This window comes from Acipenser ruthenus, chromosome 32, assembly GCF_902713425.1.
Source record: "Acipenser ruthenus chromosome 32, fAciRut3.2 maternal haplotype, whole genome shotgun sequence".
Classification (NCBI taxonomy): domain Eukaryota; kingdom Metazoa; phylum Chordata; class Actinopteri; order Acipenseriformes; family Acipenseridae; genus Acipenser; species Acipenser ruthenus.
The window spans coordinates 6,629,429-6,700,700 of NC_081220.1; the positions used below are offsets into that span (position 1 = coordinate 6,629,429).

Consider the following 71,272-nt stretch of genomic DNA (forward strand, 5'->3'; position numbering starts at 1 on the left):
AATGAAACCATTTATCTAAAAATAGATTCGCAGTCAAACAGTTCAATCAAACACTGAAACCCCATGTGCTGCTGCCTGTATGTTGATATTAAATCACAAATCATTATTCTAACCCTCTGCAGTATGGTCTGTGACTGTCTCAGTGGGACTCTATACAAGACATCACTTTACCAGAAGGATGCCATTGAAGCCTCCTAAATTAGACTGGTTAAGATTTACCAATCTAGTACTTTCTAGAATACCTATTTAAATATATAAAATAATACAATGCCTCGATTTGACTCTTTATAACCAATATCAGGACAGAGCTGCGCTTATTATAATCAAACACTTTAAAACGTGTCTTAAGAGAAATTCTAACCACGATCTTTCCAATAGAAGGTGGTTTAAGGTGTTTGATTGACCAAGCAATACCACACAATAAAATCAATCTTACCTTGAAATATTAAAGGTTGTTTAGTGTCTGCATCTGTAGCGTTTATACACCCTCGCACTGCTTTCAGCTCGTTCTCTGATATTTCCAATCTCAGCTTCAGACTTTCATTCTCTTTCTCCTTTTTGTTCCATTTCCACTCTGAATTCAGTGAATTTGTTGCCGACAGCTTTAGTAATCGCGCACAAGACGGTGTGTAGAGCCGCTTTCACTGCGTGCTCGATGGTAGAGGCGAGCTCGTCTTGAAAGAGCGACACGGACACACTGACGCGTCCATCTTCACTGGTTTGAGTTTCACACTGGTCTAGCGGAATCCTCTTTTCATTCAGAAACACCGCCTGCGGTTTTTATTTAGTAATATTTATTTTGTACTGTAGCCTTCCCATTCAAATATATTCATCACTTCTTCTGGTGTGATAAAGAAAGAACACAAACAACAGGCTTTGCAAGGAGTAACTTTACTTTGGTCTTTCAGAATCGCGCAGAGCTCTGCTGGAGCTTCAACGCGTTTGTTTCTCAGTAAATCATCTCATTGAAAAGCTCGACTTGTCTGTAGCTGCGACTGACGCGCTCCGCTCTGTGTGTGAAATTCAACACAGAAAAGGGATGCTTTCCTTTTGACGGAACTCCGTGCAGGTGATAAACAAACACAAAACTCACAAATTATTAGAAAACATTTCATCCCAGCCTAAATACTTTAAACAGCAGGAGACAGCGTGTTGTAAAATCATCACTGACTGCAACCACCTCTCCACACATGAACAAAACAAAACTCTCTATTTCCTGTACTGAAATGAAAGCGTCACTAGCAGAAGGCGGGTCTGGTTGGAACCATCGCGTATTATTGGCTGTAGAAGCACTCTATCCCCAGCATGTGAGACTGATTGGCTGTAGAAACACTCTATCCCCAGCATGTGAGCCTGATTGGCTGGCCTCCCTGTCGGAGGCGGTTATGAAACTGGATGCCAGAGTTCGCCATGTTGGCTCTTTCAGCGCTGTGTTCAATGCGATGCATTCAGGCGCGTTAAGTAAGTGAGCCGCTCAGAAAGCACACGGAGCTGAATTTAAATGACTTAACGCTCTGCTACAGGAGAGCGCTGAGCCACTTTTAAAAATGGAGAATAATAATGATTTGCTTGTTAGTGTTTGTGAGGTGATGGTTGATGAAATGGCCCCGTGTGAAGTTACTGTCCCCTGCTGGACCTCGCTGAGTTCGGCGCTCTGTTTGGACTGAACCCCATATCTGGCTGTGTTTAATACCGACAATACCGACGTTAATAATGAACATTATGAATAATATTAATACTACAAGCCTAATAATAATACATTAATAAATATAAAACAGCTCTACATTTTAAAAGAAAAATGAAATTAAATGATACAAATTCGAAAACAACCATTTTTACATTATTGTCTACATGCATCATCTCAAATAATTACAATGTCATTTATCAGACCCTTCGGCGTTGTCTTTTGAAGAATTAGATCGAACGCAGGCTAACAGTCAATCAATCAATTATTAATATATATTTTCTATAGCACCTGATATGCGCTTCACAAAATCTACTTAAAAACAAGAAAATATCTAATTGTAAGCCTGGTCGAACAAAATTAGTCTTCTGTGTAATTTTAAACAAAGAGCGCTTTCCACGATTTAAGATGCTTTAGAGACTGAATATTGGAATTGGCCGCCGAAACTGGGGAATAAAACTGCCTGTGATCAAAGTGGGCAGAAAAGTTGCATACTTTGCATACCTTTTTTGGGAGAAAAGAAAACGGATCATCTCTGATTTGCGACGTTTCCATGGTTTGGCCCGGCCACTGCCGTGAGACTGGTTAAAACGATGTTCAGTTTATTTCTGTTGCTTGGTAATTCAATCATGAGGCAGCTGTAGCAGAGTGGCGCAGCGGAAGCGTGCTGGGCCCATAACCCAGAGGTCGATGGATCGAAACCATCCTCTGCTAGCTTGTTTTTCTTCTGTTAGCAAAGTAGTTTTTCTAAAATATTAACTGAAGGCAATTAATTAATATTACATTTCGCAATCAAGGATCATATAATGCGCAAGGATACTTGTCCATCATAAGAGCTGAAATAAATTATAGCGCTTTGAGATTATATATGTTACTAGCGGATTGTTTAGAAATGTACTTAAATGATAGCCTTTAGGTGTAATTCGGGGGATGCCGTAGAGGGCTCTCTCCCGCTTGGCGCTGCTTTTTTCTTATCCTAAATCCTTTTCTTTAGTCTGTCTTTCCTTCCCTCCGTGGCGTCCTGCCCGGTAATGTCCGCGATCTCTTCCGGGTGGAAGCTGATCCCAGTTCAGCCTCATTTAGTATTTCCAGCCAATCACACAATGCAGCGCTCAACTCGTCATTTTTTAGGGCAGGGCCAGCGCTGCTCCACGTATGTTATTGGCTACCCCTCCTGTCTATCTCTCTCTATTTTTCCACTTTAACCCAGCACGATTTCCGCTTCCTTGTTTGTTTTTTGTTGTTCGCTCCTTTCACTGCAGGTCATTTCTCTGCTCAGCGCTGGTAGACAGTATCAGCTATTTTCCTACCTGCTCAGGTGATTCTTTTCATCATTCAGCTTTTGTATTTTTCTGCAGGAGCTCCATCGTTAGTCTTTTCTGCTCCCTCCAGTCTCCAGCGCAGCTACAGCGCCGTTCAAAGCGCAGCGTCATTCTCAGCTTGCTCTGCGTTTTCATCAGAAAGACTGTTCCGACGTCACCGCTGCACTGCAACTCTTTCACACCGGCGCCGCCTCATCGAGTGACTACTGGGAGTGGTAAGTTGCCATGGCGACCAGGCAGCTTTAACAGGCAATGCGAGCCTGTGCCTCACTACTGCAATCTTCTGGCTCCTGCTGCTGCGCTTTTGCAACATGAGAGCTTCAACTCGCCGAATTATGACATCTAAATACTGCAGGCTCCTCTTCTAGACCTACGTTAACTTACTTATATCATCACTAACTGTTCTAAAGCAAACGTTTTATCCATAGACAATGATTTTAATCGCAATAACCAAATATATGCTACCCTGCTTCACTGAAGCCAATAGTTTCAATTCCAATCGCAACCTCGAGATGGCAGCATAACACCACAAACTACATAATTTAAACTGATTTGCTATCGCTGCGAATCTCGCACACTCCAAACTTTCTAGCAATTCCTGCAGTTCGTTGTCTTTCCGAGGGATTCTCAGTCCTGTCCTGCCTCAACCTCTTTTGCTTCATATATTAACTTGATTATTTCAAATCAAAACCCCTCCCTTCGAGGATCTGGTCATGAAGTCATGCTTATCTGCTTTCTGAGATGTTAAGAATCCACTGTCACATTAATTTTCCAGCTTCCTTGCATCAGGCCATTCCTGCAACCTTCTTGCTCCCGGATTTGCACTTCCTCATTTGCCCCCAACTTCATCAAGGCACTTAATACAACTTTCAAAGTCCATTTCATTCAATTTGAGCTTCCAGGCACATACGGAAACTATGTCCTACGATTATCAACATTTCAGTCAAGAGTCCTCCAACACCGCAATAGACAATACACTCTTAGACTGCTCCTGATCATATCAATAGGTTTTGCAGCAGCCTCCGAGCAACGCATTCTCATCCTCTCAGGTTCTGCAGAGGCCTCAGATCTACGCATTCTTCATCTCTGCCCAAAGGCAGACCCATCTCCGACATCATCTTAAACGCCTTAACTCTCAAATACCAATTTCCACTGCATTCAGCAGCTCTCTGCTCTCTACAGCAGGCCACTGCACACTACTGACAGCATTCCATCGTATCTCTGTTTCCGTCTGTCCTAAACGGAGGCGGTTCTCTGTTTTTGTCTCTCCTAAACGGACCCGAGACACATTTCCTAAGCTCTCCACGCTGCCCAGCTGACAGTTTAGCTGCCTGAGGATGCCGCACTGAGTTGCGAAGGATCTGTCCTTTTGACCTGTTGGTCCCCTTCCTGTCTCTTGTTCCACTAAATGCCCAGCAGCCAGAGGATGCTGCTTGACCCATCGGGAGCGAGTGTCAGATTGTTGTATGTTATGTGTTTAAACTTTGCTCTTTCTCTCTCACTTTTACGTCACCCCTCTCAAGCCCTCGTAGGCAACCAGTGAAATGTGAGGTGATGTGAATAGAGACAAATACATTGCATCATTCTGTGTATATATATATATATATATATATATATATATATATATATATATAATTTCAAGTAACTGTAGGTTTATCATCATAATGAAAACACATTACACATGACCACAGTTCTGTAACAAAATGACAATAACAAAGACGTTCCCATACCGGGAGTCGAACCCGGGCCACCTGGGTGAAAACCAGGAATCCTAACCGCTAGACCATATGGGAAGCTGATTAATAAACTCCTGGACATGCAACAGTAGCTAGTATACAGTACAATGATGGTAAAAACACTAATTCATTACAAACGTTTCAAATTAAAGCAAACTTCAAGCCATTTATATTTATTCTCAATTAACACAAACTCTTCAATTGCTAAAAAATATAAAAAATCTCACTTTGTGCTTCTCGGAAGGCATACGATGGAGGGCGCACTGCAGTTTTTCAGTCTGCGGGAATATTACAAATGAGCAGACTGCTTTAAAATACACATGTAGGGCGGGCGACTCTGTTACAAAGAAATGTCACACTGTATGTATCTCCATAATGCGTTGGGACTAAATACGCAGATATATTAAAACTATTTGGAGAATGCGGGCATCGAGCCCGCTTCTTCTCGCATGCTAAGCGAGCGCTCTACCATTTGAGCTAATTCCCCTCGCATTATGCCAGTGATTCTCATAGGCTACATCGCAGCTTGATATGAGCAATTCAGATTGTCAGATTTTTGGCAATGTAGTCTGCCATTTGCAAATTCAAAAAATAAATGGATTAACTAAATAGCAAATATTTCGACTTGAGGTATGTTTTCAATTTCTTCAAAAAGTAGTCTTAGCTCGTTGATTCAGTCGCTTTAAAATCCACTTCTGTGTCCCGATGCAGCAGCACTGTGTGCTGTGGCTCGAGCTTGTTTGACGAGTCAGAAATTAAAATGGTATTGAGTGCTGACAAGTGTTTGGTATCAGCTGTTGATTTCCTTGAAAATATTTTATAATAAAATGAACACATTTATTCATTTTAAAAATAAGTAAAAGTCAACTGCAAGAGTGGGATTTGAACCCACGCCTCCATTTGGAAACCAACACAAATTCTTTACAATCCTTGCTTGTGCTAGAATGCTGCAGCAAGTTAGTTTTTGTAGTTTGACAGGTTGGTATCTGTGGCGCAATCGGTTAGCGCGTTCGGCTGTTAACCGAAAGGTTGGTGGTTCAAGCCCACCCAGCGACGATGCTTTTTGCATTTCTTAATCACATTAGAAAATGGCACTCTGATACGTTGTTATTTCTTCCAATTACACTGAAGAAAAAAATGTGCTCTGTTTTTTAGTTCAAAATAATACAAAACAAAAAAAAAATTCTTGCTGTTTGCCGAAACCTGGGATCAAACCAGGGACCTTTAGATTTTCAGTCTAACGATATTTCGGCTTGACAAGACTCCATTTTCGAGATAACATTCTTTTTTAGAACAGCTTTAATATATTATTATTATTATTATTTATTTCTTAGCAGACGCCCTTATCCAGGGCGACTTACAATATAATTAAGTACATTTCTAAACAATCCGCTAGTAACATATATAATCTCAAAGCGCTATAATTTATTTATGGAGATAGAAGATCCTTTTTGATTCACATTGTAATAGTATTTGATCGAGATCACCACCACCGCGATCTTGAAATGATTTTTTGTATGACACAGAATTTCAGATCTGAAACGGAATGCCTGGCATCTACAGGCATCTACAGGCATCTACAAAAACTCTGTCTTTCCAAAGAATTGTGTGTTCTGGTCTCCGAGTGGAGATGTGGGTTCAAATCCCACTTCTGACAGTTCAATTTGACTTATTTATAAAAGGAATAAATGTGTTCATTTTACTATAAACGATTGTTTCAAGGAAATCAACAGCTGATACCACACTCTTCTCAGCACTCAATACCATTTTAATTTCCATTTTAAATCCGACTAAAATAGTGTTCCTAACACAGATTGCATTTTGTTGTAAACAGACTACTTGTTAACGTCACTGAAAAATATTTTGTTTCTAAACATGTGTTATTTAACTTGATTGTTTTAATATTCCAAATAACACATTACTTTGAAAAACATCTCCGTCTACCACTGGATCGTGGTCTCAGGCTGGGATGCGGACCATTGAGAACAGTATAAACGATCTATTACTAGACGTAGCTTACTGGAGAAATGCCCTCGTTTAACATGCTAGGATGATCAACTTCGGCATTCTCCAACTGCTGTTTACATTTTCTAACACGTTATGAGGACGAATACAAAGTTTGACACTTTCCTTGTAAGTGGGGGTAAGCACAAGTTATTTTCAGATGTAATGTCTTTATTTAAGCTCAATCTAGTCCTGCGTAGTGCAAATCACATTACTGTTTAAAGTGTTCTTAAATTGTTTTAAAATTAGCAGTGATCCATTTGAAATTTGCTTCATGATTTAAACAACTGAACTTATTGTCAGCTCGGTGCTGAGAAGAAAACACTCCCACTCCTCCTGGTGGATACCGAGACCAATCCCTTCAAAACATTTTCACTCTAGAAATGATCCTTGCAAATATAGTCTTATCTTTTATTGGCAGACCGTCGCCCCCACCTGGCAAGCTCTTCTTCATATGATACAATGACTGGGCAACAACGAGGTGTTCCATTAACAATACAAACTAACTTGAGACAGCCAAGCCGTTAAAGCATACCTTAAGTTTGTCATGTGATACAAAAGCAAGTTTTGGCATTTTTGCATTGCCTGCCTCGTCAAAGAAGCTCGAGCCACAGCACACAGCGCTGCTGCATCGGGACACAGAGTTGGATTATAAAGCGACTGAATCAACGAGCTGAGACTACTTTTTGAAGAAATTGAAAACATGCCTCTCGTCGAAATATTTGCTATTTAATTAAAAAAATGTTTTGAATTTGCAAATGGCAGACTACATTGCCTTGCCCCCCCCACAAAAAAAAGACAATCTGAATTGCTCATATCAAGCTGCGATGTAGCCTATGAGAATCGCTAACACAATTCGAGGGGAATTAGCTCAAATGGTAGAGCGCTCGCTTAGCATGCGAAAAGTAGCGGGATCGATGCTCGCATTCTCCAAATAGTTTTAATATATCTGCGTATTTAGTCCCAACGCATTATGGAGATAAATACAAAGTGTGACAATTCTTTGTAACAGAGACGCCCGTCCTACATGTGTATTTTAAAGCACATTCTCCTAATTTGTACTATTCCCAAGACTGAAAAACTGAAGTGCGCCGTCCTTAGTATGTCTTCCGAGAAACACAAAGGGAGATTATTTATTTATTTATTTATTTATTTATTAGCAATTAAAGAGTTTGTGTTAATTGAGAATAAAAATAAATGGCTTGAAGTTTGCTTTCATTTGTAACGTGTTTATAATGAAATATCGGTTCTTGTGTTTTTACCAATCATTGTACTGTATACTAGCTACTGTTGCATGTCCATGATTTTGCCCCTCATCTTCCCATATGGTCTAGCGGTTAGGATTCCTGGTTTTCACTCAGGCGGCCCGGGATCGACTCCCGGTATGGGAACGTTCTTGTTATTGTCATTTTGTTACAGAACTGTGGTCATGTGTAATGTGTCTTCAATATGATAATAAAGCTACAGTTACTCGAAATATATATATATATATATATATATATATATATATATATATATATATATATATATATATATGTATATGTACAGAATGATGCAAATGTAACTGACTCTATTCACATTCCCATCGCGTGGAACCATCGCAGTTTGTTTTTAAATTATATTAATCCCTGGTCAAGACAAAGTCTCTCTGGGGTGGGACGATCATTAGAATGCGGATGTAAGGTCTCCGGTCCCATCATAGAAGCAATATAGTTTATTCACAAATAAATACCTACACATTTATTTATGTTTCTTTTTTTGGGTAAATTAACACATTATTGCATTCTGTCACGTCACGCTGTGCACTCTAGGATTGCATAACAAGCATGCACTACGTCAGGACTTCGTGGCGCAACGGTAGCGCGTCTGAATCCAGATCAGAAGGTTGCGTGTTCAAATCACGTCAAGGTCAAAGCCGTCTTTATTTCTATTCCACTATATTTCATTTTTTAACGTGCCTGGATTTGAATGTCTCCGGACATTTATTTATACAATTTATTGATTATATAGCGACAAACAAATTTCAATCAAGTTCCAGTCTCTCTGCCATTATTTTGCGCTGCTGTGTTTTTTCAGGTAAAAATGGCGTGACCAGAGCGGTATGGGCAATCCCGTTAGGTAGCTTGCATGTCAATCTCTCCTTCTTTTCTATTTATACACCCAGCACTGCTTCTGCTTTTCGTCTGTGTTTGTTTTTGGTCTGTGTTTGTTTTTTTGTTGTTCGCTCCTTTCACTACAGGTCATTTCTCTGCTCAGCGCTGGTAGACAGTATCAGCTATTTTCCTACCTGCTCAGGTGATTCTTTTCATCATTCAGCTTTTGTATTTTTCAGCAAGAGCTCCATCGTTAGTCTTTTCTGCTCCCTCCAGTCTCCAGCGCAGCTACAGCGCCGTTCAAAGCGCAGCGTCATTCTCAGCTTGCTCTGCGTTTTCATCAGAAAGACTGTTCCGACGTCACCGCTGCACTGCAACTCTTTCACAAAGGCGCCTCACAGACCATGGTTACCATGGCAACGCCTCATCGAGTGACTACTGGGAGTGGTAAGTTGCCATGGCGACCAGGCAGCTTTAACAGGCAATGCGAGCCTGTGCCTCACTACTGCAATCTTCTGGCTCCTGCTGCTGCGCTTTTGCAACATGAGAGCTTCAACTCGCCGAATTATGACATCTAAATACTGCAGGCTCCTCTTCTAGACCTATGTTAACTTACTTATATCACCACTAACTTCTAAAGCAAACGTTTTATCCATAGACAAGGATTTTAATCGCAATAACCAAATATATGCTACCCTGCTTCACTGAAGCCAATAGTTTCAATTCCAATCGCAACCTCGAGATGGCAGCATAACACCACAAACTACATAATTTAAACTGATTTGCTATCGCTGCGAATCTCGCACACTCCAAACTTTCTATCAATTCCTGCAGTTCGTTGTCTTTCCGAGGGATTCTCAGTCCCGTCCTGCCTCAACCTCTTTTGCTTCATATATTAACTTGATTATTTCAAATCAAAACCCCTCCCTTCGAGGGTCTGGTCATGAAGCCATGCTTATCAGCTTTCTGAGATGTTAAGAATCCACTGTCACATAAATTTTCCAGCTTCCTTGCATCAGGCCATTCCTGCAACCTTCTTGCTCCCGGATTTGCACTTCGTCATTTGCCCCCAACTTCATCAAGGCACTTAATACAACTTTCAAAGTCCATTTCATTCAATTTGAGATTCCAGGCACATACGGAAACTATGTCCTACGATTATCAACATTTCAGTCAAGAGTCCTCCAACACCGCAATAGACAATACACTCTTAGACTGCTCCTGATCAAATCAATAGGTTTTGCAGCAGCCTCCGAGCAACGCATGCTCATCCTCTCAGGTTCTGCAGAGGCCTCAGATCTACGCATTCTTCATCTCTGCCCAAAGGCAGACCCATCTCCGACATCATCTTAAACACCTTAACTCTCAAATACCACTGCACACTACTGACAGCATTCCATCGTTTCTCTGTTTCCGTCTGTCCTAAACGGAGGGGGTTCTCTGTTTTTGTCTCTCCTAAACGGACCCGAGACACATTTCCTATGCTCTCCACGCTGCCCAGCTGACAGCTTAGCTGCCTGAGGATGCCGCACTGAGTTGCGAAGGATCTGTCCTTTTGTCCTGTTGGTCCCCTTCCTGTCTCTTGTTCCACTAAATGCCCAGCAGCCAGAGGATGCTGCCTGACCCGTAGGGAGCGAGTGTCAGATTGTTGTATGTTATGTGTTTAAACTTTGCTCTTTCTCTCTCACTTTTACATCACCCCTCTCAAGCCGTCGTAGGCAACCAGTGAAATGTGAGGTGATGTGAATAGAGGCAAATACATTGCATCATTCTGTGTATATATATATATATATATATATATATATATATATATATAATTTCAAGTAACTGTAGGTTTATCATCATAATGAAAACACATTACACATGACCACAGTTCTGTAACAAAATGACAATAACAAAGACGTTCCCATACCAGGAGTCGAACCCGGGCCACCTGGGTGAAAACCAGGAATCCTAACCGCTAGACCATATGGGAAGCTGATTAACAAACTCCTGGACATGCAACAGTAGCTAGTATACAGTACAATGAGTAAAAAAACCACTAATTCATTACAAACACGTTACAAATTAAAGCAAACTTCAAGCCATTTATATTTATTCTCAATTAACACAAACTCTTCAATTGCTAAAAAATATAAAAAATCTCCCTTTGTGCTTCTCGGAAGGCATACGATGGACGGCGCACTGCAGTTTTTCAGTCTGCGGGAATATTACAAATTAGCAGACTGCTTTAAAATACACATGTAGGGCGGGCGACTCTGTTACAAAGAATTGTCACACTGTATGTATCTCCATAATGCGTTGGGACTAAATACGCAGATATATTAAAACTATTTGGAGAATGCGGGCATCGATCCCGCTACTTCTCGCATGCGAAGCGAGCGCGCTACCATTTGAGCTAATTCCCCTCGAATTATGCCTGTGATTCTCATAGGCTACATCGCAGCTTGATATGAGCAATTCAGATTGTCAGATTTTTGGCAATGTAGTCTGCCATTTGCAAATTCAAAAAATAAATGGATTAACTAAATAGCAAATATTTCGACTAGAGGTGTTTTCAATTTCTTCAAAAAGTAGTCTTAGCTCGTTGATCAAGTCGCTTTAAAATCCACTTTTGTCCCGATGCAGCAGCGCTGTGTGCTGTGGCTCGAGCTTGTTTGACAAGGCAGAAATTGAAATGGTATTGAGTGCTGACAAGAGTTTGGTATCAGCTGTTGATTTCCTTGAAAATCTTTTATAATAAAATGAACACATTTATTCATTTTAAAAATAAGTAAAAGTCAACTGTCAGAGTGGGATTTGAACCCACGCCTCCATTTGGAAACCAACACAAATACTTTACAGTCCTTGCTTGTGCTATAGTGCTGCAGCAAGTTAGTTTTTGTAGTTTGACAGGTTGGTCTCTGTGGCGCAATCGGTTAGCGCGTTCAGCTGTTAACCGAAAGGTTGGTTGTTCAAGCCCACCCAGGGACGATGCTTTTTGCATTTCTTAATCACATTAGAAAATGGCACTCTGATACATTGTTATTTCTTCCAATTACACTGAAGAAAAAAATGTGCTCTGTTTTTTAGTTCAAAATAATACAAAACAAAAAAATTCTTGCTGTTTGCCGAAACCTGGGATCAAACCAGGGACCTTTAGATTTTCAGTCTAACGCTATTTCGGTTTGACAAGACTCCATTTTCGAGATAACATTCTTTTTTAGAACAGCTTTAATATAATTAAGTACATTTCTAAACAATCCGCTAGTAACATATATAATCTCAAAGCGCTATAATTTATTTATGGAGATAGAAGATCCTTTTTGATTCACATTGTAATAGTTTTTGATCGAGATCACCACCACCGCGATCTTGAAATGATTTTTTGTATGACACAGAATTTCAGATCTGAACCGGAATGCCTGGCATCTACAGGCATCTACATGAACTCTGTCTTTCCAAAGAATTGTGTGTTCTGGTCTCCGAGTGGAGATGTGGGTTCAAATCCGACTTCTGACAGTTCAAATTGACTTATTTATAAAAGGAATAAATGTGTTCATTTTACTATAAACGATTGTTTCAAGGAAATCAACAGCTGATACCACACTCTTCTCAGCACTCAATACCATTTTAATTTCCATTTTAAATCCGACTAAAATAGTGTTCCTAACACAGATTGCATTTTGTTGTAAACAGACTACTTGTTAACGTCACTGAAAAATATTTTGTGTCTAAACATGTGTTATTTAACTTGATTGTTTTAATATTCCAAATAACACATTACTTTGAAAAACATCTCCGTCTACCACTGGATCGTGGTCTCAGGCTGGGATGCGGACCATTGAGAACAGTATAAACGATCTATTAGTGGAAGTAGCTTACATGAGAAATGCCCTCGTTTAACATGCTAGGATGATCGACTTCGGCATTCTCCAACTGCTGTTTACATTTTCTAACACGTTATGAGGACGAATACAAAGTTTGACACTTTCCTTGTAAGTGGGGGTAAGCACAAGTTATTTTCAGATGTAATGTCTTTATTTAAGCTCAATCTAGTCCTGCGTAGTGCAAATCACATTACTGTTTAAAGTGTTCTTAAATTGTTTTAACATTAGCAGTGATCCATTTGAAATTTGCTTCATGATTTAAACAACTGAACTTATTGTCAGCTCGGTGCTGAGAAGAAAACACTCCCACTCCTCCTGGTGGATACCGAGACCAATCCCTTCAAAACATTGTCACTCTAGAAATGATCCTTGCAAATATAGTCTTATCTTTTATTGGCAGACCGTCGCCCCCACCTGGCAAGCTCTTCTTCATATGATACAATGACTGGGCAACAACAAGGTGTTCCATTAACAATACAAACTAACTTGAGACAGCCAAGCCGTTAAAGCATACCTTAAGTTTGTCATGTGATACAAAAGCAAGTTTTGGCATTTTTGCATTGCCTGCCTCGTCAAAGAAGCTCGAGCCACAGCACACAGCGCTGCTGCATCGGGACACAGAGGTGGATTTTAAAGCGACTGAATCAACGAGCTGAGACTACTTTTTGAAGAAATTGAAAACATGCCTCTCGTCGAAATATTTGCTATTTAATTAAAAAAAATGTTTTGATTTTGCAAATGGCAGACATTAGGACAATCTGAATTGCTCATATCAAGCTGCGATGTAGCCTATGAGAATCGCTGACACAATATGAGGGGAATTAGCTCAAATGGTAGAGCGCTTGCTTAGCATGCGAGAAGTAGCGGGATCGATGCCCGCATTCTTCAAAGAGTTTTAACGTATCTGCGTATTTAGTCCCAACGCATTATGGAGATAAATACAAAGTGTGACAATTCTTTGTAACAGAGACACCCACCCTACATGTGTATTTTAAAGCACAGTCTCCTAATTTGTAATATTCCCCAGACTGAAAAACTGCAGTGCGCCGTCCATCGTATGTCTTCCGAGAAGCACAAAGGGAGATTATTTATTTATTTATTTATTTATTTATTTATTTATTAGCAATTAAAGAGTTTGTGTTAATTGAGAATAAAAATAAATGGCTTGAAGTTTGCTTTCATTTGTAACGTGTTAATAATGAAATATCGGTTCTTGTGTTTTTACCAATCATTGTACTGTATACTAGCTACTGTTGCATGTCCATGATTTTGTTCCTCAGCTTCCCATATGGTCTAGCGGTTAGGATTCCTGGTTTTCACTCAGGCGGCCCGGGTTCGACTCCCGGTATGTGAACGTTCTTGTTATTGTCATTTTGTTACAGAACTGTGGTCATGTGTAATGTGTCTTAAATATGATAATAAAGCTACAGTTACTCGAAATATATATTATATATATACAGAATGATGCAAATGTATTTGACTCTATTCACATTCGCATCGCGTGGAACCATCGCAGTTTGTTTTTAAATTATATTAATCCCTGGTCAAGTCAAAGTCTCTCTGGGGTGGGACGATCATTAGAATGTCGATGTAAGGTCTCCGGTCCCATCATAGAAGCAAGATAGTTTATTCACAAATAAATACCTACACATTTATTTATGTTTCTTTTTTTGGTAAATTAACACATTATTGCATTCTGTCACGTCACGCTGTGCACTCTAGGATTGCATAACAAGCATGCACTACGCCAGGACTTCGTGGCGCAACGGTAGCACGTCTGACTCCAGATCAGAAGGTTGCGTGTTCAAATCACGTCGAGGTCAAAGCCGTCTTTATTTCTATTCCACTATATTTCATTTTTTAATGTGCCTGGATTTGAATGTCTCCGGACATTTATTTATACAATTTATTGATTATATAGCGACAAACAAATTACTTCCTGGGGGGGCAGTTCAGTTTCAATCAAGTTCCAGTCTCTCTGCCATTATCTTGCGCTGCTGTGTTTGGTCAGGTAAAAAGGGCGTGACCAGAGCGGTATGGGCAATCCCGTTAGGTAGCTTGCATGTCAATCTCTCCTTCTTTTCTATTTATACACCCAGCACTGCTTCCGCCCTTCGTCTGTGTTTGTTTTTTTTGTTGTTCGCTCCTTTCACTGCAGGCCTGTAATGTCTGTCACCTGTTTTGTATTGTCTTGATAATTTTAATTAATCAAGTAAATTAGTTGCTTGTTAGGAGGGGAAATAAAGGTATAGGAGAAATGGGAGGAGAAGTGGCGATGTGAAACGGGAGCGCTGGGTTAAGCACCGCTCAAGAAAGAAAGAAAGAAAGAAAGAAAGAAAGAAAGAGAGAAAGGGGTTTGAGAGTTTTTTTTTGTGGTATACTACGCCACGGATTTTGGAAAGTTAAACCTGTGTGGTTTTGAAGGCGTATGTAGCATCGACAGCGAACTTGATCTGAATTGGCTGTTTCAAGATGCAGATCACGTGCAGGTTCACCGACCAAACTAAGTAAGACAAAACCTTCTTCCTTTAGCGGTTGTGATATTTTCCCCTTGAATAGTACTGCATGTAAATTATATTTTAAATATTAATGATAATTATGTTAGTTTAATGGGGTGGGACATTAGAACTGAAGGATTACGTTATAAAGTATTATTGCAGTCTGCTTGTAGAAGGTTATTGAAATCTAGAATGGGGTATGTTGATTGCTGACTGGGTTGTTCCCTTTCAAGTCGAAAATAACCATCAAGGTATGGGACATTGCCGTCAGGCAGTAGGGATTGGCTGAGCTTTATGTCAAAGCAGCCGATAGGCCTCTGCGCGAGCTGCCGTGTAAGCCCGCCCCCCTGGGAGCTTACTATACGCAGCGCGCGGAGAGTCACTTCCTCTTTTGCCTTCAGCCTCAGTAGCGGTAGGACTTAGAGCTGTACATTGATTGTAATCCATAAGCTTAGGCTTGAGAAGCTGTTTTTTCCCCTTCTCTGAGTTTATTTCAGTGTTTTATTATTATTATTATTGTTACTATTATTATTAGATATATATTGTTTTTTTCTATATATATCTTTCTCGCTTTGCTTTTGCATCGCGTTTCTTCGTGGTCTCTCTGTCTTTCCTCTGTTCTTATAATTATTATTGTGTGGGTTTTTTGTAATTTATTGTGTATATATATATATTTTGTTATATATATTGTGTATATATATTGTTGTTCGGACGCGTGTTGCGTTGGCCTTGGCCCACGTGCAGTTTGCATCCTTGGTCTAGCTTAGGCTAGACCGTGTGTGTGCGTGTAGTCTGCTCTGCAGTGTTCCTCCCCACCGCGGCGCGTTCCCGCCACGTGGTATTGTACTACACCCTCTTCTGCAGCGTCCCTTCACTATACAGAGGAAGACAACCACCAACGTGCAAAATCCCCAGCACCATCAGGTAGGTATTGCACAGCATCAGATGCCAGCACTTAGCGTACCAGCACTTAGCGTCTCCGCTTGGCGGGTCAGCTGACGCTTAGGCGTCTGTGCTAGCGTTCCACGCTCGGTACTCGCGCACCGGCGCTCGTGCTCCGGCGCTCGTGCTCCGGCGCTTTTGGTGTCAGCGCTTGTGCGCTTGATGCAGCGCTTCGGCACTTTGTGCAGCGCTTCTGCGCTTGGTGCTTAGTGCTTCTGCACTTGGGGCTCGGTGCTCGACGCTCGGTGCTTGACGCTCGGTGCACGTTCCATCAGCGCTCGGTGCTCGACGCTCGGTGCTCGACGCTCGGTGCTCGACGCTTGGTGCCTTGACGCACGCACCTCGGTGCTCCGTGCTTCGGTGCTCGACGCTCGACGCTTAGGCGCTAGATGCTCGGTGCTCGGCGCTTGGCGCCTCGACGCACGCACCCTCGACGCACGCACCTCGATGCTCGACGCTTCGGCGCTCGACGCACGCACCCTCGACGCTCGATGCATGCACCTCGGCGCTTGACGCGGCGGCGCTTGACGCGGCAGCGCTCGACGCACGCACTTCAGGTGCTCGACGCTTGGTGTCTGACGCTTCGGCGTTCGACGCGCGCACCTCGGCGTTTGACGCGACAGTGGATACTAATGACCCTATCTGGTCAGTGGTGGAGAGGGCAGCCCGTCACTTAGGCGTGGACTGGCCTGCGTTAGAGCCAACACGACACTCTCTGTTTGAGTTACCATCGGCTCCGCCCCTTCAGTCCAGGATGCTCCCGGCATTCCCGGATTTTATTAAGGAGGTGCAGTCCACCTGGGGAGCCCCGGCCTCCGCCCCTGCGACTTCTCGCAAGGCTTCGGCTTTCACCATGCACGGGGCGAGTGAAGCTGGGTTAGCGTCTTTTCCACCAGTGGGCGCCGCGTTCGCCGCGCTAGTAAAGGCGCCGACATTATCGGGGCTGGATAAGGACCCTTCCTGCCCTAACAGGCAATGTAGGACTACGGAGGCCCACCTGAAAAAGGGTTATGCCACGGCTACAGAGGCAGTTAGGCTGTCTAACGTGGCCAGCCTCCTGACAGTCTACCAGGCGGCGCTGATTCACGATCTGCCTGAGTCCCCATCCCTCGGACTTAGAACCGAGCTGGGTGCAGTTGCACAGCTTTTGGTTAAGCTGGCTCAGCTGAATGCGCGAGCACAGGGCAGGAGCATTGCTTCCCTTGTGGTGGCAAGGAGGCAGCTCTGGCTCTCACAGGCCAGGGTACAGGAGCCTGATAAGGCCCCATTGCTAGATGCTCCTATATCCCCGGGGCACACGTTTGGCCCAGCGGTGGAGGAGATGCTGCAACGCTCCGTCAAGGCGTGTGACGCGTCGCAGCAGTTGGCTAAGATGTGGCCAAGCAAGCCCTTCCAGCCAAGGCGGCCGCAGGAGCGCCAATGGCACAGCAGCAAGCGCACCCACAGGGCAGTAAAACCACCCCTTTGGGGGTTTCAGCACGCAGCCAACCCGCGTTTGCAAGACCGCAGCGCGGAGGGTAGCACCCTAGAGGAGGTAGCAGACCACGTCCTCGTGGCTCTGGCCAGGCCCCTCGTGAGCGAGCGCAGCCTAAGCAGCCCTGAGAAACCCCGACAGCCGTTAACCCACCCCTACACTGTTCCACAGCTCCTGTTCTGGCAACAATGCACAAACGACATTTGGGTGCGCAAAACTATACTTACCGGGTACACCCTTCAATTCCAGTTAAACCCCCCCCCCTTCAGGGGAGTGGTGGTAACTGCAGTGAAGGACTCGGTTCAGTCCTCAGCTCTAAATGCAGAAATACAGGCATTGCTCAAGAAGAATGCCATTCAACTAGTAGACCCTGCTCTGACCGACCAGGGGTTCTACTCCAAGTACTTCCTAGTGCCAAAAAAGGACGGCGGTCTCCGCCCTATTTTAGATCTGCGACTACTGAACAAATACCTACGGGTGTTGTCGTTCAAGATGCTTACGCACAGGCACATTGTCCAGTCCATCCGGCAAGGCGACTGGTTTACCACCGTAGACCTCACAGATGCATACTTTCACGTTCCCATCTGTCCGGGTCACAGGAAGTACCTACGATTCGCATTTCAGAGCAGGGTCTATGAGTTTTGTGTCCTGCCATTCGGCCTGTCTCTAGCTCCTCGAACCTTTTCGAAGTGTATGGATGCCATTTTAGCCCTCTTGCGGACTCAAGGCGTCCGACTGCTGAACTATCTGGACGACTGGCTCATCTGCGCGCAGTCAAAGGAGCAGTTGGCTCAGCACACAGTGATGGTTACAGACCATCTTCAGCGGCTAGGTCTGAAGGTCAATTCAGAAAAGAGCTGCCTCGTGCCGAGCCAACAGACCGAATTTTTGGGTCTGCATCTGGACTCTGTGTCCATGGAAGCGACCCTGTCGACACAAAGATTTGCCTCACTGGAGCGGTGTCTCTCCCTATTCAGGTTGAGAGAAACAGTCAGCATGGAGCTGTGTCAGCGCATGCTGGGGTTGATGGCTGCCGCCTCGCAAGCCCTTCCTTTGGGCTTACTACACCAGAGACCTCTGCAGGTCTGGTTCAATGCCTTCGCGTTGCATCCGCGGAGAGACAAACACCGCAGGTTGAGGGTATCCCGAGCCTGCTGGGAAGCACTGCGCTGGTGGAAAGTTCCGTCGAACATCCGCCAGGGCGTACGCTTGGGTCCCATCTTCCGAAGGGAGGTTATTACGACCGATGCTTCCAACCAAGGTTGGGGAGCAGTCTGGAACGGGTCGGTTGATACCAATAGGCTTACATGACAGGTATTGGGTATAGACAATGTCATATACACAGAAATGAACACGGATTGTGTTTTTTTAAGGGCTGACTCATTTTAATGTTCGAGAGATCTACGTGTACTGGACAAATATACTGGATTTTTTCCATGTCGTAATTGTGCCGCCTGTGATAATGCGTTTGAAACTAGAGATAATGTGAGATAATGTCTGTTACTGGCGGATAGTTTACAAATGTACTCAATTATGTTACAACTTTTGTGTCTACAAAACATATCTGTAACATTTATGTAATGCCTGTGTGGTTTCTTCATGAAGTTAATTTGCTAACAGACTGTTCTTATTTGTTTCTAACCGTGAAGCAATCACTCTGTTTGACGTATATTTTCTGTCTGTAAGAGGAGTGTCCTTGTGATCCCATATAGAATGCGACGAAACAGGTCGCCCTCCTTAATATAAACAGATAAAGAATAAGTTCACGCACACACAAGGTGATTTACTGTAGCGTCAGACTTTGGAGGTTTAGCAGTGTACTGCAGTGTTGTGCAAAGTCGCCGGTGTAAGTCAGGATGGCCGAGCGGTCTAAGGCGCTGCGTTCAGGTCGCAGTCTCTCTGGAGGCGTGGGTTCGAATCCCACTTCTGACAAATCTGTTCATTTATTTATTTCTTAAAACGTCCACCGAATGCTTGGTAATTTGATTTGTTTTTCTTGTTAGTATTCAAATCACAAGGTCGTTAAATGAGAGAAAGTCACCGCAAGCCTGCACCTCACCACATCCTTCACACTGTTAAATTGCCTCATTATGACGAGGCCTCTAATTATGCCTTTCCAATACTTTGAATGTGTTATTGTTCAGTTTAACATGAGAACATCTTAGTAGAACAATCATAATGTCCGCAGGACTTATTTTCCTCGGCTTCTAGTAACAAGCTTTGAGTGTGTGGCCGGTTAGCTCAGTTGGTTAGAGCGTGGTGCTAATGACGCCAAGGTCGCGGGTTCGATCCCCGTACGGGCCATGGCTTTTCTTCTTTAAAGAAACCACAGCATTTGTAATGGTGGCAAAATGAACATTCTTTAACAAAAGGAACCGAAGCGATATGAACTACAACCAGTAATATTTCAGACTTCCTGAGCTTTAAACATGTATTAACAATGAACACATACAATCAATTAAAAACAAAGCTTACGTAGTCGGCAGGATTCGAACCTGCGCGGGGAAACCCCAATGGATTTCAAGTCCATCGCCTTAACCACTCGGCCACGACTACATGCTCGCACGGTTAGTTGTGAAAATATCCAAAAGAAGTAAATGGCTCCCGCAGTAATGCTGTAGATGGCAGTAAAGGCTAACTAATGAACCCAAGTCAAAAGCCTTTGTTGAAACTCTGTCAGATTTGTACAAGGCAAGCACACGTGGGAAAAGTAAATACAATATAATTTCTGTTAGCGTTCATAATAATGAATACATCTTTATTTCAAAATACGTAGCTATTTAACTGATCTTTTCAAAACTCCCCCATCCACAAAAACAAAGTAGTTATTTATTTCAACTGAAAAACTGACTTGCTTCATTGCTGCTGCCAGATCACTCGAGCACGTTCTGGCTAGCGTGAGCGGACTAAGCAGATAACAAGATCTACAAAATATCACATGCCAATAAAACTTACCATAATTATGTTCATTTTATTATTATTTATTTAGCAGACGCCTTTATCCGTGGCGACTTACAGAGACTAGGGTGTGTGAACTATGCATCAGCTGTAGAGTCACTTACATTTACATCTCACCCGAAAAACGGAGCACAAGGAGGTTAAGTGACTTGCTCAGGGTCACACAATGAGTCAGTGGCTGAGGTGGGATTTGTACCGGGGGACCTCCTGGTTACAAGCCCTTTATCTTTAACCACTGGACCACACAGCCTCCTATAACAAAATCAGACCCCAGATAGGACTTGAAACCACAATCCATGGCTTAGAAAGCCAGTGCCTTATCCATTAGGCCACAAGGGCTGACACAAAACGCACATTTGGTAGTAATAAAGAAAGTGGGTCAATAGTATCGTGGTTTAATACATCTCCAAGCCATCGTTGGTGTTCAAACACAGCAGAGTGTTACATTGGGAAAGGACCGTACTTGTCAGTACGTATTTGACATTCATGTGGGAAGATTTAAGATTGTGAAGAAGTTTAAATATGATGCGTATTTGCGCATTGGGAACCTTACATAATTAGGTTTTTGATTAATGCCACTTTCTTACGGACAGTAATCAAGGTGACGATACAAGACCAGAGCCAATAAAGCAGTTATTTTCCTGTCCTTTCATTACCATATTCTAGTGTGCTTGTTCAGAATATGCGTGAATCGTGAAAACGTCTTGCGAATATGAGAACAAAGCCAGCATTCACTTTATTGATCACCATGTGGATTAACCGCTATTGGAACACAGATGATTGTGTTAAAGATGTTAATAGACTTTTAATGTACACGTTTTAGAGCTAAACGTTTGTTGAGACAGTTCAAGCGCTGTAGCAGTGTTTAACTATTTCCTGGATGTTTGCCTTTTGGTTTTACTCTGGAAAAAGTAATAATAATAATAAAAAGTAGGCAAAACCATTTTTTGAGAAAACGCATTTGGGAGAAAAACTAACAGTTTGGAAACACTTTTGCAAAGGCATTGGATTCTATTGTGGTGTTTCCGAACTGTTGAACGTTTCTCATTACATGCAGGTTTACTGGCTTGACAAAAAGGCGATTGACGAAAAGAATGCTGTCTCGATAGCAAAATCGCGTCAAGCTGAAATAGCTCATTTGGGAGAGCGTTAGACTGTAACGGTCCCTGCTTCGATACCGGGTTTTTGTAAACAGCACGACTAGGGTTATTTGTTCTTAATTAATTTTTTGAATTAAAAAAACAGCAAATTTTTTCTTTAGTGTAATTGGAGGAAATAAAAACGTATTATAGTGCCATTTTCTAATGCGATAAAGAAATGCAAAAAGCATCATCTCTGCGTGGGCTTGAAACACCAAAATTTCGATTAACAGCCGAACGTGCTAACCGATTATGGTGTTTTATTAGATAACACCCTGGGAGCTCAACAGAACAGTGTGTATGCATAGAGCTAAAATGGAAACCAAATATATACGATTCAAATGGGAATCGTATTCAGATTTTAAGCACAAATTTGATAGACTTCACAGTGCAAAGGAGGAAGGCAGACAATGCAAATGAGGCAACTGGCTCCTACATTTTAAATCATACGAGAAACTTGAACCCAATTAAGCTTTTAACCGCCTGCAGTTTGGAATGAGTTTGAAATGTTGTTGTAACACCTCACTGGGCAACAGCAATTGCATTATATGAAAGTTCCTGTTAATTTCTCAGCGGCACAGCTACCGGTGCCACTCTGAGTTGGAGGTAGACGGTCGGCCACTTGCCCATAAAACAATACTTTCCGGGATCATTTCTATAGTGATTTGCCAGCGAAATGTGTTTATAAATTGTTTGGACTCGCTATCCACGAGGAAGAGTGAGAGTGTTCGTTTTTGAGCGTGAAGGGGACAGCGAGTGTTTTTTTTTTTTTTTGGCCAACTGCTCCCTGTTATTGATGACCGCTCCAGTGTTCCTTAGGGGGCTGGAGGAAGCGGACACGTTCTGAGTGGGTATCTTGCCTAAAGGTACGCAAGACGAACTACAGTTGCAAAGCACTGCTGCTTTTTCGATGCTTGATTAAAACTATCAATCTGACTGAAAACACGGATCACATTAATTGTGATCTGTTTGATACCAATAGGCTTACGTGACAGGTATTGTGTATAGACAATGTCATATACACAGAAATGAACACGGACAGTGTTTTTTAAGGGCTGACTCATTTTAATGTTCGAGAGATCTAGGTGTACTGGACAAATATACTGGATTTTTTCCATGTCGTAATTGTGCCGCCTGTGATAATGCGTTTGAAACTAGAGATAATGTGATATAATGTCTGTTACTGGCGGATAGTTTACAAATGTACTTGTGACAGGGTGGCTTTTTAATTTATTTTTGTACCAAGGTATTTTTGTTGACTCCAAGAACCTTTCCTACTTCCCTTCATGTCTGAATGTGTGTGTGCTTGTGATATGCATGATTAATGAATTCTGACTTACCATTTCCCCTATTTTCCCCAAATCACTGCAGTGTATCCCCATTCTTGGAGAACAACACAAGCAAAGAGAAAATATCATTAAAAAACCAAAGTTTGTATTATTCATACCTGTGTATAAAAATCCTTGTTGCTGGTAGTAGCTGATCAGCAGTGTATAAAAGATGGCCGCCAGTGATACCTCAGCATATAAAGATGGCTGATAGTGCCACATCAGCAGAAACAAAATGGTTGCTGAGGTTAAAGGTCATAGCTAATATTTAAAAGTGCACTTTTCTTTATGTTGTTGTCTTATATATGTGTATGGTTAACCTTATGTGTGTGGATCTGGACAAAATATTTTTTTTGATGATGCTAATGAAGCATTTTTGCATCTGTATTTATTTATTTTTTTTTTTAATTGAGAGCTGTATCTTTAAATGAGAGTTGCCTTATGGGAAATTGATTCTGTATATAAAGGCCTTGGAATGCTCAGGGGGGGAGATCTAACCTTGAAGGTGGGTGCTGGAGAGACTCATGGCGTATTACTGTCTCTTGTGTTTCTTTTGTTTCATATAAATAAATCGTTTTTTTTACAATTTAATTCTGGCGTTTTTAACATCCTTTTTGGCAAGCCAAACCCAGTCACTCGGCCCGGTGACATATGGTGTCAGAAGCGGGGTTTTGCGGCTTGGGTGTTGCAAACATGAACACCATGATTTACCAGAATGCATAAAACGAGAGAATGGAGACAAAGGCCAAAAACGAGAAAGACAGTGGAAAAAATATCAACCAGACTTCCAACACCCCAAAAGAAAGAAGACCGCTGGAGTAAAGTGGTACATCATCTTAAACAGATGGCAGATGAGGATACGATGGAGGAGGGAGCAGAGGGAGTTATAACAGGTGCCAGACCCAAAACAACTCCTACCTTGCAAGTCCAGACCAGGTCCCAAAAGACTAATTTTCCAGCAACCAGAGTTTCTGAACCAGCAGCTGAACTGTCAGGTGGCCTACCGGAAGATATAGGGTCACTGTTAAAATGGCTGGCGATTCAGCAGGTGGAGACTGAAAAAAGACGACAGGAGGATGAGAAACGCCGGGTGGAGGAATTCCAGAGGTTCCGTGAAGAACAGCAGTTCCGAGAGCTGAAACTGCTTAAGGAGCAGCTTCAGAGAGAAGAACAGCAGCGCCAAGATTGGACAGACATGCTGAAAGCTCTGAAAGAAGCAGAATCTCACCAAGTGCCGGTCTGGAAGGATCCCAAGCTGGTTAGGCTGATGCCAGATGATGACATTGAGGCATATTTGACTACTTTTGAGAGAGTAGCACAGTCATGTCAGTGGCCACAGGAACAGTGGGTGTTGCGGCTTGCACCAAACTTAACAGGGAAGGCCCAGAAAGCCTACAGTGGAATGGACATTCAAGATGCCAAAAACTAAGCCAAAGTAAAGGATACCATATTGAAAAGATATGATATTAACTCAAACATATCGGCAGAGGTTCCGCAAATTCCGCTACAGAGATGCAGAGAGTCCTTGCGAGGTTTGCAATCGTCTGAAGGAGCTCTTCAATAAATGGATCAAACCTGAAACTCGGACTACAGTGCAGATGACGGAGATCCTCGTCTTGGAGCAGTTTTTGACAGTCCTTCCCGATGACTTACAGACCTGGGTTAAAGAGCACCGTCTCGAGACCTTGGAGAAAGCCATCTCTCTAGCAGAGGATTACACTTTGGCTCGGAAGGAATCGGATCGATGGCGACCTATGGTAAGACCCATCCAAAATACTGTTTTTTTGGAAAGAAAAGTAGTTGATCAGAGGGTACGGGAAGAGGGGACTCATGAGAGACTGTGTTATAATTGTGGTAAATCTGGATACCGTTTTTGCCCAAAGAACCAGACTTCTTTTAAAGGGAAACCAGATGACCTGTCCTTATTGGCAGGGAACTTTATGTTTAAAACTGTGACATTAGATGGAAAATCAATAGAAGGCTTAGTAGACTCTGGAAGTCGCCAGACTTTGGTTAAAACTAACCTGCTCAGGAACAAAAAAACAGTAGGGGTCAGGAACAAAAAAACAGTAGGGGTCACCCCTATCACTTGTGTCCATGGGGATATCCTGTGACAAATGTAAAGATGAAGATTAATGAGCAGGAGTTACAGATGAAGGTGGGGTTGGTTAAAAACCTACCCTACCCAGTAATACTGGGTCAAGACATTCCCATCTTTACTGACTTGCTGAATAATCCTCAGGCGAGACCTTCTGTTGTTTCAGTTATCACACGCAGTCAGTCTCGTGCATGTAAAGACTCAGACCTGGAAGAGGATGAACTTTTTCCCTTTTCTCCAGATATCTTTGAGGGAGGTGGGAAAAAACATCTCACAAAGGGAGAAAAGAAAAGGGCTAAAAGGTTGAGATCCGCAGGATTACCATTAAGACAGGAAATAAAAAGGTGGACATTGCTAAGCATCAACAAGAGGACACTACACTAACAAGTCTGTACAAGGGTCTTTATGATGGTGATGTTGAAAATGTTAAATTCCCTTTTTACACGGTACAACATGAGATATTGTATAGAAATTGTGAACATCCCAAAACTGGGAAAAGGGTAAAACAGCTGTTGGTCCCAAAGCCTTTTAGAAAGGACATTTTGAAGGTTGCCCACCAAATTCCTCTAGCTGGTCACATGGAGAGAGACAAAACACTGGAAAAAATTTTACAAAGATTCTTTTGGCCAAACGTCCATCAGGATGTGGCAGAGTATTGTCAGTCCTGTCCAGAATGTAAATTGGTTGCACCTGATCTGCTCAGAAACAGACACAAATTGATCTCTATTCCAGTTGTAGACAGCCCTTTTGAGAGGATTGCTATGGATATTGTGGGTCCATTAATATGCAGCTCCAAGGGTAACAAGTATATTTTGGTAATAAGCGATTACATGACCAGGTATCCAGAAGCAGTACCTCCAAGAAGTGCTACAGCTAAAAGAATTGCAGATGAGTTAGTCAAATTGTTCAGTCGTGTGGGAATACCCAAAGAAATACTGACTGATCAGGGCACTAATTTTACATCATCTTTGTTAAAGGAGTTATATCACCTCCTGGGTATCACTGCAATAAGAACCAGTCCCTATCATCCTCAAACGGATGGGTTGGTTGAAAGAATGAATCAGACCCTAAAACGTATGTTAAAGAAATAGTACAGTCAGAGCCTAAAGAGTGGGACAGAATGCTGCCATATCTTCTTTTTGCATATCGAGAGGTTCCCCAGGCCTCAACAGGGTTCTCACCCTTTCTGCTATATGGACGACAGCCTTGAGGCCCATTAGACCTCATTAAAGAGAGTTGGGAGGGGCAAACTGCTGATTCCACCAACATAATTGATTACATCGTAAATATGAGGGAAAAGCTTGCTAACTTTGCAAAATTGGCAAAAGAGAATGTAATGGAAGCCCAAATCAAGCAGGGGAGCTGGTATAACAAACATGCCAAAGAAAGACAGCTCAAGGTGGGGAGTAAAGTTTTGTTGTTGTTGCCTACCACAGAGAATAAGTTAATGGCAAGGTGGCAGGGTCCCTTTACTGTGCTCAGACAAATAGGTCCTGTAGATTATGAAATTGCTCTATCTGAACGAAAGAAAAATATTTTTTCACATTAACCTATTAAAACCTTGGTTTGATAGGGCACAAAGTAATCTTTCTCTCACTATCCTGCCTGAGCTAGGTAAGGCTATGGCAGAAGAGGCCTATTCTAGACTAAAAGATCCTGAAACCAAGTGTGATATCCCGAGGGGTTGTAATTTGTCAATAGATCAGCATGCTGATCTGGATAAATTGTTGGAAATGTTTGAGAATGTTTTCATAGGTCTGCCTGGCAAGACCGATGTAATTCAGCATGTGATTGATACTGAACAGCATGTCCCTATCAGACAAAGACCATATCGAGTTCCAGAGAAACTAAAAGCTAAAGTGGCAGAGGAAATAGAGCAAATGCTAGCTTTAGGGGTAATTGAGCCATCAACCAGTCCGTGGTGCTCACCAGTAGTCATTGTACCCAAGAAGGATGGGCAAATTAGGTTTTGCATCGACTTTCGAAAATTGAATGCAATATCCAAATTTGATACTTACCAGATGCCAAGAGTAGATGAGCTGCTAGATCTGTTAGGTGGTGCTAAGTTTATAACCACTTTAGATTTAACCAAAGGTTATTGGCAAATTCCCTTAGAGGAAGGTTCTAGAAGTAAGACTGCTTTTTCTACTTCCCATGGCCTCTATCAGTTCCGCACAATGCCTTTTGGTTTACATGTGGCACCAGCAACGTTTCAACGTCTGATGGACCGGCTACTACAAGATCATCTAGGCTACGCTGCTGCATACCTTGATGATGTAATTATTTATAGTCCAGACTGGGAGAGTCACCTGAAACATATAGAACTAGTGGTGAGGGAAATAGCTAAAGCAGGTTTGACCATCAATCCTCAAAAGTGTGTATTGGGCAGCTCTGAGACAAAGTATCTGGGATACATAGTGGGGAATGGACAGGTGAAGCCAGAGGTGTCAAAGGTGGAAGCAGTAGCAGAGGCAGCCATACCGACCACAAAGAAGTCAGATCTTTCCTTGGGTTAGCTGGCTACTACCGTAGATTTATCCCAAAGTTTTCACAAAATGCAGCACCTTTGACTGAGTTAATCAAGAAGTCCAAAAATAACCAGGTAAATTGGACAGATGAATGTCAAGTAGGGTTTGAGACACTGAAAAAGGCACTATGTTCTGAACCTGTGTTAACTAGCCCTGATTTTACCAAACCCTTCATTGTGCAAACAGATGCATCGGAGGTGGGTTTAGGAGCAGTACTATGTCAAGGAACTGGAGGGGAGGAATATCCAATCCTTTACATAAGTCGGAAACTATTCCCCCGAGAAACGTGATACAGTACAATTGAGAAGGAGTGCCTGGCAATCAAATGGGCCTTGGAGACTTTAAGGTACTACCTCTTAGGCAGTACATTCACACTGGTTACTGATCACCATCCACTTACTTGGATCAATAGGATATAAAGACAAAAATGCCCGCATAGCTAGGTGGTATCTAGCATTACAACCATATCACTTCCAGGTGAACCACAGAGCGGGAAGTAAGCATCAGAATGCAGACCACCTCTCAAGGTATGGATTTGAGGTGGGTCAGGAAAAAGAAATGTCGGAAACTATGGTTCCCTCTTAAGGGGAAGGGTATGTGACAGGGTGGCTTTTTAATTTATTTTTGTACCAAGGTATTTTTGTTGACTCCAAGAACCTTTCCTACTTCCCTTCATGTCTGAATGTGTGTGTGCTTGTGATATGCATGATTAATGAATTCTGACTTACCATTTCCCCTATTTTCCCCAAATCACTGCAGTGTATCCCCATTCTTGGAGAACAACACAAGCAAAGAGAAAATATCATTAAAAAACCAAAGTTTGTATTATTCATACCTGTGTATAAAAATCCTTGTTGCTGGTAGTAGCTGATCAGCAGTGTATAAAAGATGGCCGCCAGTGATACCTCAGCATATAAAGATGGCTGATAGTGCCACATCAGCAGAAACAAAATGGTTGCTGAGGTTAAAGGTCATAGCTAATATTTAAAAGTGCACTTTTCTTTATGTTGTTGTCTTATATATGTGTATGGTTAACCTTATGTGTGTGGATCTGGACAAAATATTTTTTTTGATGATGCTAATGAAGCATTTTTGCATCTGTATTTATTTTTATTTTTTTTAATTGAGAGCTGTATCTTTAAATGAGAGTTGCCTTATGGGAAATTCATTCTGTATATAAAGGCCTTGGAATGCTCAGTGGGGGAGTTCTAACCTTGAAGGTGGGTGCTGGAGAGACTCATGGCGTATTACTGTCTCTTGTGTTTCTTTTGTTTCATATAAATAAATCGTTTTTTTTACAATTTAATTCTGGCGTTTTTAACATCCTTTTTGGCAAGCCAAACCCAGTCACTCGGCCCGGTGACAGTACTCAATTATGTTACAACTTTTGTGTCTACGAAACATATCTGTAACATTTATGTAATGCCTGTGTGGTTTTTTCATGAAGTTAATTTGCTAACAGACTGTTCTGATTTGTTTCTAACCGTGAAGCAATCGCTCTGTTTGCCGTATATTTTCTGTCTGTAAGAGGAGTGTCCTTGTGATCACATATAGAATGCGACGAAACAGGTCGCCCTCCTTAATATAAACAGATAAAGAATAAGTTCACGCACACACCAGGTGATTTACTGTAGCGTCAGACATTGGAGGTTCAGCAGTGTACTGCAGTGTTGTGCAAAGTCGTCAGTGTAAGTCAGGATGGCCGAGCGGTCTAAGGCGCTGCGTTCAGGTCGCAGTCTCTCTGGAGGCGTGGGTTCGAATCCCACTTCTGACAAATCTGTTTGTTTATTTATTTCTTAAAACGTCCACCGAATGCTTGGTAATTTGATTTGTTTTTCTTGTTAGTATTCAAATCACAAGGTCGTTAAATGAGAGAAAGTCACCGCAAGCCTGCACCTCACCACATCCTTCACACTGTTAAACTGCCTCATTATGACGAGGCCTCTAATTATGCCTTTCCAATACTTTGAATGTGTTATTGTTCAGTTTAACATGAGAACATCTTGGTAGAACAATCATAATGTCCGCAGGACGTATTTTCCTCGGGTTCTAGTAACACGTGCGTGGAAACCCCAATGGATTTCTAGTCCATCGCCTTAACAACTTGGACACGACTACATGCTCGCACGAGTATTTGTGAAAATATCCAAAAGAAGTAAACGAAACCCGTAGTAATGCTGTAGATGGCAGTATAGGCTAACTAATGAACCGAAGTCAAATGTCTTTGTTGAAACTGTCAGATTTGTACAAGGCAAGCACACGTGGGAAATGTAAATACAATATAATTGTTGTTAACGTTCATAATAATGAATACATCTTTATTTCAAAATACGTAGCTATTTAACTGATCTTTTCAAAAAACACCCCCATCCACAAAAACAAAGTAGTTATTTATTTCAATTGAAAAATTGACTTGCTTCATGGCTGTTGCCAGAGCACTCGAGCACGTTCTGGCTAGCGTGAGCGGACTTAGCAGATAACAAGATCTACAAAATATCACATGCTAATAAAACATACCATAATTATGTTTGTTTTTATTATACATGGCGACTTATAGAGACTAGGGTGTGTGAACTATGCATCAGCTGCAGAGTCACTTACAGTTACATCTCAACCTAAAACGAAGCACAAGAAAGTTAAGTGACTTGCTCAGGGTCACACAATGAGTCAGTGGCTGAGGTGGGATTTGTACCGGGGGACCTCCTGGTTACAAGCCCTTTATCTTTAACCCTTTGCGGTCCATTTATTAATCGCGCGTCAAGCACGCCAGGTCTAATTAATTATTATGCTTGTTAATTATTATTATACCCTTGTTTATTATGGACGCCCATTATCTGATACCTGATACCATGTATGACTATTCATGAAATACGCCTTTTTTTTTTTTTTTTTTTTTCCGACTTGTCTCGGCTCCTGTCGCTACCACTCGGCAATTGAATGGTTTTCTCGGCTTTTTCCGGAGAAAAAACGACTAAACACCCGTTTATTGCGTTGCTATAATGATGTCGGACCCAGTCCGACAAAGGACCTGTGAGGAATAATTGCAATGTCGGACCCAGTCCGACAATGGACCGCAAAGGGTTAACCACTGGACCACGCAGCCTCCTATAACAAAATCACACTTCAGATTTGACTCAAACCCACAATCCCTGGCTTAGGAGGCCAGTGCCTTAGCCATTAGGCCACAAGGGCTGACACGATAAACACAAGAAAGTGGGAACAATAGTATCGTGGTTTAATACATAATATCCAAGCCATCGTTGGTGTTCAAACACAGCAGAGTGTTACATTGGGAAAGGGCCGTACTTGTCAGTACGTATTTGACATTCATGTGGGAAGATTTAAGATTGTGAAGAAGTTTAAATATGCTGCGTATTTGCGCACTGAGAACCTTACATAATTAGGTTTTTGATTAATGCCACTTTCTTACGGACAGTAATCAAGGTGACGATACAAGACCAGAGCCAATAAAGCAGTTATTTTCCTGTCCTTTCATTACCATATTCTAGTGTGCTTGTTCAGAATATGCGTGAATCGTGAAAACGTCTTGTGAATATGTGAACAAAGCCAGCATTCACTTTATTGATCACCATGTGGATTAACTGCTATTTTAAAACAGATGATTGTGTTAAAGATGTTAATAGATTTTTAATGTACACGTTTTAGAGCTAAACGTTTGTTGAGACAGTTCAAGCGCTGTAGCAGTGTTTAACTATTTCCTGGATGTTTGCCTTTTGGTCTTACTCTAGAAAAAGTAATAATAATACTAAAAAGTAGGCAAAACCATTTTTTGAGAAACCGCATTTGGGAGAAAAACTAACAGTTTGGAAACACATTTGCAAAGGCATTGGATTCTATTGTGGTGTTTCTGAACTGTTGAACGTTTCTCATTACATGCAGGTTTACTGGCTTGACAAAAAGGCGATTGAGGAAAAGAATGCTGTCTCGATAGAAAAATCGCATCAAGCTAAAATAGCTCAGTTAGGCGAGCGTTAGACTGTAACGGTTCCTGCTTCGATACCGGGTTTTTGCAAACAGCACGACTAGGGTTTTTTTTTTTATTAATTTTTTGAATTAAAAAAAAACAGCACATTTTTTCTTCAGTGTAATTGGGGGAAATAAAAACGTATTATAGTGCCATTTTCTAATGCGATTAAGAAATGCAAAAAGCATCATCCCTGCGTGGGCTTGAAACACCAGCCTTTCGATTAACAGCCGAACGTGCTAACCGATTATGGTGTTTTATTGGATAACACCCTGGGAGCTCAACAGAACAGTGTGTATGCATATTGCTAAAATGGAAACCAAATATATACGATTCAAATGGGAATCGTATTCAGATTTTAAGCACAAATTTGATAGACTTCATAGTGCAAAGGAGGAAGGCAGACAATGCAAATGAGGCAACAGGCTCCTACTTTTTAAATCATACGAGAAATTTGAACCCAATTAAGCTTTTAACCGCCTGCAGTTTGGAATGAGTTTGAAATGTTGTTGTAACACCTCACTGGGCAACAGCAATTGCATTATATGAAAGCTCCTGTTTATTTGTCAGCGGCACAGCTACCGGTGCCACTCAGAGTTGGAGGGAGACGGTCAGCCACTTGCCCATAAAACAATACTTTCAGGGATCATTTCTATAGTGATTTACCAGCGAAATGCGTTTTTAAAGTGTTTGGACTCGCTATCCACGAGGAAGAGTGAGAGTGTTCGTTTTTGAGCGTGAAGGAGACAGCGAGTGTTGTTTTTTGGCCAACTGCTCCCTGTTATTGATGACTGCTCCAGTGTTCCTTAGGGGGCTGGAGGAAGCAGACACGTTCTGAGTGGGTATCTTACCAAAAGGTACGCAAGACGAACTACAGTTGCAAAGCACTGCTGCTTTTTCGACGATTGATTAAAACTATCAATCTGACTGAAAACACTGATCACATTAATTGTGATCGGTTTGATACCAATAGGCTTACATGACAGGTATTGTGTATAGACAATGTCATATACACAGAAATGAACACGGACAGTGTTTTTTTAAGGGCTGACTCATTTTAATGTTCGAGAGATCTCGGTGTACTGGACAAATATACTGGATTTTTTCCATGTCGTAATTGTGCCGCCTGTGATAATGCGTTTGAAACTAAGAATTTTACAAGCTATACAAAGAAAAAAAAAAAAAAAAATGAGTACAGTATCTCACAAGTGATCACCTGTGCTTCACCTTGTAAAGGTTTTGTTTGAAAGACTAAGGCCAATCTAAGTATCTTTAGAAAGAAAAAAGATTATTAAGAGTAATCTTAAAGAAAGTCTTAACCAAACCAACGGACATAAAAAACCTGAATCCATGGTTCTAAACAAACTATTCTTTAATGCATCTCAGCGGATATATATCTACATGTACCCATATCCACACACTCAATCGAGCAAAACAATGTGTTATGAAAAACAAGCACAGGACAGACCGAGAGAGATATAAATAGATATATTGTTGGGCCCAAAGTCCTTGAGAAGTCCAGCTCCAGGTAAGAAGCAAACAAAAACATAATCCAATACACACAACAAAACAAAGTAACAAAGTAAACAAATCCAGCAATGAAAATTGGTAAAAAGGAATGGTCTCACCACTTTGCTGATGCGGATCCTCTTTTAGCTTTCAGATCATTTCCTGCCAATGGCATAATTTTGTATCCACATGTCGCTTTATCCAGCAATTACAGAGTACATAGGCTTCTTAGAAAATTCAATCAGGAGCACAGGTGCAGAGGCAGCAGGAGGTCACAAAGTAGAAAAAAAACACCCACCTTGATAGATAGACCTGTGCTTTTATACTACCCCTCTTAAAGTTGTATACCCACTTTTTTATAATTCCTAATTGAACAAGTTTGTGACCACTTTGAGAGAATTACATTTCGGATTAAAGTGTCTGGCCAGACTAACTGCAATCAATTAAGTTGCAGATGGGGAGTTTCTTACCGCATTATATGTGGTCGGTGTCACATATCCCCCCCCAAACAAGAGGCACAACTGGGTTTAAAACCAAAGTAGGGTTTTAAGTTAACTACATTTAAGGTGTCACACATCTGATCACCAAACTGCACTCGATAATTAACCGGTCCAAGTCGCTTCATTACTGTAAATGGACCAGTCCATTTGGCGCAAGCTTAGCTGAAAACTTAGAAGCAGCTTCAGATAAAGGGTGTGACCTAACCCAGACCAAACGTAAATATGTAACATTTGAGGAGGGTGATTTGGAGTACTTACTTGGCCTGCCTAGTCTGAGCCTTATCTACATTACTAACCACCTGATGAACTAACTGCTGTTGCCTTTCAAGTAAGTTTTGTCTTAACGACTCTTGCTGGGGAGCTACATTACAAAGCCGATCCAATGGCCCTTTTAATCTTTGCCCCAATGCCCGTTAAGTGGGACTAAATCCTGTGGATTCCTGGCGAGCAGAATTGATGGTGAATCGGAATCAGCAAATCCACTTATCCCATTCTTCATTGTTATTCCCCACATAATAGGCGATAATTGTCTTCACCGTGCGGTTTATAAGTTCTGTGAGGTTGATTTGCAGGTGGTATGCTGTAGTGAGCTTGTTCACAACTCCCCAGGTCTTAAAGATACCTTTCAGGAGTTGACTGGTGAACTGGCTCCCTCTGTCAGACACCAAATAGCGTGGTGTGCCCCATCGAGTAAAGATGTCCCTAATCAGGATGTTAATAATCCGGGGAGTCTTGCCATCTCATAATGGAAAAAACTCAACCCATTTTGAGTAATAATCCACAACTACCACAAGTATGGTGTTACCGCTCTTACTGCAGGGAAATGGGCCCATCAGGTCGATTCTAAGCATTTCTCTCAGTTCGGTAACAGTGCTGGATTGTAACATACCTGCAGGTTTTGTTTTCGATGCCTTATACTGCTGACAGGTCTGGCATTCCTTTGTATGTCTCCAAGTTTCCTTGCGAATCTCTGGCCACCAGGCCACCTCCAGCATTCTGAAAAGTGTCTTTAGCCTGCCCAGATGTCCCCTTAGTGGATTGTTGTTATAGTACTGTAAGAAAGTTGATGTTAACTCAGAGGGGACCACAAGCTGAAACTTGAATTCATCGCCTTTGATTGGTACCCGCCTATATACAACTCCCTGGTGTTCCACATAGGTGATGCGGTCAGGTTTGGTGGTGGTGTTGGAAGATGTTAATGAAGCAAGGATCTCCTGGATGTTCTTATCCCTTGACTGAGCGGCCGCAATTTCGTCAAACAAAACAGGCAAATCCAAGCTGAAGCTCTGTGAATTGCTGGAGTAGACTGCAATAGTGGATGGTCCAGATACTGGAACCTTCGATAAAGCATCAGGAATGGTATTGAGACTTCCTTTATGATACAGCACAGTGAAGTCAAATTGTTGAAGTCTGAGTGTCCATCTAGTGAGCCGGGAGGATGTCTTTGGACAATTGAAGGCCCAGGCTAGAGCTGCATGGTCGGTTACAACTTCAAATTGACCAGACTGCACCCAGCTACCTCCAGAACCTCATCTCTCCCTACACCCCCACTCAACTTCTCCGCTCCTCCTGCACTAGAGGACTGGCTCTACCTCCTCTACGCTCCCCTGCCTCCAGAGCCCGCTCCTTCTCCACCCTCGCTCCGCAGTGGTGGAATGACCTACCTACAGATGTCAGGACCACCCAGTCCCTGACCACATTCCGGCGCCTCCTTAAGACTCACCTCTTCAGACAGCACCTGTAGAACTCCTCTGTTTTTCCTCTGGGACACTATCAACCTCCCTTAAATGCGCTTTATTTGCTCTTATCTGCCCCCTATTTTACTGCATTTAATCCTGTACTTCAGAATACTGTAATCTGCCAAGTGTTTAATCTGTAGTATTTTGTATTTAATCATATCTTGACGTAACTATCACTGTCACTGTTATCTGCTGTATTATTGAATTGTATTTTGTCACACTTGAACTTGCTTGAACCAAAGTCATTGTATTTATCTTGCTCTTATTGTATTACTTGTACTGTAACACTTGAAATGTATTTGCTTACGATTGTAAGTCGCCCTGGATAAGGGATCTCCTAAGAAATAAATAATAATAATAATAATTGTATTCCTTCCAAAAAATAACGCCATTTCTCCACAGCCCAAACGATTGCCAAACACTCCTTCTCTGAAGTGGAATAGTTCTTTTCAGCACTACTGAGGATTCGGGATGAGAAGGCAATAACATGCTCTCCATCATCAAAGTTCTGAGCCATCACTGTGTCACAGGGTGACTTAATGTTTATAACTTATTTTTTTGTTTGTGTGCACTTTTATTCTAGGTATCTTAAAGCACCTTATAAGATTTCTGTATTAGTTGTATATTAAAGGAAATGAAAGTTTAGGAACCATTTGATTGCAAAATACAACCACGTTTATAATATATAAATGTTTTTGGAAGATTTTTACGATATGATTGAATGTTTGTTAATCGTTTTTGCAGCTGCCAGAGGTACACACAGTAAGACTGCACGAGTTATTTGAGAGTTGTTTTGAGCACGTTTTATAAAATGTTCTATTGGTTTGGTATTTAAGTTTGATTTTGCTTTATTTGGAGTGAATTGTATGTATTATATATATATATATTTTTTTATGACAGTATGTACACGTTTTTATTATATTAAATTTGGTCTTACCTTGTGTCTTGGTGTGGGACGGCGCTAGGCTGGGAAGGAGCTGAGAGCGAGTGATGTCACTTCCAGTGGGAGGTTTTAAGCAATTTCCGCAATGATGCTGGGAAATGTAGTTTGTACAAATACTGTTAATGGGTCTTGCCAATTGATTCGCTCTGGATAGTTAAGGGAGGAGTTTGATGGATATAAAAGAGCGGAGATAGAGGCAACGGAGAGAACTGCGAGAGACAGGGAGTGTGCCACAGAAGAGAGCCAGAGAACCAGAGAGACGGCAGAAGAGCGCTGCAAGAGCCACAGGAGTTCCTGAGAGAGCAGAGACGTGGAGAACAGAGGCTGGGATCCAAGAGGAATTTTCAGGACTAAATGTATTAGTAGAACAAGCAGGCTGTACTGGAGAGTGGATTCAGGACTAAAAGAGTGCAGTTTAAAAGTGAAGTAGCCGGACCACTTTTAATGATTAGTACATTGCCTAATAGGGTTTATGACCCGCTTGCTGTTTAGGGACCCTCGTGCACCTTTATATTTTCTCTGCTAGAGTGATACCTGTGTTTTTAAAAGGAGATAAACCCAATATTTGGTATTTGCCTGTAACTTGTAATTTATGGTTCTTGCACCTGTTCTATTGATATAAATATCTATGATAGAGAGTGGCATTTTGGGGTGTTGCATTTTAAATTACCTGTGGCTATAGGTTGTGCTCTTTAAATATATGGATTGGTATAGTTAACTATAAAGAAATATATTTTAATCTCTGTTGGGGTGTTTTGTATACTGCATAATTGTGAGTCACTCAGTGCTGTTGCTTTTTTTTGTCTCCAGGGGGGGTGCCTGCCACATCCAGGGAGGAGCTTGGCACCAGTGTGGGGGGGTCACTAGCTGCACCTTTTCCTGGAGCGGTTGATGAGGATCCAGTGGTGTCTATTGTGACTTTGGCCTGAAAATTATTTCTTTTGTATACTTTTGCACCCTAGCAAAGTAGTGGGTGCTTTTATTATTTTCTTTTGATACTTTGTGCACTAGTAAATTGGTGTGTGCCTTGTGTTTTTTTATTTTTATTTTTGGTAACCCCTGGTACTACCAAAATGGTATTATCATATTTTAATGATTTTATAAGGATAATAAACATTGTTTATTGCGAAATGGTACAACTGTCTGCCTTTCTTGTCATGGTCGATCTGTTCTGAGTTCCAACTGGTCATAATTACGAACCTGTGTTGTGTTTTAGTGTTGCTAGGGTCCTAGTGCCCCATATATTTAGGAACTAGGTGGCGTAGTTGGCTACTGTTTGAATTTAAACCCCAAAAGAGTGTCCCGTGACAAATGCACGGAAACATTCAAATCCAAACACGTCAAAAAACGAAATAGTGCGGAATAGAAATAAAGAAAACTTTGACATGATTTGAACACGCAACCTTCTGATCTAGAGTCAGACGCGCTACCGTTGCGCCACGAAGTCCCGGCATACTACAGGCCTGTTATGCAATGCTAGAGTGCACAGCAAGCATGCCAAACACATTGTAATGCCGATGCTGATACTTGGAAAACACTCGGTATCACCAGGGTTATAGGAAACAGCCGACTCGATACTTGTTCGTAGCCAGCAGGGCTATGAATTTGTCGCAAGTGTGTTTGATTCTCAGCTTTAAAAGTAAAGAAAATATTAAACAACTAGTTTAAATCAGTAAAACTAGTATTTAACTAGGACTCGGCGCGTCTCCTTTGAATGCGCACTGGCACAAATGGGCTTTGATCGTCTAATTACGTGGCAGAATGCAATAATGTATTGGGTTAATTTACCAACAAAAGAAACGTAAACAAACGTGTATGTATTTATTTGTGAATAAACTATCCTGCTTCTACGATGGGACCAGGGATCTTACATCGGCAATCTAATGACAGGCCAACCCCAGAGAGACTTTGTCTTGACCAGGGATTGATATAATTTAAAAACAAACTGCAGTGGTTCCACTGGGGATCGAACCCAGGGCCTTCTGCGTGTAAAGCAGACGTGATAACCACTACACTATGGAACCTTGTCGGAACCTTGTCGGAACTGTGGTGGTGCTCCTACATTATTGTCTACATGCAGCATCTCAAATAATTGCAATCATTTATCAGACCCTTCGGTGTTGTCTTTTTAAGAATTAACCCTGCCAATCCGAACGCAGGCCAACATTCAATCAATTAATCATATACATTTTCTATAGCGCCCCATATGCGCTTCAAAAAATCTATTTGAAAACAAGAAAATATCTAATTGTAAGCCTGGTCGAACAAAAGAAGTCTTCTGTGTAATTTTAAACAAAGAGCGCTTTCCACGATTTTAAGATGCTTTCGAGAGACAGAATATTGGAATTGGCAGCCGAAACTGGGGAATAAAACTGCCTATGATCAAAGTGCGCAGAAAAGTTGCATACTTTGCATAACGTATTTGGGAGAAAAGAAAACGGATCATCTCTGATTTATGACTTTTCCATGGTTTGGCCCGGCCACTGCCGTGTGGCTGGTTAAGACGATGAGTTCAGTTTTTTTTTCTGCTGCTTGTAAATTCAGTTATGCGGCAACAGCAGCAGAGTGGCGCAGCGGAAGCGTGCTGGGCCCATAACCCAGAGGTCGATGGATCGAAACCATCCTCTGCTAGCTTGTTTTTCTTCTGTTTGCAAAGCAGTTTTTCTAAAATATTAACTGAAGGCAAGACTTCGTATTATATTCGCAATCAGGGAAATGTGCACATTACTGGACACATTTAAATCGACAACTGACCTCGAAAACGTTAGGTTTTCTATCAAATTCGTTTCTTTACAAATGAAATTGCTTTCTTTTCTTTTTAAATTGTTCCCAGAAAGACCAAAAGATAAAGCCCTTGGGAATACGTCAATATTGCCAGCTCCTGCATATGTCAGCTCTTGAACTCTCTTAAAAATTGAGCTCTAAAACATTTGCTTTGCAAGTTAATTAACAACCGTAACACTCAATAGCGTTTAATCCATGCGTTAATTAAATTCGGTTATTGATTTGTTCACATATTACAATGCTGTTTTCAGGATTCCCGCATATTCTGAACATGCACAATGTAATATGGCAATGGAATGACAGGGAAACCACTGCTTTTTTCCATCTGGTCGTATTTTGTCACGCTGACTACTATCCATATGAAAGTGCCGCAGTCACCTAAAGGATAAGGCACTAGCCTCCTAAACCAGGGATTGTGGTTTGGTCAATGTTTTATTAAAAACAAACTGTGTGTATTTGTTCTTGGTCTGTGATATGTTTATAGAACTTGGTACTTTACACAAAGTAGTTTTGGCCAAGTAGTTAAGGTGATGGACTTAAAAGATGTTGGAGTTTCCCCGCTCATGTTCACATCCTGCCGACTATGTGCCCCTTTTTATGTTTTCTTTGTTAATTTTTAAAGGTCTGTTAAGCTTTAAGGCATCAATCATTACTTGCTGTACTTTAAGTTTCTTCAAAACGAGTATTTGTAGAGCTGTTTTCAATATAACATGCAAGGAAGTGTTAATATGACTTTATTCCCCAACTATGTCATTGAAGACTGGCCAACATTAATTTGGGAGTCACTTTAATTTATTGTGCAGTATCAAATGATAGATAAAAAAGAATCACAATATAATAAATCTCTGTTTGATCGCTATACAATCGATATGTCGGGTAGGCTAAATTGTTTAAATAAATGCACGGAAACATTCAAATCCAAACACGTTAAAAAACAAAATAGTGCGGAATTGAAACAAAGAAGGCTTTGACCTCGACGTGATTTGAACACGCAACCTTCTGATCTGGAGTCAGACGCGCTACCGTTGCGCCACGAAGTCCCGGCATACTACATGCTTGTTATGCAATGCTAGAGTGCACAGCAAGCATGCCAAACGCATGGTAATGCCGATGCTGATACTTGGAAAACACTCGGTATCACCAGGGTTATAGGAAACAGCCGACTCGATACGTGTTCGTAGCCAGCAGGGCTATGAAGTTGTCGCAAGTGTGTTTGATTCTCAGCTTTAAAAGTAAAGAAAACATTAAACAACTAGTTTAAATCAGTAAAACTAGTATTTAACTAGGATTCTCTCAGCGCGTCTCCTTTGAATGCGCACTGGCACAAATGGGCGATTTCAAAAAACCCTTGAAATCACCAGAGCCTTCCTCCTCCTGAATACTATGTAGGTGGGCGGGGACTGAAACCTCCCCCGGCTAGAAAGATTGGTCACATACTGGTAGAAACTCAGAAAAAAGACAACATCACGCCTACAATTGCTCACTTGTTAAAATCAATAAGCAAATTTCAAATTGGTCATTGCTAATGCTAAAGCAATTTAAGAACACTTTAAATACGGCTTGACTAATATAAAAATATAGTAATTTGATTTGCACTACGCAGGACAATATTGATCTTAAATAAAAACATTACATCTGAAAATAACTTGTGCTTACCCCCACTTACAAGGAAGCTGTCAACCTTTGTATTCGTCCTCATAACGTGTTAGAAAATGTAAACAGCAGTTGGAGAATACCGAAGTCGATCATCCTAGCATGTTAAACGAGGGCATTTCTCATGTAAGCTACTTCCACTAATAGATCGTTTATACTGTTCTCAATGGTCCGCATCCCAGCCTGAGACCACGATCCAGTGGCAGTCGGAGATATTTTTCAAAGTAATATGTTATTTGAAATATTAAAACAATCTTTAGTTAAATAACACATGTTTCTACACAAAATATTTTTCAGTGACTTCGACAAGTAGCCAGTTTACTACAAAAATGCAATCTGTGTTAGGAACGCTATTTTAGCCCGATTTAAAATGGAAATTAAAATGGTATTGAGTGCTGGCAAGAGTCTGGTATCAGCTGTTGATTTCCTTGAAACAATCTTTTATAGTAAAATGAACAAATTTATTCATTTAAAAAATAAGTAAAAGTGAACTGTCAGAAGTGGGATTTGAACACACGCCTCCATTCGGAGACCAGAACACACAATTCTTTGGAAAGACAGCGTCCTTGAGTCTGGCGCCTTAGACCACTCGGCCATTCTGACAAGCTGCGTTTGCTTTCGTAGAAAACCGCATTATTTCATTTCAGCACAGACTAGGGTTGTCTATTGTATCAAGGCCCGATTGGGTTTATTACGCACATACTAACTTGCTCCATGAATGATTTAATGACAAGTGTAAAAAAAGAAACAGATTGAAGCCAACCCACGAAAGTAAGATTCTTTATTTCAATATCGGTATAGCTTTAAAGGATGCACGCATTTTACAATAGCAATTGCTATATGACAATGACCAATAAGTAATTGTGTTGCAATACTTTATACAATGTGAACAGAATCAGACATTGCTCCGTTGCCTCGAAGAAACATCTACAATTTGTATTTAAAAAGGACGCCCAACGTGGGGCTCGAACCCACGACCCTGAGATTAAGAGTCTCATGCTCTACCGACTGAGCTAGCCGGGCTGACGGGAGAAAGTTTCTTTCTTTGAGGCGGGGTGAGAGAGGAAGTACCGACAGGTGCGTGGGACCTGAGATTCGGTGTGCTGCTGCTGTAGATGAGTGTTCTGGAGACGCGCTGTTTCTGTGTCTGCGGTGTTACAGCCGTGTGAGTATATTCCAAAAGTAAAGTGTTGGATAATTCGAGAGCTAGTCTGTTGAATAAAGCTCTGAGACGTGTGGTTAAATCCCGGTCTCATCAATTTTGTTTTGTTAGATTAAAAGTGTTCCAGCAGCAGGTAAATGTCCCCACACCTTTTGGTTCTGTTTACTTATGCTACACCGCTGCTAAACCTGAACGTTGCAGCTAACGATCCCTAATACTGTTAAAACTTGTGTGTATTAACAATCTGGCTTTTGTTGTTGAACCCTTGCTGGGAAGAGCTGTTTCCAATCACCTAGCACTCTTAAAGAAAAGTGTAATCGCTGCTATATGTTGGTCTAATACCCCATGCTTTTAAAATGTGTCTATTGGCTGGCTTTATTCAATTTCCCCTCCTTGTTTTTAGTACAACTTGAATACATTTTATTGTTAGTTATTTGAACTGATTTATGTGAATCATGGATCATTGTAATAAAGCTTTGTGAATTGTTATTCTGTTGTCATTCCTATTCTAAAACTTTTAATTAATTTTTAGTAGTGTCGGTATTAGGACTCTCACTGGGTGTCACTGGGTGTGGCTGCTACAATCCCATATAGAATGCGACAAAACAGGTCGCACTCCTTCATATAAACAGAAAAAGAATAAGTACACGCACACACGAGTTGATTTACTGCAGCGTCAGACATCGGAGGTTCAGCAGTGTACTGTGTAACCCCCATGCTTCCTGTTTCCAAATATGGGTATCAGTGAGTCTGTTTCTTTAACACGACCCCCCCTTCTGTGCCCGCAATAAACACGTGCACAGTCAGTTGCCTGCATGTTAATTTCCAATGTGCAAACGAGTGCTAGAGCTACCGTCCTAGGAATACATCTGAAATTTCTATATGCTGTATCTTCACTGTCCTGCATTGCTATTATATTTTATTAATAGGTAAGCGATTTCTCCTTACTTTGATTTTTTTATTGATTAAAAATAGCAGGATTTGCTGTAATAAAGCTTTAAGCAAAACTTTAAATAAATAAATAAGTAGTGTGGCCGCCATGTGGATGATTCTGTTCAATACAGCTTTGCAAATAAATATTTGAAGCGGCTATATTCTAATACTTATAAAAGAATAATATATTTTTTTTATAATTGAGTGATTTCTGTTATTTACAGAGGCAGTTGTGTTTCCCATTTTACTAGGTAAATAGAAAAAAAAGAGAATATTGTTTATTCATTCGTCCGCCATTTTGACTGAACTGCAGTTAAATATAGTTCAAAACTTGAACGGTTTATAATATGTGTTTAAGATGTTCCAAATATACATTTGTCATTTATATAGTACCTTTGTATTGTATGGTTACTAAAAAATATATATATATATATATACACTTTAAATAAGTTTCCTTTTAATTAATGCACCACGTGTGTATTGTGTTTTACACAGTCAGTTGCCTGCATGTTAATTTCCAATGTGCAAACGAGTGCTAGAGCTACCGTCCTAGGAATACATCTGAAATTTCTATATGCTGTATCTTCACTGTCCTGCATTGCTATTATATTTTATTAATAGTTCGTGGAGACCGGAGATTACGAAGTGTGGAGGACTCGATCCATTGCATCTACCGAGACGGCTTGTAATATTGAAGCGGGACTGTACAGTTCAGCAGAAGGACTTGTTTTTTTTTCTATATTTAAGTCCTTCGGAGGTACTTTAGTCGTTGTGCACAACTGATAGAAACATTTTGTTTTATTCTATATTTTTTTTATTTCCAATGTTTTTTTTTTTTTTTACTGTGAACAATATTGTAACAATTTTAATTGCTACATATATATTACTTTTATAAACATTTTATTTTCATAAAGCATATTTGTTTTTGCTGAGTGATTCTTTATAATAAAGTAACCTGGTATAAATATATTAAGGCAACTGTATAACGTAAAGTACATTTTCTTAAGAAGGGTATACGCAGCATTAGAGAGAGATCTCCAGAATTCACATATATTTTCCCTGAACTTAATTCTCAATGTGACTCATTGTAATAGTGGGTTACATAAGTAGAAAAATGTGGCGCCCAAAACGCGGGGCTGCGCCCCTTCTAGTAATCATTCATGTTTAAATTACTCAGCAACAATTCAAATTTGTTTTGAAATATATATGCAATAAGTTTAATTTCTATAAGTAATGGAATTGTGCAAGCAGTATGAGTTTTGCCCTGATAGGTCCATACTTTTAGGTCATGTAGATCAAAGAGTCACCTATGCTGACATTAAGAATGCATTCAGTCCAGTTGGTGTTGTTACTAAAGTTCAGCGTTTAGTTGGACAAGTATCTGAAAGTGTACTTTGTGAGTTTGAGGAAGGTTTGTCTGTGTTTCTGTTAGATGATGAGCATGTTAGTCATGACTTCAGCAGTCGCTGGACAGTACAGCCTGTTTTATCAGATCAAGTTAGATTTAGCAACACTAGCACCAATGTAATGTCCACAGCTATGTTACTGGATGCCATTTTGTTAGATGTGACTGATACTTTTCAGGAGCAGTTGGCAGAAATAGCTATCAAACATGGCACTGATGCTAAAGAATTAGAAAAGAGGGCATCCAAGCTGCTGTCTGATAAACTTAGTGGAAGCTATAAAGACTCTGAAGGGGTTAGTCCCTTGCCCAAGGTGTCTTTTGATTTCTCAAATGCTTTCACTCCTAAGCAGACATTCTCAGAACATTTTGAAACCTTTTCTTCACCCTCTCAACAGCCAAATGTGTACAGCAACCAGTCCACACCTATCTCTATTCCTAGTGATGTACAGAAAGTTGTAGTAGAGCATGTAGTGAAAACTGCGAGTGAAGGTGCATTTCTTAACAATGTCCGTTACAAGCTCAAGTGTTTTTCGGGCACTGCCAGTAAGCCAAGTAGTGAAGCAGACTATGAAACATGGCGCATTCAGATTCGCCAGGTAATTAAAGATGTTGATCTCACTGCTAATGCAAAAAGACGCAAGTTACTGGAAAGTCTTTTACCCCCAGCTTTGAATGTTGCCTTATATGCAGGTGAAGACGCAACTGCTGAGCAGTACTTTGAAGAGCTAGAGAAGGCTTATGGCAGTGTAGCAAGTGGCGAGGAGCTCTTTATACAGTTTATTGAGACACATCAAAATGCAACTGAAAAAGCATCAGACTATCTTCGTAGACTCCATGCTGTCCTGCAACGAGTAATGGAAAGGGATGGTTTAGTTGGAACACAACCTGATAAGCAACTGTTGAAGCAATTTATCAGGGGTTGTTGGGATGATACGTTAATAGACCGTTTGCACTTGAAGGACTTTCTGAGTGACATTTCTGAGCAGTGCTTATCATACTCAAAGGTTTTATTTGAGGTACGAGCTTTTGAGGAGGAGAAAGAGTCAAAAGAGACCAGAAAGAAGCGTCATCTTGGTGCCACACAGCCCAAGGTTTCTGCCAAGTCTGTTGGTGTTGGTGATAATATTAGTACTGTATCCCATACAGTTCCCGGTTCAACCAGCAGAGAAGAAGAGCTTGCCCAAAGGGTCCTACAGCTAGAAAAGGATTGGAAAAAAGCAAAGGTATCCTTAAGTACACATGGTGTGTCAAATGCTAGTGGAGCCCCAGATACTGCAAGTAATAGGAGCAGCTCTGCTGAATTAAGAGAAAGGTCAGAAACCACAGTTAAGAAGGGACCCAATAGGATGGGGGCATTCTGCTATAATTGTGGCAAAGATGGACACACAATGGAAAAGTGCTCTAATCCAGTGAATGCAGTGCTGGTTCAGCAAAAGCTCAGGAATAGATGCGAGAACAGGGCTGCACAGCGCAGAGAAGCTTATACTCCATTGCATCCTTTAAACTAGATGGGTGTCTCTATAAGGGACAGATAGAGGCACTGAATTCATGTACACCCAGTCCCAAAACAACTCAAAAGCACAATATACCCAGTTTTCATAAAAGTTTACAGGGCGTACCTCCTGGTCTTGTTGGTGAATCGTGTCACACTGTTGCTTTTCTTGATGGTGTTCGTTGCCTCTGTTTAGTAGACACTGGATCACAGGTAACTTGCCTATCTGAGTCATTTTACCGTCAGTATTTGTCACATCTCAAGTTAAGCTCGATACAAGACTTACTCTGTGTTGTTGGTGCGGGAGGTAGTACTGTTCCTTATCTAGGATTCATAGAAGTTAATGTGCAATTTCCTGAAGATGTTTGTGGCACAGAAAACAGCTTTTATGTGTTAGTTCTTGTTTGCCCTGACAATCAATGTAATACTACTGTACCTCTCTTAGTGGGAACAAATGTACTTGGCATCTCATGCGTGAGTGTGAGGAGAAGGCTGGTGCGCAATACTTGAAGAGGCTGGCTATCCGCTGCGACTGTGCTGCTGCCTATACCAATACAATTGGTGAAGCCAATGCAAAAGCAAAAACTACCAAAGTGAGATTAGCCAGTAAAACACCTGTTACGGTTCCCAAGAACGAGTCTAAAGAGCTGAAATGTATGCTGAGTAAGAATATCTATAGCAAAGGATGCAATATACTTATAGAAGCATCTGAAGGACGTCCCATTGCAGGAGGATTACTGGTTTACAATCAGCTGCTAGAAGGAGACCCTCAAAATCGTACCAAGATTGGAGTCATGGTCAAAAATGCCTCTGATCATGACATCACCTTACAACCCAGAAGTGTTGTTGCTGCAGGGGAAACAGTGGAGTGGATAAGGGCATTAGATGTCTCCAAATTAAATCTGATGGAGTCCAGATGTTCTAGTGCTACTGCAGTATTGAGGGAGGGAGAAAAGTTTGGTCCCAGTAATACAACAAGGCTGGAGTTGGATTTTGATAACTCACCAGTTTCTGAAGATTTCAAGAAAGATATTACTACTAGGATAGAAAAAGAAGTAGGCAGTGCATTCTCCCTCCATGATCTCGACATAGGACATGCTCCTGGGATAACACACAAAATAGTGCTCACAGACAACACTCCATTCAAAGAGCGCACCCGTCGTGTCACTCCAGCTGATTTTGAAGACCTGAGGTCACCTTCATGAGTTGCTGACTACTGGGATTATTGAAGAGTCTGACAGCCCCTATGCATCTCCAGTTGTCTTGGTTAGAAAGAAAAACGGATCCCTACGAATGGTTGTGGACTACAGAAGACTGAATCGTCTAACCAGGCGGGATGCATACCCACTTCCTAGAATAGAGGAGACTTTTGCTCTTCTTTCAGGCTCAAAATGGTTCTCAGTACTAGATCTAAAAAGCGGATATTATCAAATTGAAGTAGAAGAGTCTGACCGTGCCAAGACTGCATTCACAACGCCATTTGGTAATTGGCAATTCAAAATGATGCCTCAAGGTTTAACCCATTCCCCAGCTACATTTCAGAGAACAATGGAGCGGGTGATGTCAGGAATTAATCTACAGGAAGTGGTTGCTTTCCTGGATGACCTAATTATATTTTCAGACACTCTTGAACAACACGAGGAACGTCTAATGAAGGTCCTGCATCGCATTGCTCAGTATGGCTTGAAGCTCTCTCCTTCAAAATGTAAATTCTTCCAGAATTCGGTGGCATATCTGGGACACAAGATTTCGGAAGAGGGAATCTGCCCTGACCCCCAGAAGATTTCAGCTATAATAGATTGGCCGACGCCCAAGAACATCAGAGAGGTTAGGTCTTTTCTCGGCTTCGCAGGGTATTACAGACGTTTTGTGGAAAAATATGCAAACATTGCTAGGCCATTAAATGATTTGTTGGTGGGCGAAGCTTCAAACAGAAAGAAAGGGTCATCTTGGCGAATAAAAGCAAGACAGTCTCTGGGTGATCGATGGACAGCAGATTGTCAAAGGGCATTTGAATGCATCAAAGAGAAGCTCACTACATCGCCAGTGTTAGGATTTGCAGACTGGAAACTCCATTATATCTTACACACAGGCCTGGGAGCAGCACTCTACCAGGTCCAGGATGGTAAAATGAGAGTTATCTCATATGCTAGTCGAGGACTTAAAGTGAACGAAACTACCCTGTTCACAAATTGGAATTTTTAGCTTTGAAATGGTCAATAAGTGAAAAGTTTCATGACTATTTATATGGGACAGAATTCAAAGTAGTGACAGATAATAATCCTCTGACATATGTTCTCACAACTGCGAAATTGGATGCTGCAGGACATAGGTGGTTGTCAGCCCTGTCTATCTATAACTTTGACATAAGCTACAGATCTGGAAAAAACTAATATGGATGCAGATGGCTTATCCCGAAGGCCAAATGGACCTGCTGCAGATGATGATGACTCCCTGAAGCAAGTGGAGAGAATTGCTAAAATGCTGTCCAGGACCAGACAAGACCCTGATTTTGACACCCTGGAGTCAGATGTGTGTAAGGCTGCTTTCCTGAGGCATAAAGTAGTAGTACTTGCACAGGAAGTTGAATCAGAAGAGCCTGGTGAGCAAGAGAATCCAGAGATAGAAGTGAGCGGGAACAAACCTAGCGCTGTAGAAGCTTTACCTAGTGGAGAGGGTGCCATTCCAGATGATTTTGAATTTCCAGAACCATGGCCAGGGCAACCATTACTTCCTGGATTAACTTTAGAAAACTGGAAAGTTCTTCAAAACAGAGATGTTAATCTGTCCAGAGTCATTCAGTTGTTGGGGAAAGGCAGAAAGCTTGAAGAAAAATTCAGAAAGTCAGAGACCCCTGAAGTAAGATTACTTTTAAAAGAGTGGCCTAAACTTCTCCTTAAAGAGGGTGTTCTACATCGGCGGGTGATGAGGAATGAAGAACTATACGATCAGTTGGTGATTCCACAAAGTCACCAGGCTAGAGCTTTGGAAGGAGTACATGATGAAACTGGACATCTTGGCTATGAGAGGACTCTGGATTTGGCTAGAGCACGCTTCTATTGGCCAAGGATGACCCGGGATGTGGAACAGAAATGCAAGACTTGTGAGAGGTGCTTACGCAGAAAAGCAAGGGCAGAGAAGGCTGCAAAAATGGTCAATATAAATGTTTATGCTCCCATGGAGCTTGTCTGCATAGATTTTTTATCATTAGAACCTGATTCCAAAGATATTCGGAACATACTAGTTATAACCGATCACTTCACAAAATATGCGCAAGCATATCCAACTAAAGACCAGACTGCCAAGACTGTAGCCAATCTGTTGTGGGAGAATGTAATTTGCCACTACGGCTTTCCCAAGAGAGTTCATAGCGATCAAGGTGCAAATTTTCAGTCTGAACTCATTTCAGAGCTCTGTAAAATTTGTGGCACTAAATCTAGAACTACACCTTACCATCCTAGAGGAAATCCAGTTGAAAGATTTAACAGAACCCTCCTTGACATGCTGGGTACCCTCTCTGAGAAGAAGAAAGATAACTGGAGGAAGTATGTTCGCCCTCTCGTTCATGCATATAACTGCACTCGTAACGACACTACTGGAGAGTCTCCGTTCTTCCTCATGTTTGGTAGGCAGCCAAGATTGCCTATAGATTTGTGCTTTGGCATCAGTCCTGTTGGACATGACCATAAGACTCATCAGCAATATGTGAAGGAACTTCGTCAGAGGCTAAAATATGCCTACGAGCGAGCCACTAAGGAAGCAGAGAAAAGACAGCTGGCCAATAAACAGAGATGGGACAAGAAGGTCATAGCATCATCCTTGGAGGAAGGAGATCGAGTCCTGGTTAGGAATGTAAATTTGCGTAGGAAGCACAAAATAGCTGACCGCTGGGAACACGCTGTTTACATTGTCGTACGGCAGGCTAGAGAAGAGCTGCCAGTCTATGTGATTAGACCAGAGAAAGATGATGGACCTGAGAGAACATTGCACAGAGACATGTTGCGTCCTTGTGGATTCATATCGGCTGAAGAGGGAGTTGATGATGGCACAGTACCTGAGAAGGCAAGACGTACGAGGACGAGGCAGACTGCAGGGACCTTGGATGAAACTAGAAATTCTGATGAGGATGATACAGATCAATCGGTAATTCCTTCTGAAGAAGAACAGAATATTGCTGGTTCTGGATTGAATCCAGAAGCTCCTGAGTTCTGTACTTACCTGCCAATGACTGATGAAGATCCTCCACTCCATTCTTCTTTGCATGAAGACGACGTGACGGGACCAGTAACTGAGGTTACTATTGAAAGAGAAATAACCGAGGAAGTCTCAGAATCAGCACTGGGTGAACTTCAACAAAGTTCCAAAACTGAGCCTAGGGAGACCATAGATCCCCAAGTGTTAAGACGATCAGAAAGAGAGAGGAAACTGCCATCTAAGTTCAAAGATTTTGAAGTAACTTCTCAAAAGATAACTTCTGACAAGAAACACGATTACAATAGAGCTGTTTCACAAATTGTTTCCTGTGTACAACAGCAAAACAAAATGATATTGGAACAGTTGCATAAACAGACCGAGCTATTGATTCAGGCTTTGATTTCGCATTAGCATATAGAAGATGATTAAATAAATATATGGATATTTTTTGTGGGTGTTACTATCGAGGACGATAGCTTTTAGGGAGGGAGAATGTAACCCCCATGCTTCCTGTTTCCAAATATGGGTATCAGTGAGTCTGTTTCTTTAACACGACCCCCCCTTCTGTGCCCGCAATAAACACGTGCACAGTCAGTTGCCTGCATGTTAATTTCCAATGTGCAAACGAGTGCTAGAGCTACCGTCCTAGGAATACATCTGAAATTTCTATATGCTGTATCTTCACTGTCCTGCATTGCTATTATATTTTATTAATAGGTAAGCGATTTCTCCTTACTTTGATTTTTTTATTGATTAAAAATAGCAGGATTTGCTGTAATAAAGCTTTAAGTAAAACTTTAAATAAATAAATAAGTAGTGTGGCCGCCATGTGGATGATTCTGTTCAATACAGCTTTGCAAATAAATATTTGAAGTGGCTATATTCTAATACTTATAAAAGAATAATATTTTTTTTTATAATTGAGTGATTTCTGTTATTTACAGAGGCAGTTGTGTTTCCCATTTTACTCGGTAAATAGAAAAAAAAAAGAGAATATTGTTTATACATTCGTCCGCCATTTTGACTGAACTGCAGTTAAATATAGTTCAAAACTTGAACGGTTTATAATATGTGTTTAAGATGTTCCAAATATACATTTGTCATTTATATAGTACCTTTGTATTGTATGGTTACTAAAAAAAATATATATATATATACACTTTAAATAAGTTTCCTTTTAATTAATGCACCACGTGTGTATTGTGTTTTACACAGTCAGTTGCCTGCATGTTAATTTCCAATGTGCAAACGAGTGCTAGAGCTACCGTCCTAGGAATACATCTGAAATTTCTATATGCTGTATCTTCACTGTCCTGCATTGCTATTATATTTTATTAATAGTTCGTGGAGACCGGAGATTACGAAGTGTGGAGGACTCGATCCATTGCATCTACCGAGACGGCTTGTAATATTGAAGCGGGACTGTACAGTTCAGCAGAAGGACTTGTTTTTTTTATATTTAAGTCCTCCGGATGTACTTTAGTCGTTGTGCACAACTGATAGAAACATTTTGTTTTATTCTATATTTTTTTATTTCCAATGTTTTTTTTTTTTTTTTACTGTGAACAATATTGTAACAATTTTAATTGCTACATATATATTACTTTTATAAACATTTTATTTTCATAAAGCATATTTGTTGTTGCTGAGTGATTCTTTATAATAAAGTAACCTGGTATAAATATATTAAGGCAACTGTATAACGTAAAGTACATTTTCTTAAGAAGGGTATACGCAGCATTAGAGAGAGATCTCCTGAATTCACATATATTTTCCCTGAACTTAATTCTCAATGTGACTCATTGTAATAGTGGGTTACATACTGCAATGTTGTAAAAAGACATGTGTAATTCAGGATGGTTGAGCGAGCTATGGCGCTGCGTTCAGATCACAGTTACCCTGGAAGCGTGGGTTCGAATTCCATTTCTGTCAGCTCTGTTTGTTCATTAACCACTCGGCCACGGCTACATGCTCTCACTGTTTTCCGTGAAAACAGCCGTATTATTGTCAAAAGAAGCAAACGACACCCGCAGTAATGCTGCAGATGGCAGTATAGGCTAAATAATCAACCCAAGTCAAATGCCTTTGTTGAAACTCTATCAGATTTGTACAAGTCAAGCACACGTGGGAAATAATAATACAATATAATTTCGGCCAACGTTCATAATAATGAATACATCCTTATTTCAAAATACGTAGCTATTTAACTGATCTTTTCAAAACACCCATACACAAAAACTTTCTTTCTACTGAAAAACTAACTTGCTTCATGGCTGCTGCTACAGCACTCCGGCACGTTGTGCCTAGCGTTAGCGGACATAGGAGATAAGAAGAACTACAAAATATCACGCGCTGCAGTTTTTCAGTCCGGGGATTATTACAAATTAGCAGACTGTGCATTAAAATACACATGCAGGGTGGGCGTCTCTGTTACAAAGAATTGTCACACTTTGTATTTATCTCCATAATGCGCTGGGACAAAATACGCAGATACTTTAAAATTATTTGGAGAATGCGGGCATCGATCCCGCTACTTCTCGCATGCTAAGCGAGCGCTCTACCATTTGAGCTAATTCCCCTTTAATGGCGCCAGCGATTCTCATAGGCTTCATCGCAGCTTGATACGAGCAAATCAGATTGTCAGTTTTTTATTTTTATTTTGGCAATGTAGTCTGTGATTGCAAATTTAAAAAAATAATGTAATTAACTAAATAGCAAATATTTCGAATAGAGGTATGTTTTCAATTTCTTTAAAAAGTAGTCTCAGCTCGTTTATTCAGTCGCTTATAAATCCACAATCTGTGTCCCGATGCAGCAGCGCTGTGTGCTGATGCAGCAGCGCTGTGTGCTGTGGCTCGAGCTTGTTTGACGAGGCAGACAATGCAAAAATGCCAATGCTTTTGTATCACACGACAAACTTAAGGTATGCTTTAACGGCTTGGCTGTCTCGAGTTAGTTTGTATTGTTAATGTAACACCTCGTTGTTGCCCAGTCATTGTTTCATATGAAGTAGAGCTTGCCAGTTGGGGGCGACGGTCTGCTAATAAAAGTTAAGACTATATTTGCAAGGATCATTTCTAGAATGAAACACGTTTTGAAGGGATTGGTCTCCGTATCCACCAGGAGTAGTGGCAGTGTTTTCTTCTCAGCACCGAGCTGACAATGAGTGTTGTTATCGGGAACCTACTCGCTGCAAGGAATGACCACTTCAATCTTCAGTCGGGTGTTGCTGAAGGAAGGGGACACATTTTGAGTGCGTATCTCATTCCGGTAGAAACGTAGAAAAAAATAAACCATCAAGCCCACAATTGTTCAGTTGTTTAAATCAATAACAACATTTAAATTGATCATTGCTAATGTTAAAACAATTTAAGAACACTTTAAATAGGGCTTGACTAATATAAAAAATATAGCAATGTCTTTTGCACTACGCAGGACTAGATTGAGTTTAAAATAGACATTACATCTGAAATTAACTTGTGCTTACCTCCACTTACAAGGAAGCTGTCAACCTTTGTATTCGTCCTCATAACGTGTTAGAAAATGTAAACAGCAGTTGGAGAATACCGAAGTCGAACATCCTAGCATGTTAACCGAGGGCATTTCTCATGTAAGCTACTTCCACTAATAGATCGTTTATACTGTTCTCAATGGTCCGCATCCCAGCCTGAGACCACGATCCAGTGGCAGTCGGAGATGTTTTTCAAAGTAATATGTTATTTGAAATATTAAAACAATCTTTAGTTAAATAACACATGTTTCTACACAAAATATTTTTCAGTGACTTCGACAAGTAGCCAGTTTACTACAAAAATGCAATCTGTGTTAGGAACGCTATTTTAGTCCGATTTAAAATGGAAATTAAAATGGTATTGAGTGCTGACAAGAGTTTGGTATCAGCTGTTGATTTCCTTGAAACAATCTTTTAAAGTAAAATGAACACATTTATTCATTTAAAAAATAAGTAAAAGTGAACTGTCAGAAGTGGGATTTGAACCCACGCCTCCATTCGGAGACCAGAACACACAATTCATTGGAAAGACAACGTCCTTGAGTCTGGCACCTTAGACCACTCGGCCATTCTGACAAGCGGCGTTTGCTATAGTAGAAAACCGCATTATTTCATTTCAGCACAGACTAGGGTTGTCTATTGTATCAAGGCCCTATGGGGTTTATTACGCACATACTAACTTGCTCCATGAATGATGTAATGACAAGTGTAAAAAAAGAAACAGATTGAAGCCAACCCACGAAAGTAAGATTCTTTATTTCAATATCGGTATAGCTTTAAAGGATGCACGCATTTTACAATAGCAATTGCTATATGACAATGACCAATAAGTAATTGTGTTGCAATACTTTATACAATGTGAACAGAATCAGACATTGCTCCGTTGCCTCGAAGAAACATCTACAATTTGTATTTAAAAAGGACGCCCATCGTTGTGCTTGAACCCACGACCCTGAGATTAAGAGTCTCATGCTCTACCGACTGAGCCAGCCGGGCTGACGGGAGAAAGTTTCTTTCTTTGAGGCGGGGTGAGCGAGGAAGTACCGACAGGTGCGTGGGACCTGAGATTCGGTGTGCTGCTGCTGTAGATGAGTGTTCTGGAGACGCGCTGTTTCTGTGTCTGCGGTGTAACAGCCGTGTGAGTATATTCCAAAAGTAAAGTGTTGGATAATTCGAGAGCTAGTCTGTTGAATAAAGCTCTGAGACGTGTGGTTAAATCCCGGTCTCATCAATTTTGTTTTGTTAGATTAAAAGTGTTCCAGCAGCAGGTAAATGTCCCCACACCTTTTGGTTCTGTTTACTTATGATACACCGCTGCTAAACCTGAACGTTGCTGCTAATTATCTTAACTAAACTTGTATTGTTGTTGAATTGCTCTAATATAGTTAAACCTGTAATGTTGCAGCTAACGTTCCCTAATACTGTTAAAACTTGTGTGTATTAACAATCTGGCTTTTGTTGTTGAACCCTTGCTGGGAAGAGCTGTTTCCAATCACCTAGCACTCTTAAGAGAAGTGTAATCGCTGCTATATGTTGGTCTAATACCCCATGCTTTTAAAATGTTCACGCATACACCAGGTGATTTACTGTAGCGTCAGACATTGGAGGTTCAGCAGTGTACTGCAGTGTTGTGCAAAGTCGTCGGTGTAAGTCAGGATGGCCGAGCGGTCTAAGGCGCTGCGTTCAGGTCGCAGTCTCTCTGGAGGCGTGGGTTCGAATCCCACTTCTGACAAATCTGTTTGTTTATTTATTTCTTAAAACGTCCACCGAATGCTTGGTAATTTGATTTGTTTTTCTTGTTAGTATTCAAATCACAAGGTTGTTAAATGAGAGAAAATCACTGCAAGCCTGCACCTCACCACATCCTTCACACTGTTAAACTGCCTCATTATGACGAGGCCTCTAATTATGCCTTTCCAATACTTTGAATGTGTTATTGTTCAGTTTAACATGAGAACATCTTGGTAGAACAATCATAATGTCCGCAGGACTTATTTTCCTCGGGTTCTAGTATCAAGCTTCGAGTGTGTGGCCGGTTAGCTCAGTTGGTTAGAGCGTGGTGCTAATAACGCCAAGGTCGCGGGTTTTCTTCTTTAAAGAAACCACAAGATTTGTAATGGTGCCAAAATGAACAATCTTTAACAAAATGAACCGAAGCGATATGAAGTACAACCAGTAATATTTCAGACTTACTGAGCTTTAAACATGTATTAACAATGAACACATACAATCAATTAAAAACAAAGCTTACGTAGTCGGCAGGATTCGAACCTGCGCGGGTAAACCCCAATGGATTTCAAGTCCATCGCCTTAACCACTCGGCCACGACTACATGCTCGCACCGTTAGTTGTGAAAATATCCAAAAGAAGTAAACGGCTCCCGCAGTAATGCTGTAGATGGCAGTATAGGCTAACTAATGAACCCAAGTCAAATGCCTTTGTTGAAACTTTGTCAGATTTGTACAAGGCAAGCACACGTGGGAAAAGAAAATACAATATACTTTCTGTTAACGTTCATAATAATGAATACATCTTTATTTCAAAATACGTAGCTATTTAACTGATCTTTTCAAAACACCCCCATCCACAAAAACAAAGTAGTTATTTATTTCAACTGAAAAACTGACTTGCTTCATGGCTGCTGCCAGAGCACTCGAGAACGTTCTGGCTAGCGTGAGCGGACTAAGCAGATAACAAGATCTACAAAATATCACATGCCATTAAAACTTACCATAATTATGTTAATTTTATTATTTATTTAGCAGACGCCTTTATCCGTGGAGACTTACAGAGACTAGGGTGTGTGAACTATGCATCAGCTGTAGAATCACTTACATTTACATCTCACCCGAAAAACGGAGCACAAGGAGGTTAAGTGACTTGCTCAGGGTCACACAATGAGTCAGTGGCTGAGGTGGGATTTGTGCCGGGGGACCTCCTGGTTACAAGCCCTTTATCTTTAACCACTGGACCACACAGCCTCCTATAACAAAATCAAACCCCAGATGGGACTCGAAACCACAATCCATGGCTTAGAAAGCCAGTGCCTTATCCATTAGGCCACAAGGGCTGACACGAAAAGCTCATTTGGTAGTAATAAAGAAAGTGGGAACAATAGTATCGTGGTTTAATACATCATATCCAAGCCATCGTTGGTGTTCAAACACAGAGAGTGTTACATTGGGAAAGGGCCGTACTTGTCAGTACGTATTTGACATTCATGTGGGAAGATTTAAGATTGTGAAGAAGTTTAAATATGCTGCGTATTTGCACATTGGGAACCTTACATAATTAGGTTTTTGATTAATGCCACTTTCTTACAGACAGTAATCAAGGTGACGATACAAGACCAGGAGAGACACTTCCTCTTTTGCCTTCAGCCTCAGCAGCGGTAGGACTTAGAGCTATTCAACTGATTGTACTCACTAAAGCTTTGGCTTGAGAAGCTGGTTTATCCCCTTCTCCGAGTTTATTTCAGTTATACTCTCCGGAGTTATTATTATTATTATTATTATTATTATTATTATTATTATTATTATTATTATTATTATTATTATTATTATTATTATTATTATTGTTATTGTATTATTATTTAGGATTATATATTGTTTTACTTTATATATTCCTTCTCGCTTTGCTTCGGCATCGCGTTTCTTCGTGGTCTTTCCTCTGTTCTTATAATTTATTGTGTTTGGTTTTTGTATTTTATTGTGCATATATATATTTGTTATATATATTGTATATATTTTGTCTTTCTGACGCGTGTTGTGTTGGCCTTGGCCCACGCGCATTTTGCATCCTCGGTCTAGCTTAGGCTAGACCGTGTGTGTGCGTGTAGTCTGCTCTGCAGTGTTCCCCCCCACGGCGCGTTCCCGCCACGTGGTATTGCACTACACCCTCTTACCTTCTGCAGCGTCCAAAAAAATAAAAATAAATTTCCCTTCACTATACAGAGGAAGACAACCACCAACGTGCAAAATCCCCAGCACCTTCAGGTAGGTATTGCACAGCATCAGACGCCGTACCAGCACTTAGCGTCTCCGCTTGGCGGGTCAGCTGACGCTTAGGCGTCCGTGCTAGCGTTCCAAACTCGGTACTCGCGCTTCGGCGCTCGCGCTCCGGCGCTTTTGGTGTCAGCGCTTGTGCGCTTGGTGCAGCACTTCTGCACTTGGGGCTCAGTGCTCGACACTCGACGCTTCGGCGCTCGACGCACGCACCCTCGACGCTCGATGCACGCACCTCGGCGCTCAACGCGGCGGCGCTCGACGCAGCGGCGCACGACGCACGCACTTCAGGTGCTTGACGCTGGTGTCCGACGCTTTGGCGTTCGACGCACGCACCTCGCGTTTAACACGACAGTGCTCGACGCACACTCTTGGTGCTTGGCGTCAATACTAGACGCTTCGGCGTTCTACTATGTCTGGGTTCCACCGTTGCGTGACCTGTCAGGCCAAGTTGCCTGCTAGCGACCCTCATGAGGACTGCGTCGCATGCTTGGGGCCAGAAAATGCCGCATCTGCCCTGGCAGACAGGGCATACTGCCAGCTATGTGCGGGGTTTCAGACACGCACCCTTCGCCAGAGAGCTAGGAAGGCGGTTGGAGGTCGTTCCCCATCCTCGGGCTCGTCCCACACCGTCTCGGCCCCACCATCATCTGTCGTGTCGCTGCCGGCGATGTCTCAGCTCCCTCTGAGCCCATCTTCCCAGCTTACAGCTGGTCAGAGGTCTCCAATTAGACGTGCTCGGGAACGTTCCCGCAGTCCCTCCCCTCGCGGGGCTCGCCCCCGTCGGGAGTCTCAATCCAGATCTCGATCGCCTCGCCGGAGAAGGGGTAGGCGCTATCAGGACACATCTGGGGTGGCTGAGCTCACCTCCAAGATGTCGCAGTTTATGGAGCTCATGATGGGACAACAATCCCTCCTCATGACCCTAGCGAATGTGGCGCCTCGGGCCCCAGAGATGGTAACCGGACCCAGCGCTAGTCAGCCGATGGTTCCTCCACCAGTGCCCCAGGAAGTAGAGTGGGACGCCGATGCTGTCTCAAGGGACGCATCTGACGCAGACCCGCTCTTTGAAGACACAGAGCCTGAGGTTGCATCCCAGCACTCTGGGCAGGACGACCCTGAAATGCTGGATACTAATGACCCTATCTGGTCAGTGGTGGAGAGGGCAGCCCGTCACTTGGGCGTGGACTGGCCTGCGTTAGAGCCAACACGGCGCTCTCTATTTGAGTTGCCATTGGCTCCGCCCCTTCAGTCCAGGATGCTCCCGGCATTCCCGGATTTTATTAAGGAGGTGCAGTCCACCTGGGGAGCTCCGGCCTCCGCCCCTGCGACTTCTCGCAAGGCTTCGGCTTTCACCATGCACGGGGCGAGCGAAGCTGGGTTAGCGTCTTTTCCACCAGTGGGCGCCGCGTTCGCCGCGCTAGTAAAGGCGCCGACATTATCGGGGCTGGCTAAGGACCCTTCCGGCCCAAACAGGCAGTGTAGGACTACGGAGGCCCACCTAAAAAAGGGTTATGCCGCGGCTACAGAGGCAGTTAGACTGTCTAACGTGGCCAGCCTCCTGACAGTCTACCAGGCGGCGCTGATTCGCGACCTGCCTGAGTCCCCATCCGTCGGACTTAGAACCGAGCTGGGTGCAGTTGCGCAGCTTTTGGTTAAGCTGGCTCAGCTGAATGCGCGAGCACAGGGCAGGAGCATTGCTTCCCTTGTGGTGGCAAGGAGGCAGCTCTGGCTCTCTCAGGCCAGGGTACAGGAGCCTGATAAGGCCCCGTTGCTAGATGCTCCTATATCCCCGGGGCACACGTTTGGCCCAGCGGTGGAGGAGATGCTGCAACGCTCCGTCAAGGCGCGTGAGGCGTCGCAGCAGTTGGCTAAGATGTGGCCAAACAAGCCTTTCCAGCCAAGGCAGCCGCAGGAGCGCCAATGGCGCAGGGCGCCGCCACAGCAGCAAGCGCACCCACAGGGCAGTAAAACCGTCCCTTTGGGGGTTTCAGCACGCAGCCAACCCGCGTTTGCAAGACCGCAGCGCGGAGGGTGGCGCCCCAGAGGAGGTAGCAGACCACGCCCTCGTGGCTCTGGCCAGGCCCCTCGTGAGCTAGCGCAGCCTAAGCAGCCCTGAGAAACCCCCACAGCTCCTGTTCTGGCAACAATGCACCAACGACATCTGGGTGCGCAAAACTATACTCACCGGGTACACCCTTCAATTCCGGTTAAACCCCCCCCCCCCCCTTCAGGGGAGTGGTGGTAACTGCACTGAAGGACTCGGTTCAGTCCTCAGCTCTAAATGCAGAAATACAGGCATTGCTCAAGAAGCGTGCCATTCAACTAGTAGACCCTGCTCTGACGACCAGGGGTTCTACTACAAGTACTTCCTAGTGCCAAAAAAGGACGACGGGCTCCGCCCTATTTTAGATCTGCGACTACTGAACAAATACCTACGGGTGTTGTCGTTCAAGATGCTTACGCACAGGCACATTGTCCAGTCTGTCCGGCAAGGCGACTGGTTTACCACCGTAGACCTCACAGATGCATACTTTCACTTTCCCGTCTGTCCGGGTCACAGGGAGTACCTACGTTTCGCATTTCAGAGCAGGGTCTACGAGTTTTGTATCCTGCCATTCAGCCTGTCTCTAGCTCCTCGAACCTTTTCGAAGTGTATGGACGCCATTTTAGCCCCCTTGCGGGCTCAAGGCATCCGACTGCTGAACTATCTGGACGACTGGCTCGTCTGCGCGCAGTCAAAGGAGCAGTTGGCACAGCACACAGTGATGGTTACAGACCATCTTCAGCGGCTAGGTCTGAAGGTCAATTCAGAAAAGAGCCGCCTCGTGCCGAGCCAACAGACCGAATTCTTAGGTCTGCATCTGGACTCTGTGTCCATGGAAGCGACCCTGTCGACACAAAGAGTTGCCTCACTGGAGCGGTGTCTCTCCCTATTCAGGTTGAGAGAAACAGTCAGCATGGAGCTGTGTCAGCGCATGCTGGGGTTGATGGCTGCCGCCTCGCAAGCCCTTCCTTTGGGCTTACTACACCAGAGACCTCTGCAGGCCTGGTTCAATGCCTTCGCGTTGCATCCGCGGAGAGACAAACACCACAGGTTGAGGGTATCCCGAACCTGCTGGGAAGCACTGCGCTGGTGGAAAGTTCCGTCGAACATCCGCCAGGGTGTATGCTTGGGTCCCATCTTCCGAAGGGAGGTTATTACAACCGACGCTTCCAACCAGGGTTGGGGAGCAGTATGGAACGGGTCGGGGACTCGCGGAGTGTGGTCAGGACCCTGGAGGTCGGCCCACATCAATGCTTTGGAACTCAGAGCGGTGGACCTTGCCCTTCGGCACTTCTTGCCAGTGCTTCTAGGCAAGCACGTGTTAGTGCGGTCAGACAACACCACGGTAGTGGCGTATATCAACCGCCAGGGCGGCTTGCGGTCCCCCGGTCTTCACCGGATGGTAACACGGCTGTTGCTTTGGGCTCAACCGCGTTTAGCCTCTCTGCGGGCGGTTCACCTACCGGGCAGAGTCAATTACGCAGCGGATCTCCTGTCCAGAGGAGGTCCTCTTGCAGGCGAATGGCGTCTTCACCCTCGGGTGGTGGAGCGCATTTGGGACTGATTCGGCACAGCGCAAGTCAATCTCTTCGCTTCGCGAGAGACCACGCACTGCCCCCTATGGTTCTCGGTGAAGGACCTCGACAGCCCCCTAGGAGTCGATGCACTGGCTCACGAATGGCCGCCAGGGCTCCTGTATGCATTTCCACCGATTTCGATGCTCCCCGCCTTCTTGGAGAAGGTCAGGGTAGAGCAAGCGACAGTGATCCTGATCGCTCCTCGGTGGCCTCGGAGGATATGGTTCCCGAGTCTAGTGCAGTTGTTGCACGGTCGCCCGAGGGAGCTCCCTCTGCGAGCAGACCTGTTGTCCCAAGCCCAAGGAGGGCTATGGCACACGAAACCCAAGCTCATGCAGCTATGGGCTTGGCCCCTGAGCAGGAGCGCCTGTCAGCCTTAGGGCTTTCGACGGCGGTTATATCCACCATTCAGAGTGCGAGAGCGCCCTCTACTCGGTCGCAATATGCGTATAAGTGGCAATTGTTTCAGAGTTGGTGTCTGGCTGAGGGCCATGACCCGGTCTCCTGCCCTATGGCAGTGATATTACAGTTTCTGCAGAAGCTGTTAGATGAGGGTAAGTCTCCCTCTACACTTAAAGTGTATTTGGCCGCTATTTCGGCTTGCCATGTACGCATTGACGGGTTATCACCTGGTTGCCATTTCCTGGCATCTCAGTTCCTAAAGGGCGCAAGACGCTTGCGGCCTCCAAGGTCGACCAGTTTACCATCATGGAGCCTTGATGTGGTGCTAGAAGCCCTTACCAAGGAACCGTTCGAGCCTCTTCACAGTGTGGATATGAAGTTCGTGTCTATTAAGACTGCGTTTTTGCTGTCAGTGGTATCAGCAAAACGTGTGGGCGAGTTACATGCACTCTCGGTGCATCCATCATGTACTCGTTTCGCAGGAGACGGTTCTAAGGTCTCCATGCGTCCAAATCTGGCCTTTTTACCTAAGGTCATATCCCCGTTTCACATGAACCAACCAGTCGAGTTGATGGCGTTCCATCCTCCTCCTTTTTCTTCCCCAGAGGAAGAGCGGTTACACATGCTCTGCCCTGTGCGGGCATTGAGGTGTTATATTGATCGCACAAAGACTGTGAGGCAAACAGAACAGCTGTTCATATGCCATGGTTCTAAAACTTTGGGTCAGCCGTTGTCTAAGCAACGCCTTTCTCATTGGATAGTGGATGCTATTCAGTTAGCATAAGATTCTATGGGCCTTCCGCCACCAGGGCAGTTGAAGGCACATTCCACTAGGGGTATGGCAACATCCTGGGCCCTCTTTAGAGGGGTGCCGATGTCTGACATTTGCGCTGCAGCCAGTTGGGTTACACCGCATACATTTATAAGGTTCTACCGGTTAAATGTACTGGAATCCTCTGCTCCGTCATTTGGAGCATCTGTGTTGCACTCTATGACGCCTCAGGTTGCGGACGTCTAGAGTGGTTGACAATATGGTGTGACTATTCCACCTTGGGACAGGTGTCATTGCGAGCATAGACGCTGAGGCGCATCTCCGCATATGTGTAGATGTACTGCCTACGCAGTGGCGTTATGACGTAAGGCTGTCCTACTGCCGAGAATCCTCCCTCGCGACGGCTTGGGTACACTGTTCCCATACCTTGATGGTTATTTTCGACTTGAAAGGGAACGATAGGTTGCGGATGCAACCCTGGTTCCCTGAAAGAGAAAATAACCATCAAGCCGCCAGGTCGCTCTGGAGGCCTTCAACGCCTGAAGGGCAAAAGAGGAAGTGACTCTCCGCGCGCTGCGTATAATAAGCTCCCAGGGGGCGGGCTTACACGGCAGCTTGCGCGGAGGCCTATCGGCAGCTTTGACATAAAGCTCAGCCAATCCCTACTGCCTGACGGCAATGTCCCATACCTTGATGGTTATTTTCTCTTTCAGGGAACCGGGGTTGCATCCGCAACTTATCGTTTCGATCCCTCTTGTGAGATTGGCGAGCGGCCATTACTCTTTTCTACTACATGAGGCCTCGTGTAGTTGCAGATACCGTGTGGAGAGCTGTTCTGGTGCTGTAAGGAGACCCCACGGGCCTAGCAGCTCGGCTGGATCGGCTGCATACCCCGGCATCCACCGTGGTTCTCCCGCCGACCTTCAGGCTTGGAACAGCGCCTACCCGGCCCCGATTGACTCGGCACCAGTGTAACCATCTCCGTGCCGACCGCGCCCACCATCGGCACCGACTGTCTCGGCACCGAGTGTTCGGCACCGACAGCGTTCTCCTCGGTGCCGATCCCGCCTAGTCGCCATGTCAGTGCAGTCAACTGAGTCCTCCGCTGGTTTCCACCAGGGCGACCAGTGCGTGGCGAAGCTGCCCAGGCAGGATGAGCACCGGTCTTGCGCCAGATGCTTAGGTGCAGACCATGCGGTCAAAGCACTGGCAGGTGAGTTGGACTGCTGTCCATGCAGGAAGTTCTGAAAAAAAAACTGAACGCAGGAGAGCAGCCCCATCCCCAGCTGAGTATCTCTCCCCAAGCCATGGGAGAATGAGGTCAGTGGTTCAGGGTCCTCCGCAGAGGTCCTCTAGGACCCCACGTCGGATTAGAACTCATGACCCCTTGGGTTACATTTATTTATTACACAAATAATATTATCTTTACATCTGTGAATAACTTATTTTAACATGCTTATGTGTTTTAGTGGTGGGATTTAATTTACCAGCATCAGCCAAATCAATATTGTTGTGCTACATGTATTCATTTATAGCAATATTTATTCAAACATTTTAATAATTTCTATATTTAAAAAAGTATGTATTTCTACGTGTATTTGTTTACATTTGCATTCATGTATTTATTCATTTATAAAATCGATTGGGCCCGATCTTGGATAGATTTGCGCACCACTTAAACGGCCGTTATGTGCAAATGCGCATAATGTTCTATATTTGAAACGTCCTTTTGCGCGTCACAATGCATTCTGCGCTGTGCAGAAATAAAATGTATGCATCGCACAATATGGGGGGAGTGGCCGACAATATGCGTGATCCTTCTATTTTCAAAAGTATGTGCCAAGCACAAAACCAGTTTTGCGAGGCATAAAATAACGCTTTTAAAAAGCAAGCGTTAACTCCGCGCACATCCCCCCAGGACTCACACAAGCACGGAACAGCAGGAGCTTTCCAAGGTACCGCTATGGGAAACACCCCGCGAGCGCACAAGACTCCATCCACATCTACAGTGGGACTATTATATGGTGATTACAGGACAGGAATTCAAAAGAACGATTGCGATAGTTGCTTCACTGTTTAAAAAAAAAAAACATGTTTAAAAAACAATCTGCAGGAAGCTGCTATCTCGACCGCTCTTTCAGACTGAAACATTAGGCTACTATTAACTTTTCTAAGCAAGCATTCTTGGTGCTGCAAGAATAGCTCCCAAAACAGAATGGAGAGTACAGTACGGTATGTGACATAGACCGAGCTGGCAAATACAAAACAACTGTCTGGAGAAGGAGCGGGCTCTGGAGGCAGGGGAGCATAGCGGAGGTAGAGCCAGTCTTCTAGTGCAGGTGGAGTGGAGAGGTCGAGTGGGGGTGTAGGGAGAGATGAGGGTCTGGAGGTAGCTGGGTGCAGTCTGGTCAAGGCATCTGTAGGCTAGTACAAGAGTCTTGAACTGGATGCGAGTGGTGATCGGGAGCCAGTGGAGCGAGCGGAGTAGTGGACTAGCGTGGGCGAAGCGAGGCAGAGAGAACACCAGGCAGGCAGCAGAGTTCTGGATGAGCTGGAGCGGACGGGTGGCGGACGCAGGGAGGCCAGCCAGGAGGGAGTTGCAGTAGTCTAGGCGGGAGAGTACCAGGGCCTGGACCAGGAGCTGGGTAGCATAGTTGGTGAGGAAGGGTCGGATTCTTCGGATGTTGCTCAGGAAGAATCGACAAGTGCGTGCCAGAGTGGAGATGTGCTGGGAATAAGAGAGGCAGGGGTCCAGGGTGACTCCGATGTTCTTAGCTGAGGAGGAGGGAGAGAGTGTGGTAGATTCCAGAGGAACAGTTGTTACAAAAAATTTAGTCTATAATATTAATCCTAACAGAAACAATAGGCTTCCCAGCCATCAGCTTGGAAGCAGAATGGAGATCAAATCGGACGAATAACGAGTGCAAAATGGAATATGGAAATCAATGTACAGTGCCTTGCGAAAGTATTCGGCCCCCTTGAACTTTGCGACCTTTTGCCACATTTCAGGCTTCAAACATAAAGATATGAAACTGTAATTTTTTGTGAAGAATCAACAACAAGTGGGACACAATCATGAAGTGGAACGAAATTTATTGGATATTTCAAACTTTTTTAACAAATAAAAAACTGAAAAATTGGGCGTGCAAAATTATTCAGCCCCCTTAAGTTAATACTTTGTAGCGCCACCTTTTGCTGCGATTACAGCTGTAAGTCGCTTGGGGTATGTCTCTATCAGTTTTGCACATCGAGAGACTGAAATTTTTGCCCATTCCTCCTTGCAAAACAGCTCGAGCTCAGTGAGGTTGGATAGAGAGCATTTGTGAACAGCAGTTTTCAGTTCTTTCCACAGATTCTCGATTGGATTCAGGTCTGGACTTTGACTTGGCCATTCTAACACCTGGATATGTTTATTTGTGAACCATTCCATAGTAGATTTTGCTTTATGTTTTGGATCATTGTCTTGTTGGAAGACAAATCTCCGTCCCAGTCTCAGGTCTTTTGCAGACTCCATCAGATTTTCTTCCAGAATGGTCCTGTATTTGGCTCCATCCATCTTCCCATCAATTTTAACCATCTCCCTGTCCCTGCTGAAGAAAAGCAGGCCCAAACCATGATGCTGCCACCACCATGTTTGACAGTGGGGATGGTGTGTTCAGGGTGATGAGCTGTGTTGCTTTTACGCCAAACATAACGTTTTGCATTGTTGCCAAAAAGTTCGATTTTGGTTTCATCTGACCAGAGCACCTTCTTCCACATGTTTGGTGTGTCTCCCAGGTGGCTTGTGGCAAACTGTAAACGACACTTTTTATGGATATCTTTAAAAAATGGCTTTCTTCTTGCCACTCTTCCATAAAGGCCAGATTTGTGCAGTATACGACTGATTGTTGTCCTATGGACAGAGTCTCCCACCTCAGCTGTAGATCTCTGCAGTTCATCCAGAGTGATGGGCCTCTTGGCTGCATCTCTGATCAGTCTTCTCCTTGTATGAGCTGAAAGTTTAGAGGGACGGCCAGGTCTTGGTAGATTTGCAGTGGTCTGATACTCCTTCCATTTCAATATTATCGCTTGCACAGTGCTCCTTGGGATGTTTAAAGCTTGGGAAATCTTTTTGTATCCAAATCCGGCTTTAAACTTCTCCACAACAGTATCTCGGACCTGCCTGGTGTGTTCCTTGTTCTTCATGATGCTCTCTGCGCTTTAAACGGACCTCTGAGACTATAACAGTGCAGGTGCATTTATACGGAGACTTGATTACACACAGGTGGATTCTATTTATCATCATTAGTCATTTAGGTCAACATTGGATCATTCAGAGATCCTCACTGAACTTCTGGAGAGAGTTTGCTGCACTGAAAGTAAAGGGGCTGAATAATTTTGCACGCCCAATTTTTCAGTTTTTTATTTGTTAAAAAAGTTTGAAATATCCAATAAATTTCGTTCCACTTCATGATTGTGTCCCACTTGTTGTTGATTCTTCACAAAAAATTACAGTTTCATATCTTTATGTTTGAAGCCTGAAATGTGGCAAAAGGTCGCAAAGTTCAAGGGGGCCGAATACTTTCGCAAGGCACTGTAAAGGCAGTTTAAATAAGAGCAGCTGCAATACATTAAATAGAGTTATATTTAAGAGCAAGTAGTAACTGCAGTAGAGTATTTAATTATGGATGGACCAAACTTGCAGGTCGCCACTGTCACATTTTCCAGAAAATCACCGCTAATACTGAGAAAGAAAACAGATGAGAACCTATAGCCCTATAGCCTGGAGATCGCTGGTTCCAATCCAGACTATGCCATCTCCGAGGGGGCGGCGCACAGTTGGCCGAGTGCTACCCGGGTTGGGAGGGCTTAGGTCAGCTTGGAAATCATTGTCTCAACAAGAAAATACAATAATAATAAAAAAAAAAATATTCTCTTACTTGTCTTCCTGCCATATCCCCTCTTTTTTGGTCAAATATTGAATATATTCGTATTCAATTTCAAACGACTGTTCTTTGTTCCCATGATGCATCTGTGATGGGCTGGGTTTTAGCGATCGCGATAATTTCTGATATTTTATAGTGGCTGGACTTTATAATAATAAAAAAAATGAAAAAGGGTAACGAGCGACAAATGCATTAATTTCTGTCGATTTGTTCTATTTTAATGGGTTATAATTTTACAAATTAAAAAGACATTCATTAAGAAAAGATAAAACTAATTTAATAACCTTTAAGAATTAAGTTTTTATTGACAGAAATATATTTGATGTATGTGTGTTTGGCATGAAATCAAATAAAGTCCCATTGGATTTTGCTTGGAAAGAGGAAACACAAAAGGTGTTTTTTTTTTTTTTTTTTTTTTTTTTAAATAAAGCATTTATTCAACATGTTTTTTTTTTTTTTTTTACAAAAATACATAAAAATACAACACAATACAACACGGAATGTTTTTTTTTGTAAAAGAATGACAAAAGTTAAAATATTTTTTCGTTTTTTTCTGTTTGTTGTTGGGCTGCCATCTTGGTAAGAGCTTGTCAATTGTCGCATGTGAACACATTCCCTACCAAAATGTCCAGTACAGTACAGTACCGTGCTGTTAGATTAGACTGGACTGTATTGAATTAGCTGGCTCTCAGATCCCCAGTACAGTACCGTGCTGTTAGATTAGACTGGACTGTATTGAATTAGCTGGCTCTCAGATCCCCAGTACAGTACAGTGCTGTTAGATTAGACTGGACTGTATTGAATTAGCTGGCTCTCAGATCACCAGTACATTACCTTGCTGTTAGATTAGACTGGACTGTATTGAATTAGCTGGCTCTCAGATCCCCAGTACAGTACAGTGCTGTTAGATTAGACTGGACTGTATTGAATTAGCTGGCTCTCAGATCCCCAGTACAGTACAGTGCTGTTAGATTAGACTGGACTGTATTGAATTAGCTGGCTCTCATATCTCCAGTACAGTACCGTGCTGTTAGATTAGACTGGACTGTATTGAATTAGCTGGCTCTCAGATCCCAAGTACAGTACCGTGCTGTTAGATTAGACTGGACTGTATTGAATTAGCTGGCTCTCATATCTCCAGTACAGTACCGTGCTGTTAGATTAGACTGGACTGTATTTAATTAACTGGCTCTCAGATCCCCAGTACAGTACAGTGCTGTTTTTAAAATCCATAAAATGTTGTAAATCTTAAATTCCTGAGATCTAACACTTATGAAAATGAATGAACAAAATAAACAAATAAAAATACATGAATGAAAAAAATCAATACACAACTTTATAAACAAATTCCTAAAATTACACAAATTCAGTCAATCCAACACCTTTAAAAAAAAAAAAAGTACAAAGTAACACGGAACAGTCCATTATAGTTAGTATAGGGGGTGATTGGTCTAAGGCTATTGTGCATATTATTATTATTTTTATTATTATTATTATTATTATTATTATTATTATTATTATTATTATTATTATAGTATTATTACTAGTCCAAACTCCCTCACCCCTCTCTTTGACTGCACCTAAATGGACCAGTCCCTTAAAAAAAAAAAAAAAAAAAAAAGTCATTTTCCACTGAAATTAAATAAAATACACGCAATTTCAAACTAAAAATAAAACAGTTTCAAATTGTAACACCTGAAACACATTTTGTATATATATGTGTATGTATATATATATATATATATATATATATATATATATATATATATATATATATATATATATATAATCTTTAAACATCTTAAAACAGTTGCAGAATATTTTGTAGGGATTATCGTAGCAATTAAGAAAGTCAAAGAGAGAGAGAGAGACATAAAACTGGGAAAAAATGGCAAAACACTTTAAAAGAAGTGTAATTTGTAATTCATTATGAACAGAGCTGCACAGAGCAGGTCTATAGGAAACTCAACACTGCAGAGCTGCACAAAGCAGGTCTATAGGAAACTCAACACTGCAGAGCTGCACAGAGCAGGTCTGTAGGAAACTCAAGACGGCAGAGCTGCACAAAGCAGGTCTGTAGGAAACTCAAGACGGCAGAGCTGCACAAAGCAGGTCTGTAGGAAACTCAAGACGGCAGAGCTGCACAGAGCAGGTCTGTAGGAAACTCAAGACGGCAGAGCTGCACAGAGCAGGTCTATAGGAAACTCAACACTGCAGAGCTGCACAGAGCAGGTCTGTAGGAAACTCAAGACGGCAGAGCTGCACAGAGCAGGTCTGTAGGAAACTCAACACTGCAGAGCTGCACAGAGCAGGTCTGTAGGAAACTCAAGACGGCAGAGCTGCACAGAGCAGGTCTGTAGGAAACTCAAGACGGCAGAGCTGCACAGAGCAGGTCTGTAGGAAACTCAACACTGCAGAGCTGCACAGAGCAGGTCTATAGGAAACTCAACACTGCAGAGCTGCACAGAGCAGGTCTGTAGGAAACTCAAGACGGCAGAGCTGCACAGAGCAGGTCTGTAGGAAACACAACACTGCAGAGCTGCACAGAGCAGGTCTATAGGAAACTCAACACTGCAGAGCTGCACAGAGCAAGTAAAAAGGAAAGAGATCAACACTGCAGAGCTGTACAGAGCGAGTCTATAGGAAAGACAAAATTTCATTTTTTTTATATTACTTTTTAGATTAGTTCCTTTTAAAACAGTGCTTTCCCTGGGTCTCTCTCAAACACTTTCAATGAGACTCCCTATCGCACAGCAGTTTCAATAAGACTCCCTATCACACAGCAGTTTCAATGAGACTCCCAATTGCACAGCAGTTTCAATAAGACTCCCTATCGCACAGCAGTTTCAAAGAGACTCCCTATCACACAGCAGTTTCAATAAGACTCCCTATCACACAGCAGTTTCAATAAGACTCCCTATCGCACAGCAGTTTCAATGAGACTCCCTATTACACAGCAATTTCAATAAGACTCCCTATCACACAGCAGTTTCAATAAGACTCCCTATCACACAGCAGTTTCAATGAGACTCCCTATCACACAGCAGTTTCAATAAAACTCCCTCTTGCACAGCAGTTTCAATAAGACTCCCTATTGCACAGCAGTTTCAATAAGACTCCCTATTGCACAGCAGTTTCAATAAGACTCATTATCACACAGCAGTTTTAATAAGACTCATTATCACACAGCAGTTTCGATGAGACTCCATATTGCACAGCAGTTTCAGTAAGACTCCCTATCACACAGCAGTTTCAGTAAGACTCCCTATCACACAGCAGTTTTAATGAGACTCCCTATTGCACAGCAGTTTCAATGAGACTACCTATTGCAGAGCAGTTTCAATAAGACTCCCTATCACACAACACTTTCAATGAGACTCCCTATTACACAGCAGTTTCAATAAGACTCCCTATCACACAGCAGTTTCAATAAGACTCCTTATCACACAGCAGTTTCAATAAGACTGCCTACCGCACAGCAGTTTCAATAAGACTCCCTATTACACAGCAGTGTTAATGAGACTCATCCTATCACACAGCAGTTTTAATAAGACTCATTATCGCACAGCAGTTTCGATGAGACTCCCTATTGCACAGAAGTTTTAATGAGACTCCCTATCACACAGCAGTTTCAATGAGACTCCCTATCACACAGCAGTTTCAATAAGACTCATTATCGCACAGCAGTTTCGATGAGACTCCCTATCACACAGCAGTTTCAATGAGACTCCCTATCACACAGCAGTTTCAATGAGACTCCCTATTGCAGAGCAGTTTCAATAAGACTCATTATCACACAGCAGTTTTAATAAGACTCATTATCGCACAGCAGTTTCGATGAGACTCCCTATTGCACAGCAGTTTCAATAAGACTCCCTATCACACAGCAGTTTCAATGAGACTCCCTATCACACAGCAGTTTCAATGAGACTCCCTATCACACAGCAGTTTCAATGAGACTCCCTATTGCAGAGCAGTTTCAATAAGACTCCCTATCACACAACACTTTCAATGAGACTCCCTATCACACAGCAGTTTCAATGAGACTCCCTATCACACAGC

General features: G+C 42.5%; 19 non-coding genes across 19 annotated transcripts; 10 read left to right on the forward strand and 9 right to left on the reverse strand.

Annotated features, from left to right (window-relative positions):
* Positions 1–4,727: 4,727 nt before the first annotated feature.
* Positions 4,728–4,799, reverse strand: trnae-uuc (transfer RNA glutamic acid (anticodon UUC)). Its single transcript has one exon. It is a non-coding gene; the product is annotated as a tRNA-Glu (tRNA).
* Positions 4,800–8,065: 3,266 nt separating this feature from the next.
* trnae-uuc (transfer RNA glutamic acid (anticodon UUC)) lies at positions 8,066–8,137 on the forward strand. Its single transcript has one exon. It is a non-coding gene; the product is annotated as a tRNA-Glu (tRNA).
* A 2,605-nt stretch (positions 8,138–10,742) lies between these two features.
* trnae-uuc (transfer RNA glutamic acid (anticodon UUC)) lies at positions 10,743–10,814 on the reverse strand. Its single transcript has one exon. It is a non-coding gene; the product is annotated as a tRNA-Glu (tRNA).
* A 3,176-nt stretch (positions 10,815–13,990) lies between these two features.
* trnae-uuc (transfer RNA glutamic acid (anticodon UUC)) lies at positions 13,991–14,062 on the forward strand. The gene has a single exon. It is a non-coding gene; the product is annotated as a tRNA-Glu (tRNA).
* Positions 14,063–14,459: 397 nt separating this feature from the next.
* trnaw-cca (transfer RNA tryptophan (anticodon CCA)) lies at positions 14,460–14,531 on the forward strand. Its single transcript has one exon. It is a non-coding gene; the product is annotated as a tRNA-Trp (tRNA).
* Positions 14,532–19,472: 4,941 nt separating this feature from the next.
* Positions 19,473–19,554, forward strand: trnal-cag (transfer RNA leucine (anticodon CAG)). The gene has a single exon. It is a non-coding gene; the product is annotated as a tRNA-Leu (tRNA).
* A 298-nt stretch (positions 19,555–19,852) lies between these two features.
* Positions 19,853–19,926, forward strand: trnai-aau (transfer RNA isoleucine (anticodon AAU)). The gene has a single exon. It is a non-coding gene; the product is annotated as a tRNA-Ile (tRNA).
* Positions 19,927–20,096: 170 nt separating this feature from the next.
* trnas-uga (transfer RNA serine (anticodon UGA)) lies at positions 20,097–20,178 on the reverse strand. Its single transcript has one exon. It is a non-coding gene; the product is annotated as a tRNA-Ser (tRNA).
* A 2,171-nt stretch (positions 20,179–22,349) lies between these two features.
* On the forward strand, positions 22,350–22,571 carry LOC117395661 (small nucleolar RNA U3). The gene has a single exon (XR_004543594.2). It is a non-coding gene; the product is annotated as a small nucleolar RNA U3 (small nucleolar RNA).
* A 6,794-nt stretch (positions 22,572–29,365) lies between these two features.
* trnal-cag (transfer RNA leucine (anticodon CAG)) lies at positions 29,366–29,447 on the forward strand. The gene has a single exon. It is a non-coding gene; the product is annotated as a tRNA-Leu (tRNA).
* A 2,838-nt stretch (positions 29,448–32,285) lies between these two features.
* LOC117418716 (small nucleolar RNA U3) lies at positions 32,286–32,501 on the forward strand. The gene has a single exon (XR_004546873.2). It is a non-coding gene; the product is annotated as a small nucleolar RNA U3 (small nucleolar RNA).
* A 5,799-nt stretch (positions 32,502–38,300) lies between these two features.
* On the reverse strand, positions 38,301–38,373 carry trnav-uac (transfer RNA valine (anticodon UAC)). The gene has a single exon. It is a non-coding gene; the product is annotated as a tRNA-Val (tRNA).
* Positions 38,374–40,101: 1,728 nt separating this feature from the next.
* Positions 40,102–40,173, reverse strand: trnaw-cca (transfer RNA tryptophan (anticodon CCA)). Its single transcript has one exon. It is a non-coding gene; the product is annotated as a tRNA-Trp (tRNA).
* A 1,105-nt stretch (positions 40,174–41,278) lies between these two features.
* Positions 41,279–41,389, reverse strand: trnal-caa (transfer RNA leucine (anticodon CAA)). Its single transcript has 2 exons — positions 41,352–41,389; positions 41,279–41,324 (listed from the first exon to the last, which is right to left on the reverse strand). It is a non-coding gene; the product is annotated as a tRNA-Leu (tRNA).
* A 347-nt stretch (positions 41,390–41,736) lies between these two features.
* trnak-cuu (transfer RNA lysine (anticodon CUU)) lies at positions 41,737–41,809 on the reverse strand. The gene has a single exon. It is a non-coding gene; the product is annotated as a tRNA-Lys (tRNA).
* Positions 41,810–53,024: 11,215 nt separating this feature from the next.
* LOC131703595 (small nucleolar RNA U3) lies at positions 53,025–53,230 on the forward strand. The gene has a single exon (XR_009310034.1). It is a non-coding gene; the product is annotated as a small nucleolar RNA U3 (small nucleolar RNA).
* A 718-nt stretch (positions 53,231–53,948) lies between these two features.
* Positions 53,949–54,059, reverse strand: trnal-caa (transfer RNA leucine (anticodon CAA)). The gene is made up of 2 exons: positions 54,022–54,059; positions 53,949–53,994 (listed from the first exon to the last, which is right to left on the reverse strand). It is a non-coding gene; the product is annotated as a tRNA-Leu (tRNA).
* A 1,074-nt stretch (positions 54,060–55,133) lies between these two features.
* trnal-cag (transfer RNA leucine (anticodon CAG)) lies at positions 55,134–55,215 on the forward strand. The gene has a single exon. It is a non-coding gene; the product is annotated as a tRNA-Leu (tRNA).
* Positions 55,216–55,733: 518 nt separating this feature from the next.
* trnas-uga (transfer RNA serine (anticodon UGA)) lies at positions 55,734–55,815 on the reverse strand. The gene has a single exon. It is a non-coding gene; the product is annotated as a tRNA-Ser (tRNA).
* Positions 55,816–71,272: the final 15,457 nt, after the last annotated feature.